Source organism: Falco rusticolus, chromosome 6 (assembly GCF_015220075.1).
Source record: "Falco rusticolus isolate bFalRus1 chromosome 6, bFalRus1.pri, whole genome shotgun sequence".
Lineage (NCBI taxonomy): Eukaryota > Metazoa > Chordata > Aves > Falconiformes > Falconidae > Falco > Falco rusticolus.
In genome coordinates, this window is record NC_051192.1 from 71,929,114 (window position 1) to 72,001,202 (window position 72,089).

At 44.0% G+C, this 72,089-nt stretch overlaps 1 protein-coding gene across 4 annotated transcripts; it reads right to left on the reverse strand.

Annotated features, from left to right (window-relative positions):
• Window positions 1–18,094: 18,094 nt before the first annotated feature.
• ELOVL5 (ELOVL fatty acid elongase 5) lies at window positions 18,095–56,738 on the reverse strand. 4 transcript variants are annotated; one of them, XM_037392330.1, is made up of 8 exons: window positions 56,678–56,738; window positions 35,026–35,091; window positions 32,996–33,183; window positions 25,966–26,043; window positions 25,157–25,328; window positions 23,515–23,639; window positions 21,496–21,630; window positions 18,095–20,030 (listed from the first exon to the last, which is right to left on the reverse strand). In XM_037392330.1, the coding sequence occupies exons 2-8, from the start codon at window positions 35,081–35,083 to the stop codon at window positions 19,899–19,901; spliced, it is 888 nt and encodes a 295-aa protein (XP_037248227.1). In that variant the 5' UTR covers window positions 35,084–35,091; window positions 56,678–56,738; the 3' UTR covers window positions 18,095–19,898. The 4 variants fall into 4 exon arrangements, with proteins under 4 accessions (XP_037248227.1, XP_037248228.1, XP_037248229.1 ...); XM_037392331.1 differs by lacking the exon at window positions 56,678–56,738 and adding an exon at window positions 37,149–37,187; XM_037392332.1 differs by lacking the exon at window positions 56,678–56,738 and adding an exon at window positions 36,771–36,793.
• Window positions 56,739–72,089: the final 15,351 nt, after the last annotated feature.

Consider the following 72,089-nt stretch of genomic DNA (forward strand, 5'->3'; position numbering starts at 1 on the left):
ATACGCACACCACGTTCCCCTTTCTGCAGACTACATAGTCTCCCAGAGTCAAATGTTCAGGTAGAATTATAAAGCTTTTTGGTCTGCTATACATTCAAAAATGAGAGGAACTTTTCTATAGCCTGGGCAGCTGAAAGGGGCTTCTTGTGGGAGAAACTGAGTTTCATTCTGCTTGCTTTGAAATAGTGCATGGTTTGCTTTACTCCTGAGAAAGCATAGCTGCTCTTCCAATTGGTCTGGGCTCAGTATCCAAGGGATCGGTGGAAATTATAGCAGTGACACAAGATCAGATCTTTTTCAGTTTTGGCAGTGCCAGATTACAGTTGATTATGCAGGTCCTATCTCTTTGCTCTTAGGAGAGAGGAATCTCAGCTATAAGCCTAGGCTTGGCAGTCTGGTGTTCAGCCTCCTGAATTGGTTTCTGTCACCCCTCAGCTCCCTTCATGCCATTGGCCTGATGTGATTTAACTCAAAAAAAACTGCTCCAGTATCCTCTATTCAAACATTTTCTCCTTAGCCTTCATAGCAGTCCCCAACATCTATTTCTGTAGATCCCCAGAAAAACTTGGTGAAGGCCAGCTGCACATCTTTCTTATGGGAACTGGAAACAAGCCAAACCTGGACAGATATGTCCACCCACATGGGCAGTCCCTGCCTGTACTGATGAGGTGATAACTACTGCCTCTTTGTTGAAATTATGACCAGCACACTCTTTTCTCATTCAGTGTCCATCTGTCATGTCGGTGCATTTCTAAGCTTATCTCTTTCTCAAGAGTAGCTTGAAAAAAATCTACCTTCTTAGTTTTGCCTGTCCTTGCTATCGTATCTCACACAGGAGCAGGGTGTACAACTGAGTTTCTCAGGCTTCTGAGCTGGTGTCTAATGCCCACAATATCCCCATGGGCAGGACACCCACAGGTTTGCTTTCCTCTACAAAAAGCCTGTGTACCCTCCCTGTGTTTTCTCCTGGCCCTTCCTGGTCCTAGATGTGGTAGACACTTTGCAGACCTTGTTTCACTGGCAATGTGGATTCATAACAACACAACCATAGTGCTGATAAAATAATCCAATGGCACAAGACAACACCTTGTTCTCTAAAACTCTGATGGATTCTACTGCAGCTAAAGTCCTCACTTAGTATCAGAACCCAAAAGTGACGGCAGCAGCATTGTTCCCCATGTCACATCCCTTGCCTCACTTTCTTTATCCACACACATCCACCTATGCCCTGGCTAACAAGAGAGTGCACGATACAGTTTCTACAAGACCTACAGCTTTTCACAATTGTTTTTCCTTATGGAATAATAGGCAGCAAACCTAGTAGCCCAGAATGCCTGGTTTGTTCTTTAGCTCCAAGGCTGACCTTCCCTATTTTGCCTTGACTGAGTCATATTTGCAGAACGTCTGACTCCCTTGCCAAGCGCTCATGCAACATGAACCCCAAGCTCTCTGAAAGCTGGGTATGTCCCTATAAAGCAGTGTAGTTGGTTAGGTATGGAAACTGTACAGCTGCATTACCAGGTTGCTTTGCCAAGGTAACTTAGCTGCTGTCTTGCACTACATCGTGATAGGGAGAATTTCTTTCTGCCTTTCCACTCAGTTTGACGGACGCCAGACCAGCTTGCTACAGAAAGTCTGTCCACACAAGCGGCATGGTATTGCAGGTTGTTATGAGTCTGCTCTGAACAAACTACTGCCCTCCTGGAAGATGGACCCTGTGTTTGAAACTATATACAGTACAGTTTTCAGCATATCCTATGACATGGTGCAGCAATTTTCTGGTAATCTGATGACCCACACCAGTGATTGCCTACATATCTGCTATCGTGCTGCAGCACAAACTGCAGTGGGAGTTTAGTAACTATCACTGGGTTTCCTTACACCTCATGCTCCTACCAGCACAGAAGGACAAGCCTGTCTTTTGTTTTCTCTGCATTTCACTCGTCCATTTGTCCTTCATGAAGATGAATCCCAACAGTTTTTTCTGCACAGGCTATTACTGAACTAAGCCTCTGGACTTGTAGCTGTGACAGCAGTGAGGGAGGGCACCATACAGTGCAGGCCTGGCCCCACAGATCGAGGGGTCTTGCTGTCAACACTGACACAGAAAAGCAGAGACCAAGGACAGAAGGTACAGAACGGCGTGCATTTGACAAACACGAGTTGTCATTGACATTGTCCTGAAATCCCAAAACTTGACACTGGTTCCCCTCTGTGGGGCCACCAGGAGGAGGAAGACAATGCATGAGGAGTGGCAGCAGACAGGGAAATTATGTGTTCGGGCAGAAGCCTGCGGGGATACCCACAGCCTCCGCTAGGCAGGAGCTACTACTGACTATGTGCTGTTATTTATACATCTTGACCCTTGCGGAAACAAGTACCTGTGGTGCTGTACAGCTCACTCCAAAGCACTGAAACCAAAATAATTTTACTGCTGCTTTCTGAACTACCTTTCTTCTAGCTGCATTTTAGCTAGTTGTTTCTTTCTTAGCTAGTTGTTTCTTTGGGGATAGTCTAATTTTGTGGCAAAAATACCTTTTTTATTGTTGTTGATACACAAGTGAAAATTCCTTTTAAGAAGCATGCCCCACCCCACCCCCCGCCAGTAACCTCAAGCCTGCTAAGCAAAAGTTTCTGCAAAATAAGAAAGACAAAGAAAATCACGATGTTCTTGTCTATTCTTCCACAGTATGTGCATGACTCCAGTTCACCTTGACAAAGGCAGCAGATTGATCTGGAAAGCTCCATATGAGGAATTGTATTTTCAGGAATGCTGCTAAAATAGTGGTGTCCTAGTGCCTCTAACTGGCAGCAGTTTTCATACCTTCTTTGAAAGCATGCTGCCTGCATCCTGGTCAGACACGCATTCCCACTCTCCTCACTGGGTGAGTCCTCTCTCCTTTCCACGTGGATTGGCTACGGTTTAATCCTCTGGCTTTGCAAGTGATGATTTCCATCCTTAGCTGCTGTTTCCTCACTTCATTTTGCTGATCATCCTCTTCATTTAAAATGTAAAATAATTTAAATATCTAGGTTTCAAGTAGATACAAGCAAGAGATGCTCTTATAAATTACCTTGCACACAAAGATGATGTCTCCTAATCCTGCTGCTACTATGCATATTTGGGAAACACAAGATTTCTGATATGTGCTGTCCCTTAAGGCAGTCCAGTCACTGAAATGAATGTCTAGAAGTTTTTATACAGAAAAAGAGAAAAGCAACATCAAGAAAAGGGTCAGTACTGTCCGCTGGCATAAAGACCTGGTCCCACAGCTTTCTGAGGGACATGTGGAAAGTGGGGATTGGGGTTGGGTATCAGGTCTTTACTGAGTAATTGTCCCAGGGCTGGAGACTGATGTTGTCAGGCAACAGGTGACCTCACGGAGACTTATTTTTAAAACCATGAAACTAACTTCCTTGTATATAAAGGACTTGCGCAAAAGGACTTTTCAGCCATGACTGTAACAACCACTACAACATCTGTTAGTCACATAGTGAAAAAAAAGAGCAGAAACATTAAAATACTTGGAATGCAAACTTTAAGTGTCTACTCATTCAGGGAAAGCTGCCTCTTTCACTCCCATTCAGCAAACTCTTCAAAAGGAAAAATGAATGTTGAATTAGTCATCTTGTGCAGAACAAACATCTTCTTAGGGAAAATAATCAAATAAATGGCTGGATTTGGAATAAACATCTACTGTTGAGATCATACCCACCATGTTATGCAACACGGAAGGAAAACAGAGGACAAGGTGGGAAAGGGCTTCGTGCAGGTGCAGGATGCAAAATATGTCCTTACATGTTGCCCTGGTCCATTTTCTGTCACAGCCTTTGACACAACCTTTGAAACAACAAGAGAAAGTTCACAAACTAAAATGACTTCCAACCACCTTCAAACCCATCCTTGGCTAAGCAGGCCTGGTAAGTACCTGCAGGTAAAATGTGTTTTGCTAGTTCCCTTTCTTCCCTGATTCTGGCTCTTCATTTGTATGCAAACCAGAGCTTTGCCGTAGTCTACAGACAGCAGAAGACTTGGCCTAACTTTTGGGATCTTGAGAAATGAGCAGTTTCCACAGAGATGGCGTGGAGGACCCCGCAGTGCTGCAGATGCTCCAGCATAACTTCAGGAATCACCATGTCACTTGAGCTGTGCAGAGGGCAAATTCCCAGTTGAATTGGGTGGGAACTGGAAGCAGCAATTCTTAAGCACAAGTTTGAAAGGATATTTATAAGGTGCTCAGGTTGCTGTGGAGGCAGACATTATCTGCTCGTTCTGGGTGTTACTAGCTTATGTTTCATGTGATGTGCCTTCATATTTAACACGGCTACATGAAATTTAAAAAATGTTCCAGAATTGTAAAAACTGGGAGTAACAAACTTTGAAAGTCATCTAAACCCACTGCTTGGCTTAATTGCTTCTTTCTGCCCCAAGCTGTATGCAGTTTGTGCCCAATGCCCAATATTTTTCCAGTTTTGCCTTAGGGCGGACTTTTTTTTTAGGGGGAGGTGCTCTGTAGTGACCTTAATAAATAAGAAATGGTCACCTATGTTCTGGAAGGTCTTTAAAATTACATTGGAAAGTAAACACTACACAGCTAAAATATGCTTCATACTTTCCAGTGGTGAGCACCAATCCTAGAATGATTTGAAAAATCTTAAGAACAACTTGCCAACTATTTTCAGAGCTGAAATGAGCTGTGTGTGCTGAGATCATTAACAAGACCAAGAAAAGATGTATTCAGTGCAGTTTCCCATCTATGAGATTACTCTGCCTCTGCAGCAGTCTCCAGAGAGAGCCTCTGGCTGCTTCTTAAGGTCACTGAATCATTTCACTACAATAAATGACCTCGCTAGCTGGAAATTGTTGGAGAGGCTCTCGACACCTCAGCATTGATGTATCAGTGAGTCACTTTAAGCCCTGCGCTCATGGGTGAGAATGCACCGCACCCAACCTGCCCCTTCTGTTTTCTTTGTCCTCCTTCATGTCCTTTTACTTTCCTAACAGCATTAAACTGACAGAGGTCTGTGTATTTTACAGTCTGCAGACAGAATGAGAACAGAGACCGAATCCCCTCTCAAACAAATGCAAAACCCCACCAAGCATGATTCAGCCTCCCTGCTCTTGGGACTCTGGCTTTACCACTTGTAGGCAATTACAGGAAAAAGTCAGCAATGTTCCCATGGGGCCCTGATGGAGCAGGAGGACTAAATGTTCTGGGGCAGGAGCAAAGCTGTCTTTCACACCGCTTAGAGCTTGGAGACAGCAAGTATGGACAGTCAGGACACTAAATAGGTGACATGCATGGTTTGGCACACCATGTAATCAGTAACAGAAGGAATAGTAAGTCCCATCAACCCTGACTACCAGGGAGGGCAGTGGCGTGTTCAAGCTGCAATCCAGCAGAGCATGGATGAAGATCAATGTATCTTTGATAAATGCCCTTATTTTCTTCTATGGGCGATAGCAGACTGTTCCTTTGGTGAAACAAATCCTAAAAACATCACCCACAAGTCCTTGGTGACATTTTCTCTCCTTACTCTCAGGCATGCAAGACATTCCTCTTCCAGCTTTACTTTCCATTTCGTCTTTATAACTTGCCATTCTTTAAAGCTCAATTCCCTGTTTGAATGAATCCTTGTAGAAGATGAGTACAGGTAAGCAGGGCTCCATCACTAATTGGGTAGTTCAGTAGCACTGACTACAAACCAGATTATTGTCACTTTTTTCTTCTATGTATTATAGCACAGGTGAGCTTTGATGTGGTCCTTGGGAGGCAAAGTGGCTGTGAACGGTGTGGTGGTTTGACCGTGGCTGGATGCCAGGTGCCCCCCAAAGCTGCCCTATCACTCCCCCTCCTCAGCTGGGCAGGGGAGAGAGAGCACAATGAACGGCTGGTGGGTGGAGGTAAGGGCAGGGAGATCACTCAGCAATCAACCGTCATGGGCAAAACAGACACAGCTTGGGGAAATAACCATTCAAATCAGAAAATAAATGCCTTCCCCTACCCCCCCCCCCCCTTCTTCCCAGACCTAACTTAATTCCTGATTTCTCTACATCCTCCCTGAGCAGCACAGGGGGCTGGGGAATGGGGGTTACAGTCAGTTCATCACACATTGTTTCTGCCATGCCTTCCTCCTCACACTCCTCCCCTGCTCCACTGTGGGGTCCCTCCCACAGGAGACAGTCCTCCGTGAACTTCTGCAGTGTGAGTCCTTCCCACAGGCTGTAATTCCTCACATGCTGCTCCAGAGTGGGTCCTTTCCATGGGGTGCAGTTGTTCAGGAACAGACTGCTCCAGCCTCGGTCCCTCACAGGGCCACAGGACCTGCCAGCAAACCTGCTCCAGCACGGGCTTCCCACGGGTTCACAGCCTCCTTCAAGCATCCACCAGCTCAGGCGTGGGGTCCTCCATGGGCTGCAGGTGGAGATCTGCTCCAGCGTTAACCTCCATGGCTGCAGGGCACCGCCTGCCTCACCGTGGTGTCCACCACGGGCTGCAGGGGAATCTCTGCTCCGGCACCTGGAGCCCCTCCTGCCCCTCCTTCTGCACCGACCTGGGGGGCTGCAGGGCTGTTGCTCTCACATAATCTCACTCCTCTCTTCTGCTGGCACAGAATTTTTTTTTTCCTTCTTAATTTACTATCACAGAGGCACTACCGCTGTCACCGATTAGCTCAGCCTTGGCCAGCAGTGGGTCTGTCTTGCAGCCGGCGGGTATTGGCTCCATAGGACGTGGGGGAAGCTTCTGGCTTCTTCTCACAGAAGCCACCCATATAACCCCCCCTCTTACCCCCTCCCAAAACATTGCCATGCAAACCCACTACAAATGGGGAAGTCTTTCCTTACTTGTAGGAAGCAGAGTGCAGAATAAAGAATCAAAGGGACTAAGTACAACTTGAGTCTTTGGTAAATTGTTCAGGCAGGTGAACAGAGACAGGGAAAAGAGTAAAGGACTTAGGAAGTGAGGGTGAATTTTTCTAGTGACAGGTATTAACAAATATGGTTCATTTAACATCTCAAAATTAATATGGGTCTGCTTGTACAATAAGTTTTTTTATTTATTTGTTTGCTTACCATTTAATAAGAAGAAAGCCAAGTTAATTTAGCAATGACTGTGGAAGAAATGTAGAAGTCTAGTGATGGAGCCTGACATAAACAAAAGACATAAACTAAACACTTGCACCAAATGGGCACGAAACATAAGCTATGACCATCACATTTTCTTGATAGCATCTTTCCTGAGCTCCAGAGAAAAGGTAAAAGCTATGCTGTGTCCAGTAGGTAAGATCCAGGGTAGAAACCCTGAAAACTATGGAACATGCACCTAGGCTAGTAAAAATCAGGCCAAGTTTCAGGTATTTTGAAAATTGTAATTCAGCCCTTCTGTACTGGACTCAGCTGAAACATTCAGGAAGAGAAGGCCTAGCTCCAGAGGAGAGTTGGTGGATCCTGAAGCAAGACAGCCCATGAAACTAACTCCAGAGGAAAGAGAAGCAGGAACGCTTTAGTGCCAGCCTTTGCGTTTCAGCCCTGCTCGTTTGGGGTGGTGGGGGGAGGACGAGGACAAGGTTGTGCTATTTGTCCTATTATTGCAAAGCTCTTTTTTAAAAGTTCAGCTATCAAACCATTTGCTTTAGGGTGACTTTTACTTCCTTCTCTTAGTTGCTTTTGGAGTTCATTGATGCAATGAAGTTCATATGCTACAAACTTGTCACTGGCTTTCCACTGCAGCAACTCCTGTGCAGGCATGTTTGGCAAGTCTCCTCTTGCTCTCTGCACTGCCACAATCACAGAAAAAATTGGGTTAGAGGGGCCCTCTGGAGATCACCCAGCTCAAAGCAAGGCTAACTTCAACGTTACAGCAGGCTGCTCAGGGCCTGACCAGTTAAAATTTGAACACCTCCAAGGATGGAGATGCCACAGACTCTCTGGGAACCTGTGCCAGTCTTTGAGCACTCTCACCGTGAAGGATTTTCCCCTTGTATTTAATCTGAATTTCCCTTGCTGCAACTGTTTTGTTTCATTGTACCTCTCTATCTTCCGCTACGCCCCTTCAAGAAGAGTGCACTCTTCCTCCTCTGTATCGCCCTCCAGGCAGCTGAGGACAGTGAGGAGGTGCATCCCCCCTTTACTCTTCAGCTCTCTGAATGTCAGTGCTCTTTAGTAGACAGAGGACCTGGAAAGACAGGTGTTTTGCCAATAGGCGTCCTCAAAAAGTGAGGACAATTGAAAGATTTCAGCTATCTTAAGTACAGACAAACCACTTTGAAGTATCTCAGGTTGCCTAAAAGTCCTGTGGAGTCAGGGGAAAAGGTCACCCTCCCCCTGAACATTAGTGGGCTGGGTATCCAGCCTCACTCAATTAGAAGTTAAACATGGGATGGTGCCTTTACTCATTCAGTTCTTTTGCTGCTAAAGGCACAGGTAGGATTTGATCTGGGATCTTTGGTTTCAGAGGACAAAAGAGTCAAGCCAGAGTGTCCTCTAAGTTAGCATCTTGCAGACCTCTTCATTTCCCCACCAGATTACATTATTTTTAGAATGTATTCAGTCTCCTTATGACCTGGTTTCTTCACATTCTACCATGAATGATTAACGTATAATCTTTCCCTCAGAAGGAACCTGCATTTCACCAGCCAGCAGTTACTACAGTTCTGCAACAAAAGTGCACTTCTGGTCCAATTATCAAATACATTTGTTTTCATTATTCTGAGAAAAAGTTGCTGCACTGAAGCAATTTGATTTTTCAGCAGCTGACAGGACAAGCAGCTTTATGGGTGGCTGCTTTAGTATGGCAAACATCAAGCAGGCTCCCAGACACCTCAGACTGCGTATTCTCTTTCAGTTTATGTTTTAATACTGCTTGTAGGACAGTATTTTTGTGTTGTGTTTTTCTATAGATCACTGACAGAAACGGCAACATGCATTTTTTCCATAGGGAGGAAACCCGTGATATTTTCTGAATTTAGCTGGAAAATATCAGCTAAAACAAATAGCAAGGAAATGTTGTCTTAGGACCTCAGTGGCACTTGGTGTTCAGGTAATGGACACAGCATTCCCAGGGGAGGGTTCCTGGACACTTGCCAGAGCACCGCAGTGAGTGCTTCCAAAGGGACGGTATTTTGATGCAGGAGCATCACAGAGAGGAGAGAGTGAAAACTCACTCCCAGCCACTGGCCATCCTCACTCCACTGGGGTGCTCTGGCAGAGCACAGAGCTGAAGATGGCCCCTGGGGATGGCAGTGGGACTGAGGAGAAGAGGAAGACCACCAACCATTTTCATTCCTCTCCCATTGCCCCCATACTCCACTGTATTTCAGTTTTCCCCTAGGATGGGTGTCAGTTCATGCTAAGCTTAAATTGCCTGGGACGGAGGCTGGGTGCCGGGAGAGAGGTGCTCCCCCACAACCCACAGCTAGTCAAACTGCTCTGTCTGGAAGATGTCAAGGGTTAACATGACCACCAAGAGTTGTGGCACTTGTTTCAGTGTCAGTATTGGGATGCTATTCATGCTATTCTGAATGTCAACCTATTTCTCCCTCTACAGATATTTTAAATGATCCTACTCAGCAAGAGCCATCAGGACTGGAGAAGAGACTTATAAGATGAAGAAGATCTTTCAATAAGCAAGGCACTACCAGGTGGCCTACTCAGAAGGCACTACCAGCAAACAGCAACATCAGTACATGCAGTTGAAGCCCACCACCAGGTTTCTGTACAGGTAAGAGGAAGAGAGGCAGCCTGACTGGCAGCTGACCAGGTCCTCATTTGACCCAGGCTAACACCCTGGGAAGCAAAACTGTGCCTTGACAGTGAACGTGGCTGTTTGACGTAAGGCCAAAGGAATAAAGCAGTAAAGACAGAGAACACCTGTCTTAGTGCTGCTTGAAGGAAATCTACCCTTGCAACAAGCCTGAGCTGCAGCTGCTCTGCAGAGAGCAGGGATCGTTCGGGGTGTTCATTAAGCACCTACTGCTGAGATAGACAGTAAATGCAGCTGATCAGAATACTGATCTGGTGTCATGTTCACATCTATGCAGAACCTCCTTCTCCTTGCTGAAAGTGAGAGCAATTCATATTCTCCAGTTTCTCTTCCCGTCCCCCTTCTCAAAACTGCCACCAGGGCATCCTTCTTTCTTGCCCTCTAGGGCCTCTCTCCTCATTAGCTTTTTCTTCTGCTAGTTTATGTGTGTTCTGCTTCCTCTGAATGTTTTCCACTGAACTGTGTTCCCTCATTTTTTCCTAAACAGCCTCCTGCTTTGATCAGCAAAAGGGGCCAAAAGTGGTCTTTCCCCAGTGCTCCATCTGTGACCTCTGGACAACTGTAGGACCTTGATTATCACTAATTCTAATTCTAATTCACATAGCCAAATCCCTCCATCCCTCACTCACCACGCTGTTTTAGAAGCTCATTCTTTCCATACTCCCATAATTCTGTACGTTTTCATGTTTACTCGCAGGTGAGTCAGTCTGATCTGCACAGCTCTGAGGTGTCAGAGCGAGGAGGATGCTTTGTTCTGTAATACAGAGGAGCTGCTGTCCTAGCACCGCCCTTCCTGCCCCTCTTCCAACGCCAGACATTTTTGGTTTTTCTCACCCAACTCTATCTAGTATAAAGCACGATAAATACTGAATGCTGTTAAATAATTACCAGCCATTTGTATGTGCTGGACAGTTGGTGATGTATGATGTTAATAACCATTATGGGTTAAGCTTTAAAGTAAAAATACATTTGATTTGTGCTTGGACTGAATTTTGTGATTTTGGTTTTTTTCCTTCCCTGCTTAAACACATTCACTCACCTCTACTTATCAAATGCTCTGAAATAGTCCTGGGTATCAGGATACACAGATCTGCATTCTGATCATTTTAATCAAAACAGCTCTTGTTTTTCCCTGGAAGCCGGCACTCCCAAGGTTATTTGTGTAATCACAGTCAGATGCATTGTAAAAGCTATTACGTAGGATATGCTTGCTTTTAATCTCCTCCTCCTTTACGATCCCTGTTTCCACACTAGGAAAAGCTCTTGATTACAAAGTCTTTGCAGCAGTGAAATCAAGGGCAGCATGCTATTTTATTCTTGTCTCCATTATGCAAAATTAATTATCGTCTGTTCATCCATACTGCTAGGAACTACTGTGCAGATGTTTCCAATACAGGACAGCAGCTGCTTACCTAATACTTACCTTTCTGTCCGGCCCTCCTCTTTTAAAAAGGGGCTAAACATGGTCGTTGAAGAACATACTACAGTGCAATTGCAAGGAAAAGTCTCTGGCTGTGAAATCTTTATCACAATGTAAATATTTACGTGCCACCCTCGCTTGTACTAAATGCTGGCATATTTGTCACTGGTGTCAGCGCCAGCTTTTTACGAAATCCTTCTGGTCCCACCGTGCGGGCAGGCACCAGCCCGTCCCCAGCTGTCACCGCACAGGTGCCGCCAGGAGAGGGCATCGGTTTGTAGCGCATCCCTCGGGTTCACAGCCCCGTTATCCCCCTCCCCGCTCCTGCTGCGTGATGCTCGCCCGATTTACCGGGTCTCACAGCCACCTCCTCTGCTTCTTCTCAGCCAGCAAGGCTGACATCAGTCCGGGGTTTAACCAGACCTGGCTTTTGGACGACTTGGTTTAAAATCCCAGTGCTTGCTTATGTCATTCTTAAACCTCCTTAAAATTGTCTGCATAAGAGATAAAACACTGTTACAGATGCTGCTTAGAGCTGCTCTCCCCACTTATGAAGCCAGAAGGCAAAATTTAACATAGTTGTGTTTTGGGGGTTTGACTGAGGGTTTTTTTTTTGTTTGTTTTGTCATTGTTTTGGCGGGGTGGGATGGATGTTTTTGGGTTGTGAGAGGTTTGGGGTCATATTTTGTTGGTTGGTTTTGGGGCTGTTTTTTAATGCTACTTCATAAAGTGAGATCTCACATTGCCTATCAATTTTGCTTAGTGCTCTGGCCAACTGGAGCCAGGCAGTTGGCCCCACACTCACAGAGATTTCTGAAAACCTCGCTTCTTTCTGACCAAACGAGAATTAGTTGTTAATTATTCTTATTTTCCTGTGTTGCAAAGGACGTTTAGCTAACTGTTGCATATTGAAAAGATGTTGACAAACCAGAGCATCCACCACCAAATCGCCTGATCTAGTTTCAGGAGTTCCCACTCATTTCAAAATCTGCTTGTACAGCTTTATAACAGCAGGAATGGGCAGCAATTCTTCCCGTTTACTTTGCATGGAAACCGGAGTCAGATGTAAAGATGACTTCTTAGCTCTTTATTTAAACTTCTGAGGACAGAAGGGTCTTTTTCATGATGATTTGCAAATATCTGTACAAACAATTTAAAAAGGAAACAAAGCTGATAATAGCCGATAATAGTTATGCCATCTGTATGCACGGGAGGTATTTCCTGGTCTTTTCGGCAAACTCATCATTATTCTGCTGAGCAAAAGTGCATTTGCATCAAAGATGTCTCAAGTCCCTAACAGCTCAGCACACCAAGAGCTGCTCTCACTCTCTCTCCCAACCCTGAGAGCTGTGGGAAGCAAAGCAAATTGTTACATTAACAGATGATCTTTCAGAGAGGCAATCCTTTCTAAAGATACAGAAATGTGTTAGGAACTTAGGCCCTGAGGCACCAAGATCCTGTTGATTTTAAAGGCAGCAAGGTACTTAGGTAACTGCATAGGCTAAAGATTATTATATTTTTTTCTTTTCAAAAAGTTCCTATTTCTGCTGTGTGAGCTGAGATTCTGATTTCCTACAACAGCTGATAAAATTGATTTAGTTGCATTTAGCAAACATTTGGCTTCTAGTGGCAGACAGAACAGTCTATGAAGACATGCTTCCTGCATTTTGCTAAGTGGGATGAGACAGTGTGTGTCTGATCAGCTACACAAACACCGTGATGCCTTGCTTCAGTACGCATGGAAGAAACGTTACTTGGTTTCACTTTAAATACTTTTACTTTGTAGTAAAAAAAATCACCACATAGCATTACCTCTGGTGCTGGTTAATCCTAGTGGGAATGCTGTGAATACCTGCTTAGGCAAGTCTAAGACTAATAGTACAATTGTGCCATAGGAGTTGTGCACGCCCCATTACAGCAGCTCAGGAGCAGCAAATGCCCATATAGGATTGCATCTTTGTGTCAACAGGTTCAGTTCCCTTGAAGTTTTATCTGTTCCTGAATGAAATGCAACCAGAACAATTTTGCATATCTCACTCTCACACAGCTGGACCATCCCTGTTTGAAAAGCCAGAGCTCCAGCTGCTCCTGAAGGTGTGAGGCAATTCCTCTCATGAGGAAATTCAGGACCTTTCTTCTGACCACAGGCTTGCTCCACACATAGTGCCACTGCTGTACCTTCCCTCAGCAAACACAAGGTTCCTCCACTGCCTTTAGGAACTTTCCCAGAATTATGGGCCAGATTCCTGGAAAAGGTGTTGCTTTAATATGTATTAGACTCAAAAGAAGCAAGATAAAAACAGGAAAACAATTGCTTCACTCCAGGGATGAAGTTTTCCCAGACTACAAGAGTTTCAGCTGAACCACGATGGCTAATTCCATTTAGGCTATGCTTTCTGGTGCCGTGGTACCTCATGGCATTTGATAGATCTTCCTTACAATTGAGGAAGCTGCCTCCTGCCCAAACTGCTGGATTTGTAAGAAGAAAAAGTACCCAGGTGGGGTGGAATGGCCTTGGCCAACTGCCAGACACCCACCCAGCCGCTCTCTCCCCCTTCTCAACAGGACTGGAGCAGGAAATATGATGACAAGCTTGTGAGTTAAGATGAAGACAGGGAGGTCACTCACCAATAACCATCACGGGCAAAACAGATATGGGGAAAAATAATTTATTACCAATTAAAATAGAGTTGAATGGTGAGAAACAAGGACAAAAAAACCCCACTTTCCCTCTGCCCTCCTCTTCCAAGGCTCAGCTTCACTCCATTCCTGACCCCCCGACCTCCTCCCTGCTCCAAGTGCTGTGGGAGGGTTGTGGTCAGTCCACAACAGCTCCTCTCTGCTGCTCCTTCCTCCTCATGTTCCAGCATGGGTCCCTCCTGTGGGCTGCAGTCCCTCAGGATAAACTTGCCCCATCGTGGGCCCTCCACCTTCAGGGCACGTTCACTTGCTCCACCATATGGTCCTCCAACAGCCTGCACTGTGGATGCCTGCTCTGGTGTGTTCCACTCCACAGGCTGCAGGGGAATCTCTGCTCTGGTGCCTGGAGCACCTCCTGCCTTTCTTCTCTGACCTTGGTATCTGCAGGGTTGTTGCTCACACTTTTGTCCTCACTCCTCTCTCTGCTGGGCAGTATTTTGCTCTTTATTAAATATACTTTCACAGAGGCACCAACAGCTGCTTTTTGCCTGAACAGAGGGCGGGACACCAGGAAGTCTCATCCCCTGGTCCTACAAACTTTAGAAGTGGCCAGTGCCTTGTTTTCAAGCAATCCCCCAGACCTCTATGCTACTCTTACCAGAAAACTGCTCCAGAGCCATATTCCAGCAACAAATGCCCTCTTCCAATTTCTAACACAAGTTTACTCTCGGTAACTTATACCCACTTGTTTTGTGTCAACACAAATAAAATAGCTCATTTTCCTTCATGCTGCCTACTGTCGTGATGTCTGTAGGCTGCCGTTACATTCCTTCTGAACCTTGCTCCTGCTACACTCCTATTTTGCAACATTTCTCCATTTCTCTGACCATCTCAGTACGGTTAATCTTTTAGAATCAGTTTTCATGAGAGCAGGTGACTGCAGTGGGGGAAAAATGTGTACTCGTGTGAAGGAAGTCCCATCAGAGCCTCAGCCTCGCCCTCCCGCTCTAGCACATTCCTCTTTCTACTGAAAACAGATGATTAGCAAATAAGGTCTTTTCCCTCTCTCTTTTCATAGTAGCAGCTCTAAGCTGTTCAACAGATGACTCTCAAATATCTTTCCTTCTTTCCTCTTCAAGTCGTTTCCAACTAAACTCCCATGGAAACAGCTGAAATTCTGTTACTGTCCCTAAGGAGGATTTGCACTAATCCCGCCTCTCTTACTCCAGCCATCAAGGTCATCTGGCTGTTGCTGTAGGATATGTAATCTTCCTTGGCAGTGACAGTGCTTCCTAATGTTGTCATCTGCAAACATCTCTGCAAATATTTCTACTTTCTATACCAAGGTCATTACAAAAAATGTTATTAATGGGCTTCATTCAAACTGAAAGCCTTGAGACAAATGATCTTCTCATCAATTTCACCCTTGCTTGTTCATAGATCCTGTTGCTGGTCACCACACCCTCTGGTTTAGATAATAATTTCCGAGACTAAAAATAGTACCTATTCCAGATGGATGTAAGATGTATTTCCTTTGTCTACACAGTATTTTTTATCAAACAACAATACAGGTAAGTCAGGTGTGATCACTTCCAGAAAAGCTGTGTTACATTTTCTCCCATTTTCTGTTTACTGCCTTGTACTCAACCATTCTTCCCGTTTATTCTGAAACTTCAATTGTACTGAAATCAGACTATCAAGGCTACCAGTTACTAGGTATCACTTTTTACATTCTTCCTATAGAAAAGATAGTATCTACATTATATATCCTTGAAACACAAGACATGCAATTCTTCTTCATCCTCCACAACTTTACTGGCTTAAACATTACACTTACTTTTTTTTTTTTTTTTAACTGGACCTTTGTTACTTATTCCCCTCTTTGTGTTTGAGATGATTTTAGCACCTTTGACAAAATATAAGGCCTCTGCTACTGTCACGTCATGGAAACACCTAGAGACTCTAGCTTCCCCTGCTTAACCAGATTTGCTCTACCAAAACTGAGAGATATTGTTTTGAATATCCATCTATTTAAATTAAATGGATTGAAAGTTGAAAATTTAACTCAGGTTTGCTTTTAAAACCAGTTTGTGCAACATCCTGATGATTACAACTAATCACCTTTGTTGGTTCAGTAATTCTTGGCAAGAGGGTGACAGTGACGATGTAAGTTAATCTTCAGTTACCAACGCAACTGTTGACAGCATTTCTCTAACACGAGATCTCTATCCATATTTTAATCACTCTCCCCAGTGCTTCAGGGGGATTCCCAGCAGAATCCACAGTCAAAGTAATTTGGCCCCTGATTTTATTTATCCTTTTCTCCAGCATCTAGGTTACTTTTACTTCTCTTTTTTTTAATAATGCATACTTTTTAACAACATATATTCCAGTATCATGCAACACATGGGCATTTCTATCAACTTACGCCTCAAGACAGTTACCAAATATCAAAGGTAGAGGCAACCCCCAGAAGCTCTCCATTAGGTTTGGGGCTTTTCTTTGCCCCAGTTTTGGTGGCAGAAGTCCTATCAGAAGCTCCAGCACTTCCTTAATATCTGCCTCGCAGTAAGTAAAATATACAATCAACCACAAAGATTTCCTGGATTTCCAGAATTGCTCTCTGCTTTTGCACTACCCTCTGCCAACTCCAGAATCCCAGTGCCTGAGCAACCCTGGCTGCCAGGGTGGCTTGCACGTCCGTGGCACAGCACTCAGGGTCTTCACACCAGCTCCGCTGTAAGGTAAGCTGTGTTCCGGGCACCTGAGCTTACTTATCCCATCCACAGCTCAACAAAAGTATTCACTTCCCTCTCCCTGACTCAGGCTGTAGGGCCCGAGTGCAGAAAGGGAGCTGGTCAGCTCATGAGCTGTGCAAGATCTTGACGTAACAGTTTGAAGCTTCATCATTCACTCTTTGCAAATAGGTACTGAAGTGTTTCATTCTCCTTGGCTAACTTTACATGAAACCTCTCCATCCCGTTGGCAGCAGCTTGTCTTTTTTCATCTCGCCAGACTTTACAACTCAAAAAGACCTTTTGGAGGACTCTTACAATCCCAAGCACCAATCACAATTCTATTAGAAAACCTGCAGGCGATCAGGGAATTGAGGCAATCCAAAGGCTGTTACTTGCCCCAGTTCAGGTACCACCCTGGAAGCCAAGTCAGGCAGGCAGAGCCAAGGATCCTGCCTCGGTCCATCAGTTATGCATAAGTGATGCCTGATCTAACCTCTACAGCTCCCAGACACTTTTCAGTTGCTGCTGAGATTGTAGAAGAGTACCCAGGAGCCACAATCTTCTACCTGCAGGTGTGAACACTACACTGATGTTGTATGTCTTCCCAAGACCGCAGCTCCTGCCAGTTTTGGACAAAGTCACTGGACCTACGTGGTGACAAACGATGATAAAGCCATCACACCTTGTCACTGTGTGCCACTGACCCTGAAGGCTAGATTTGGAGTGCAGCAATGCAATCTCTGCTGGCCCACTTGGGAAGGACACGTTGGTGCTGTGGCTTCTGCCTTCTAGGTATTCACCGTAGATGTAGCTTAAACTGCACCTTACTGAGCCCTGCTTAGAAAACCACTCAGTTTTGAAGGTGAACATGCATGTGCAGGAGAGCAAACTGCTGTAGCAACCAACTCGGGCATTTGGAGCCCCCTCCCAGAGACCAGCGTAGCATGAGACCTCTGAGCCTTTCACACAAAGTGCAAAACCCATTTCCCTGGTCTAGGTTTCTCGTTTTAAGAGCCTGCAAGTAAGACAGACAGCTACATAAGCAGTTCTGTTTTAACTAAGTCTATCACCAGGCTATCTGGGCTTGCTGCAACACGCTGATTAAACACTCGAATCAGAGAGAGCTCAGAAATCATCACTTAAGGGCAAGGAGAGCTGTAAGAAAATTGCAAAAATGTTCCCGTTCTCGAAAGAGGTATTATTCCCATTTTATAGACGGGATATCTGAGGCACTAAGTCCCCCTCAGCCACATTAAGCTTTGCTCCTGGCACTCATCATCTCAGAGCCATTGGGGCTGCTCTGCATTCGGTGAGTCAGTAATCCCAGTAGGTTTAATCCTTCACACTGACAAGTATTTCAACAACCAGGCAAGGGAAGAGCACTTAGTAACAGCCAAAGGTTTCTGTAAGGAATGTGTTACCAAATCTCTGGTACGCTACATTTCTCTGAGTACCCGCAGCTGTCCTTCTTCCATCACGACAGCTCCTCCTTGGTCTGACACAGGATGGGGAACTGTACAAACCCACCAGAATTCAGGCAGAGATCATCAAAAGTGTTTTAATGATTAAACCATGTCAAACATTAACAATGTAGGTATATTCAGATGAGCCAAGTGTTTAATTCTAGCACATTTAGACAGCCTATTTTGAACATTATAGCTGCTGTACTGAGCTATGTAAAGACTCTGCAAACCAGTACCTAGAAATGAAGACACACGCACAAGCTTTGATAATGTAAACATAACAGACACTGTCTCCTTCAGATCAAGGAATGAAAACCCACAAGGCTAGTAGAACTTACTAATTCTCTAAAAGATGTGCAAATTTTTTAAAAAAGATTTAATTAAAAAAAACCCAACCAAACCAAACATGTTAAAACTGGCATTTATATAAATATCAAAAAACAAATAGTTAAACTTGAGCAATGACCAGCAGAATGTCTTGCACAATTCAAATTTTTAGAGCTTAATGAATAAAATATTCATAAGCCATACCTCACCACGGCAGATACCAGAATACCAGCAATAGATACTGGCTTTGCAACTGACTCCTCATATGTGCAAGGCAAGATTTTACAACAAGGAGTAACTTTAACAAGGACTCAAACAAAATTGTCAGATAACAAGCCAAAACATTACTGGTGATATACACAACTCACATTACAGAAACAGACATTTCCAGCACATTTCAGTAACATTTAAAAAACATTAGGTATGATTTTGACTGTTCAGTTTTGCTTGTTTGGGAAAAAACCACATTTGTTAGGCACATTTTAAAAGTGAACATATGCTACATGAAGAACAGTTCAGATACCAACTTAAATACAGATAATTCCATCAGAAAAGCATCTTTCTGTCTTTGTTTTTAAATACACTTTTGGATATGTCACAGACTTAAACAGTAGCTCCTCAAATGTGGATATGGCTATGGTAATAACACTTGAAATTCTGCCAGTTTCCATATTAAAAATCACTCTCATCATTTAGCATTTACGAATTCTCAGAAACAAGAAAAAAAGAAAAAGAGAGAAAAAAGATGGGTCCACCCTGTATATACTCTAAACCTTAGAGACAATATTTAAATCTTAATGGACTGTGTAAGCGCCAATTAGTTTTACATTAGTGACATACTTCAAATAAAAAAATAAGATCTATTAAAAAGGTAAAATAAGTTTTCCATCTGGTTTGTGACTGTTTAGTCAGTTAAAGCCAAATATACAAAACTAAATGCGCCATTTCCAATTTCACTGTATCACGTAAGAGATACGTAACATTATGTATCACATACAGAACAGTAAAATGATCAATGGATTCTTCTAAATGACTTTTTAATAAAAAGTCAGTCAACTGAAAAGTTGAAACATACCCTAATTTTTAAACCAGTAATAAGCTTTGGGCCCTGCTTTTTAATTTAAGGCATGTGTGTTTATCTACTGAAACCAGCATTGTACAAATTACCTCTACAATCACATGCATGACCTACAGTAAAAAAAAATGGAGGTTTAGATTACAGTGTTTTCAAATTGTGAATCATAATTCAGCACCTATCATATTGACTAGTAAGGCAACAGCAGTGTCGGATACTATGATAATACTCCCTTCCACAGTCTATAGCGGGGTCAGTGACAGCCCAGAATTATTTTTAAACTTTAACCTACTTTTATGTTCTGTATACAGTTTCTAGGGTGTTTGCACTGGTTAAGTCCTACATAAATCACACTATTCTAGGCAGGAATAGTTACAGTAGCCGTTAGAGTATTAGTGCACAACTCTTATTGTGCTTACAATCAGATGATTTTGTTGTTGGGGTTATCAAAATGTTTTTTCAGTTTGGTCTTCAATCCTTCCTTTGTTTCCTTTGTTTCACATTGTTCTCAAGGGAAGAAGAGCTGTTTGTGTACCCGTTCACAGTGGCCGTAGAGCCGTTCTGATACTCTTTCCTCCTCGAGGATGCCTTCTTGTTGTAAGTCTAGAATATACGAAAAGACACATGGTTTTGCTTAAATAAATAACCGTTTCCTCACAGTAACTCTAGAAACACAAAAGCAAACTCTCATCCACCGTTTTTAAGGACCTTGTGCCGGTGGCAGAGTCTAACAAGCTCAACCGTTTTTTGTGTATGAGGCTATACTATGCCTGCCATTCATCACAGCAAGAGGGTTAGTTCACCGGAAAAGAAAAAGGCTTGGTAGTATGATGGTAGCATCAGTAGTGTTATGTTAATTAGAAACAAGGAAAGTGCTTCTATGAGCAGACTATGGCATAAGACTATATTCAAAATGACAAGGAAGGAGGTTTGATGCACTGCGGGTGACAGTACCTCAAACAAAGCCAGAACAAGAAGTGGGTAAACGGGAACACTGAGGGAAGTTCAGAGACAGAAATGTGAAAGGAACTTGCACTGGCCAACATGGTAAGCAAAACCTAACAGGAGCCGTGAGTCTCAATACACCAAAAAAAAATATTTACGGAAGTGAAAAAGTATACATGAATTAGTCTCTGACAAAGGGGCTCAGTAGCCTGACAAGAGCATGTTTCCCAAAATACTGTGTGAAAGGAAGCGAGATGGTTAAAATTTAAAATATGAGTAAAACTGATGAAGAAAGTCAAGTAATATTTGGAATATACTACCATATTTCATTAGCATGTTCCTATGCAGCAGGTGGTATGAACCACAGGACTGATTTTAAGTAGTACTGGCAGTTCAGATAGGGAAGCCTGTTTCCTCCCATGAATCGATCTTACCAGACCTGAAATCCTCAAATCTTTCACGAGACGTTTAAAATAGAACACAGTTTGCTTGTTTGGGGGCAGTAGGCTGTGTTGGTTTGGTTTTCTGAGGATGGGTACATCTTTGCACAGAGCCCAACTACGAACTACTCAGAACAACACACACCAAGTCTGGCTGCACTCAGATACAAAATGAATTTTGTAAAAACACAACTCAAAGTGCTAATTTTCCGTATGAAAATACAAACAAACGCCTGTGAAGATAAGTCAAACCCAGATTTCTGTATGTTGGGAGTTTGGGAAGTTTCCCTGGATATAAACCAAGCATTTCCCCTTGTGAGAGCACTAACGAAAAATTCCTTTGAGTGCTTCACAGGTTCACAGGCTGCCGTTTTATTTCAGACTGGAAAGCTGTTTCTTATTAAAAGCTCTTCCTCTCTCTCATCTGCTGTTAAAATTGCTTTAGTAAAATGCCTTTTTGTGCCGCTCTGCTCACTGAAACTACTAATCATTCTGAATTACAGATACAAAACATCAGAGGATAGGAAACCGGAGGGCAGGCCAACAAGTAAAGTACTTTAGGAACACATGCATGTTACTGGAAGACAGCAAAAGGATATTTCAAGTGTATCTTTCTGCAAACAGCTTTCCAATGAGATACAGCCAGCAGAATGCTACAAAGAGTCAACGAATATTATTTTTACCTGAATATAGAAATTTGTGAAGAGGATAATCAAAGAAATCATATAAGAAATCTGGAAATACAGCCAGCCCTGAGGAAATGCACATGGCCAAACAACACCACAGCTGGTCTGGAAGATTGTCAGGACAAACTGAATCTGGGGAGAGAAAAAAAACCCAAAACAGACAGAGAGAAGTAGCACATTAATACAGGCAGTAAAAACCCCATTATTGACCAAAGTGCCATTCATTATTTCCAAAACAAGTCAAAAACATGCCATACTGTGTCTTTTGACAAGTTTACCCTCTCTTCTAACAGTGTAAACCTGAGTTAGTAGACATTCAGGTTGTGGGAGTCTGTTGTTTAAATGGGTTTATTTGATTGATATTGTTCTATTTTAGAGCATTAGAATAACTTATGTAGAACTGATTTATAAATATAAAAGGAACAAAGACCACCATCTTCCTAGTGAGAGCTCACTGGGGTTTGACTCCACCATCCTAACAGAGTAGGTACGCATCTCACTGCTCCAGCTGCAAAAGGTCACTGGGTCTACACATAGATCCTGCAATCCTCTGCCTCTGACAGGGACTGCCTGACATATGGCTCCAGTGGAAGAACTTTAGGGGTAAAGGCTGTAGGGAAGCTGGGAAGGCAGGGAAGAGGACCAGGGTTTAATTACTTTCAATTACCTCTTTTGGAAAAACAGAGTTTGGGTTTAAGTGCTGCAGAGGGCCTTAGGCAAAATTCATCCTTACATGAAGGCTACCAGATTAGGGAATGTTTATTTAAAAAGGGAAAGACTGCTGTGTTCTGCTGTTATTTAGCTGCCCTTACAGCTATGCATGCAGAGCAGGCAGGGAAGTGAAAGCAGCTATTAGATAGCCAGGGGAGCAACCGAAGCACCGAGACACTTGCACTCTGCAGCACTCAAACAACCAGGATGAAGAATAGAATCTGGAAGTAGAAAACCCCCAAAAACACAAAACAAAACCCAACAAAAACCCCCACAACAAACCTCCCCCCAAAACAATGATCCCCACTGCTACAGTACTTAGACATTCCTCAGTAAGCAAGGGTGCTAAAACAAGAAGATTTTGAGAATCAACACTGAATTGCTGGCAGCCAATGTTCTTAGTGTGTTGTGAAACTATTCACAGTTCTGAGGGAGTACTGGAGGGGTAGGGGCGGGAAGATAACCAAAAAAAGTTCATCTCTAGGCTTCAGTTTCCCCACCTGCAAAATGGGGAAGACAGAACACCAGAACACCCATGCACATTTCCTTATGGTTTCTGACGTATTATACATATTGAAGCCTGGCTCTCATGCAGTATCACTACAGCATGTGCCATTTTGCTTAATTTTGTTGCCCCTTTCATCTCCAGTGTGTACTTTGGGCTTCATCACTGTACACACAGGAAACAATACAAATGGATACAAGGAGTCCAACACAGAATTACAAGAGAAAAAAATCTGCCCATTTAAAGTGCAGGAGGAGACTAGAAATATTGAACAGTTTTTAATAAGCCATTTACAACTGCATGCAAAAGTGAGACAGAAAAGCCATTGTCCCGCAGGACTAGAATGACGGGCCTTGTTAGCTGTGGACTGCATTGCACTCTGCTTCTGGTCCGTCATCTCAACATCAGGCTGAGCAACCAAGCAGAGAGAAGAGTGTCCTAGGTCAAGTGGGCTGGAAGAAAAGCTTCTTCCTTCTCCCTGGATAGCAAGTCCCAGAAAACCCAGTGCTGCAACTCCCAAATACATCTAGTCACCCAACACGGCAAAGCGGAGAAAGATCCCACTGATCTTGGCACCGATTCATGTACACCATCAGACCTCAGGTCCCCATTGTTCTGAAAACAGAGCAGAGGTGCAGAAGCTAGATTTCTAGGGTGATTTAGGCACTTAAAAATGTGAAGGCTAGTACCTTCTATTCTCCTTTCTTCTACACCCTGCCAAAATTTTCTAACTTGGTAAACAAGAGGACCTCATCACAAATACAAGAGCCTGCTGAAACAGTGGAGAGCTCATCACTCACCAGCTGCCCTTGCGTGATGTACTTCTTCCACCACAGATAAGGACGCATTGCTGGCACAGCAGACAACCCGTAGTAGGAGTACATGAGGACATGGATAAAGCTGTTCAGTGTGGCACCAAAGTAAGCTAAAAAAAGGGGCAAAGGAAAAAGCAAGTACACTGTATTACCAGGAACACGCTGTCTACAATTTACAAAAATAACAAGTTCAAAATGTTACTGTTTAAAATAAAATTTCTCTTAGAAGAAAGGCAAGAGATTTACTCCCTCCCCCAACTTTTCTCCTGCTCTTCTGTTCACCCAACGGAGTGGCTGAGCTGCTTTGCAGCTGCATGCTTTATTCCAGCCTTCTGGTTTTGATTCCTTGATTTATTCTTTTTTACATCTGCATTGCGGCTTCTCAAGGGAACTGAAGAAGCTGATAAAGAGAAGGCATGTAAACATGCCCAACGATCCATAGCTTCACCCATCTAATTTTAGGCTTATTGCACTTCCTTTCAGGCACAAGCCTATTTTCTCACTTATAACCAAAAGCAACAGGTATCTTCAGAAACTGCAAGTTAGCCATTTTATTTGTCCCTGTTTACAGCACCTTTAGTCACTAAAGAAACTTCTAGTTTAACAACAAACTGCACAGCACTGTGATGACCAAGCAGAACATAAAGCTTGGAAAGGAAGAAGAAAAACACATAACTAGAAATAGCACAAAAGTATTTTCAGGACCACACAAACACAAGACAGATCTTACATATCGGCACTTTTGACCATTGTATAAACAGGGACTGACTTCCCTGGAGAACATGGTTCCAGATGCACACTCTTTATAAGTTCAGCACTACTCACCGTTGTGCCGACAACAGAAAACAAATACGAGTTTCTATGTTATTTGGCTCAGAAAGCAGATGCTGAGCAACCCAGCCTCTTGGCCTGCACTGCCAGTAGTTCACATCCGCTGGATTTTGAAAGGTTTCTCTTGGATGCGCGTTCAACAAAGCCAGTATCTACAAGCTGCACATCTGAACCACAACTAAGCCACACCAATGCAGTTAGGAAACTAGATGTCAGCTAAAAGCAATGAAATTAAATATCAAAGCAAGATTAGCAGAGATTAGCAGGATTTAGACAGGAGGGGCATGGAAATCTTCCACTTCAGATGCATTCGGTCAAGTTCATTAGCGCTCAGGGACAAGATTTTAATTGAAATCATTTGTTATGGCTAGTGGTATAATGAGATTAAACTGAGAAAGTAACAGCTCAAGTGAACTTGACAGATACATGGACAAGAGTCACTATTAACCATCTTGCAGTTGAAAGAAGCTTCTGGTCCTGACTGAAAAGTTTATTGTTTCATTCGAGGGTCTGCAACCATTGCAAAAAAGAGAAAGCAAAGCTGACGGGTATCAGACCTGGACTACTACAGCTGGTAAACGTCAATTGCCACATGAATGAATTCTTCAAATTACATAGGCACATCTTTTCTAGAAGCTTTGTCAGCAGCTTAATTCCTGCAACTATCTACAACAGTTGCAATTCAGCAAAGCAGCTTAATATGGGACAGAACAAATCCTGAAGCTGAAGGTACCAGAGATGTCTGGTTTGACCAAAAGAAGATCAAACCAAGGCCCCACCATAACCCAGTACTTACAGTGACCACAAGGCACCCAGTTCATCACAAACCACCAAATGTTCAGCATTGTTGCATGGTGGTAGACATGCAGAACAGTGATCTGATGATTATTTTTCCGCAAAATGAAAAAGAAGGTATCCATGAACTCAATGAGTTTGGAGAAATAGTACCACCAGAGGACACGTATGATCTAGAAAGGAGGAAACAAGTTTTAGAAGCATTGGATGTTGTGGGGGCTTTCAACCCTTTTGCTGTCTAAATATTTAAAATCCAGATTCTGTCCTGCACTGCTTGAAGACCCTGCTGAAATCATCTGTAATGCTTCCACCTTAGGTTTTTCTATAGGAGATCTAGACACAAACCCATAGCTACAGCTGAAAACAGGATGACAAACACTTTTACAAGGCTACTGCTGTGCACTTGGTGCGTCCTGGGAGAAATAAAAAAAATATTTAACCAGAGTTGGTCTTGCAGTGCCCTCTGTAAAGGAGAGGTCTGAAGACTGACCAGAAGAAATCATCACCACATCTCAGGAAGATAAGGGGACTCATAGCACACCGTGGTTGGATATAGTCTGAAGACCAAGTCCTTGGTTTTTGACCTGAAAACACTTGAAAATTTACAGATAATTGCTCAATAAAATACCAACCATGAATACATTGTAGATTAACTACTATGTTTGACAATGTGTTGCCATTGTATTGTAAAAGGGGGGAAAAAAGCATATAGTTTGGACAAAATCTGCATAATCAATACTGTTCTGCTCTCCACTTACACACAAGTGGACAATTTGAAACGCTGTTAGCTAGAAGTCCTGATTACGTTACCTTCATATCAGCTTCTCCTCCACTGTGTGTATCCTGACAGAAGAAATTGTATCCTCCTTCCCATACTCCCGTCACCAGCTGAGAAGATCAAAAAAATAAAGTGTTATCTGGGCGGAAGGCTGCACCCCGCAGCGCACACAAACCTCCACAGCGGCTCTGCCGAGACATGTGGCATCGAGGGAACGAAGGATTCGTGGGCACTCGCGTGTGGCATCGGGTTGAATTCAAGCACAAAGCAGTAACAGAACCACAGTGGAGGGTGAATTAAATTCTTTCTGTTGGGGTACACCTGAATAAAAATTGGAGGTAGCATTATCCCCAATTTATCCCACGTAGCATATGTGGTTTGCAGCGTCCTACTGCATGCAGACTCTCAAGATCTTTCCTTCTTGGCTGATGGTCTTATTGCAGAAAGTGAATGACCAAAGTAAAGTGAAAATATTTTTCTTCTGATTATTTTTGGAAAGAAGAAGTTGTATTTTTAAAAAGTTTCATACACAGAGATCTGACTACAATTTTTTCAACCATGTAGCAGAACAAATCTTCAGCTTTGCTGTCCTTAACAGCTAACAACTGATGTTTTACCGTATTGCGATTCTTCAAGATCTTTTTAAATACCTCACTCCCCCCAAGAATACATCGCTCCCAGTACAAGTGACCCCACAGGATACACCCTTGCCGGCCTGACTTCCTGGTGTAACACGTAACACCTCAAACATGACAGAATTACTTTTAAGAGTAACAACCAGCTATTAGTCATGAAAGGATGACACAGAACCTGCTGCCAAGAGGCTGGCTGAAACCTCCAGAGAAGCAAGAGGCAAGGCTGGACATCCACATTCCACCCTTTCACAGGTGGGAGATGGAGGGGCAGGCTGAGGGTGGGATGGGAGGAGGGAGCGGGTGCAAGACCAGGAGCAAGCCCCCCTTTTAACATCACAGCAGAAGGGATCACTGGATGTTGTTTATAAAGTTTTTCCTCTTGGGAATAGCATGAGGAGAGAAGTAACAAATTTAGACAAATCCCAAGTGAGAAAAAGAATTGTTAGAGATCCCAAAAGCATTTTAAAGGCAGAGACAGATATGCTGTGCAAGCAAGTTGCCCATTTTTGGTCTTATCTATGCTTGTGCAGAATTTAAAAAAAAAAAAAAAAAAAAAAAAAAAAGCTTTGCAGAGCCACAGTGGAAAACTCTGTACCATAAGCCATTTAAAATAATCATTTGATTAAGGAACTACATAACTGGTACGATTCCATGCTGCTCAGACCTGTGAATGAGAAGCTAATTCTAAAAGGTACAATAAAGATTATCACTTAAATGATCTACCTTTTCCTAATGTTATTTCTTTCATGCCTCATTTCCCCCCTAAATTAGCTTTTAAAATACCCAGTAAGCCTAGGTGATTATTTTTGACCGTCTGAGATAGAATTATTCCCACTATTTAAGGGAGAGAAAAAAAAAAAAAAAAAAAAAAAAAGACATTCAGTTATACCATAACATATAGACCTGGAATTATCTCATGTATTAGATCTAAATCAATACCACACTGCCACAGTGAGAGCCAGGCAGCTGTGCACATCAGTGGCAGACTCAAGCACTTTCTCTATCCAAGCAGCAAAGGAAACACCGCTGGAGGAGCACCCTCCTGGCCATAAGGCAGGCATGGCTGTGCAAAGCACAGCAGTTTAAAGGTGGTGCCCTGCTAAAGGACCAGCTACATCCCAGAGCAAGCCTTGCACCAAACCGCTCTTAGGGCACTGAGGGAACGTCTGCATGGCTCTGCAAGTGCCCGCCAGTCCCTCAGACAGAAGACCACATTGTGCTGTGATCACGTTGTTAAGAGCTTACAGATGTTTTCATACAGTTCTCATAGTTCAAGGAATTGTTAGGAATAGAGAGAAAATCACAATGTTTATATTGTAATTAATCCAAATAGCATCCATCACTAATGCTGTGGTCCATAAACTTCTCCCAAGTAAAGGCTAGCATAGTGAAACCCCAAGAATTTTCCTTGCACTTGATACAGCTACCTAAAGCGTAATACAACCACAGGTGCCTGGATGGATCCCACCTCTCTGAAGGACAAAGGCATCAGTGTGGCCATTGGAGCTTCAGCTAAATCCCAGTATTCCCTTGTTTCCAGAAGAGCATATAATAATATGCTGGGAGCTGTAATACTCTCACAGCCACAGGTGTTTGTTTAAATGATAGAAGCAAAGCAACACTGGTAGGAAATGGTAACATCTTTTATCATATAAATAATTAGCAGAGTTACAAAAATAATTTAATCACTCCCTTTCCAGAAGGAATCAAATAGTGACAGGTGCTACTGCTGCCTACAAACCTTGCTGGGTGCAACATACAAGACAGATAATCCTCCTGAGTTAGCCAGCTGCTCCTTTGCCTGACACCACTATTTCTTGCACCCATGATACTTTCAGCACATGCTGGAAGGCTTCAGAACACAAAACCAATGGGCCACCCCGAGACCTGACCACGAATGGTTCCCAAATGGCTCTGTTATGCACAGGGCTGGGTGCACAGCACCTAGAAAGCAATAAACAGAGGCGTCTTAAATTGCCAGCTAGCGTGTTTAAGTCATGGCTCATGCTTGCTGTGGTCTGCTTCCAAGGTGGCCAGAGTTTCTAATCCCTCCTTAAAGCTACCGTACAGCAGGTCTCAACTTGCCCAGCAACAGGCTGGTGGCTCCTCAGCCACCCCAGGCTTGAGACAACTCTTCCCTGCTCGCTGTCCCTACGAAGTCCTTCATCTTCAGCTTGGCAGGAGCCCAGGCTTGCTAATGGCATTGCTGATGCACAACCACAGGCATATCTTCTCCCGAGAAATTAACTTGTCCAGAAAAGGCTGACTATAATTATTTTCACCAGAGTATGTGATTTTTAAGCGACCCAAAGAGAGACAGGTCTTTCACAAGCCAGTTAAAATAGCACTTAAAGTCAGTGTTAAGTCTCTCAGCTCTGGAGAAAACCCTGTAGCTTGTAGTTGCTCTTGTGCTCAAGCAACTCATACCTCCTTCCCCTGCACTGACATTTTTTTGGTATTGCTTTCATTTTGTAATGCTGTTGCTGAATTCTTTAAAATGCTGTGGCGTGTGGTTTTATCAGCTCTGCTACCAAAATAAACTGGCACACAAACACCAGTCTGACTGGGCTGTAGGAGAGGTGTTACAGGGGAGGATTTTGTAGGATATTTTTTTTATAGAACCGAAGTCTGAGACTGGCTGGGAAAGGGCAGATAAGGGTCCCAGCACTGCAGCACTCTGCCAAGGCACGATGGGTTTATGAGCTTCAGAACAGAGATAGATTAGGGTGAAAAGAAACAGACGTTCACACCTCTGATGAAAGAAAGCAAATGCCTGCAGAGATACAAAATTTTATCTTTACATGAACACCTCAGGACAGAGATAAGGCTTTGGGACCTGTAAAGAAAGAAAGGGGAGAGGAAAGAGCCACCTGGCAGCAAGTCACCATCCACAGCTCAGGTGCCACGGCACCTCTTCACCAGGTCCCCTCCTTCCTGAAACAAGGTGCAGCTCTTAGAATGCTTTTCCTACAGCACATACAACGCCTCCCTCATCAGGAAAATCTGAGACTTCTCTCAAGCAGATTCAGTAGGGAATTAGTTTTTCAGTGAAGAAAAAAAGACAGCGAAGAGATCAGTTGAAGTGAGCCTTCACCACTGACCAATTTTCGCAAATCTAAGTCCGGGTGGTCCAGACCACTTGGCTAGTTTTGCTAACAAACATCCCCAAAATACAACAGGTCTGCATGCCATGCAGCTGGGTGCCCTGCACTCTCCCTGCTTGTCCAAATTACCCAGCCGAGACCTGAGCAGAGAGGCACGGTCCCTACCCACAGCATCGCATGACTGCTGATCCCATGCAGAGCAGTGACAGGGGTGGAAGCAGTGCTGCCCCTGCCGCTCTAACTACCCTCACAGCTTTCAGATACAGCTGTGGCAGCCAGCAGGCAACTGACCCGCATCCCGTAACCCTTCTGCCAGCCACCCTGCTACACACCTTGTCCACCATGCAGGAGGCCACCCCTGGCTGCTCCTGCCTGAGACAGGAGTGCTATTTCCCCTCAAAGTCTAAGCACCGTAGCTTTATACAGAATAAAACTTCGCTGTTTGCCCCTAATGAGCGTCCCCTCTTCCTGAAGTATGGGAGTGACAGGTCAGCCTGGAGAAACCTCTCCCGCCCCCCGGGGTCTGCCTTGCCTTTTGTATTGTCTGGGACAAGCACAGGCCACTACTCTGTTCTGCTAACACCAGAACCCAGCCCGCTCATTATATGCCCAAATAAATAATTTATAGCAAGTACCCACAGAAACTACTATCTTTGGAATTCCAAATAAGAGGTGTAAGATTTCTAGTGATTTTAAAATGAGGTTATATTATATTACATCAGTAGACCAAGTGGTGCAAGTACACAATAGCTAGAATTATACAAATCCTACAGCGCAAAATTTTTCCCCCCACGTTACTGCATACAGACATTCAGATGTAAGGTCAGAAAACCAAGTAGGTCACCTTTTTCATCCTAACTGGGAGGATGCCTCACTTTAACATCTTGTTTTGGTCATATAAACTGAGCTGTGATGCTATGAATCACAACCTCAGCGACCACAGCTGTAACCTGGGAAGAACTCCAACACAGGGTTTCAGATGTGTTGTACACAAGCTATTAAAGCAGCTTATTTTCAGACAGGCTACTAAACAAGTTCATAAGTGGTGATGTTTTATGACTTCTCAAACTAGCACTGAAAAAAGTTTTATCCAGCTGAAATTCAAAGTGACAACAAGGAAGAGAACAGGGAGTTACTTCTCTTTTTTTTCGGTGCTGCTCTTCATCATCTAAAAAGTTGAGTACACGTATTATAAACCGCAACTGACGTGTGGCTAATCCTTCAAAGCCAAATTTCCATGACTGTTGCGATCCGAGCGAGGGTATCGCCTGCTTTGCACTGACACAGGTAATTGAGGAGGCACTACAGCCAGAGAACATACCTGGAGGTGCAGGAGGCTGATTTTTTTCCCTATCACCTAGCCCTTCGGCTCTCTCCCTGCAAACATCAAGCAGCACGGTGTTATGTCAGCACAGCTCTTTACTTGGCAGCATTTTTGTGGGATCAGTCACTCGTCACAGAACGTTGCCTGCCTTCACATCTAGCATGTAAGTGCTGTCAAACACATTTAGTTGCAATTATTATGAGTTTAACAGTCTTTATAAAACTGTGGCTTTCTATATTCCCATTTATAAAAAGAAGATATATTTACAACAGTACCAATGAACACTTCCACATAGATAACGTTAAATTAAGAGCAATATTCACTTTCCTGTAAAGCGTTTTGCTATATAGGAAGGAGAAGCCTTAATATTTGCTGTGTTTTAGCTGTCTCATTCCTTCACAATGTAACCAGGTGAACAGCTTTTGTAAGTACGAGGACTTTTTCAGCATACAATAAATAGTCCTTTCTGGGTAACCAGTTAATTGTTGACAAGAAAAAGACATTCATAAGATCAACAGTTCTGATATTTTCTATTTTTTAAATTTATCATCAGGTTTTGGAACATAGCAGAATGTTACAGTGATTTTCATTTGGAAACTATGAGTATTACTCCAAGTATTTAAGGGAAAAAGATTGGTTGTCCTGAGAGTTCTACCCACACTTAGTACAACTGAAGAAAAGTCTGAACTTGTAAATCCTCAATAACATAGCTGGAGGCTAAAATAATAGATTAGTATATAACTATAAATAGAATCTGTGTAAAATAATGCAACGATGCACATGAAGTCCACAGCAACACTACTTTCAGACAAATTAAACAGATGAAGACACTAATTTTTCTGGATTATAACAACCTGACAGGGAAGTTAGAAATGAAAACATATCAAGAATACAAGTTGTTCCAAGTACCTACTCAACCCAACCTCTTCCTGCCTCCCCCCAGGAATTAAGTATCAAAGTTCTTAATAACTCAGCTCAGTATTTTTTGACTAGACAATTCACTACACAACAGAAATTACTTTAAGTTTAAATAATTTCTTATCTAAAAACTCACCTTGTAAAATACTATAGAATTAACTACAAACTTAAAGAAGAATTACAGCGTGCATATGCTTCTAAGCAAACAACAACAACAAAATAATAATTGCCTGTTGAAAATGAAATCTCTCCTTACGGAAAGGAGAAACACTTTTGGTTGAAAGCAAGTCAGATTATTGTGTACATTAAAACCACACACTCAATTTTCTGACCACATTCTTATTTACACTGCCATACTTCTTCATTTTCACTTTACTAAAAAACATATAATCCTGAGTAGAAGCAGCTAAAAGTGCTCTCGGGGAAGCAGAAAACTTTATACTGCTTAAATCTTTGTTTTGTTAGGAAAGAATGTAACTCCACAGAAAGTCTCATTCAGTTTGAAATACATTTGTATGTTCAGATTTTAAGTTCCAAGAAACAGATGAATCACAATGACACTGATGCAATTGTTTCAGCAAAACTAAGAGGACACAAAAGAAGCTACTGCAAGCTTACAGAAACGGATGCAAAGAGTGTGTGCATGATTAATCACACTTAAATAAAACTTGTTTTGCACTCCAAATCAAGCTGTAGTTTTGCTACGAAGTACTTTGTACCATCCACCAGCACAATCACGTTGAGCACCTCTTCTAGGAAAGGAGGAGTTACTGAGGGAGTAGCCAGGTTCATGCTGAAAGGTCAGGCCTTCACTTGCCCTGGGCGAGAGAAGTGCATTTGAAACATTGCTAACCAAGTTCAGCAATGTTTCAGGCAAGGTTTGTTTCACACCATCCTTAGGGGTAACATTACAAGTATGGTTTTCTTCCCTGAGAAGCGACATTAAAGAACGGTTGCAACGTGTTCTGCAGATGTTTCCCCAGGTTTAGGAGAACTGCCCTCAGAGATCACTCTCAACACAAGCCAATATAATTAAAGCAGATACTGCAGAATAACCCCAACCCAACCCCTTTTCTCCTACCTCATAAAACATATACAGAGAAAGCAGTGTAAGTCCAAGGTTGTAGACCACTAGAATACCCCTGCATGAGAATGGCTGCTTATTCCGCATGTACTTTGGTCCTAGCCATACGATTAGCAAGTACAAGACTGAGAAGATAAAGGTAGGTGTATAGTTCTCCAGAAGAAGCCATCCTTTTACTCTGGGATCTGAAACAAACAAAAACATGCGAAGACTTAGATTTTGTAAGGGGAAGAATTCAATGCATCCAGAAAAAAAACTGTACCCAAAATGCTTCTATTGCCAGAACACTAGAGAAGGATGAAGGAATAGCAGCAAGCCCTTTTATTAAGGGCCATATTACTAATTCCAGCCAACCTTTGTGAGAAAGCAGAAATAATTCTCTTCCTAAGGCATAAATATTCTTAAATTATTACTGCTATTATTTTAAAATACTCATTACCATTCAGAATCGTTGTTCATCTTGAACACCACAGATAAGCTCAAATTATAAAGAAAAGCTTCAACGACCCTCTCCCCCTTATTCTCTCAAGCCATCCCTTCCCAATAGCACACACCTTATTTCCCCACAGTGCCAAAGCTAAGAGTGAAGCAGGTACCTCTGCGGTTATTGGTAGATGGTCCTGATAATTACTTTCTAATTAATACTAAGACAATTAGATTTACATATGTGCCACTCAAAAGGATTAAATTTTGGAGTTCTTGTATGAGCAATGGAACACAGAGCAGTCAGTCCAGTCTGATTAACCAGTCCAGTTGGCAACACTGTCAGGAAAAGCACGTAAGCCACTGAGAACCGGGCAGTTTCAGGGGAGCGCTTGGGACAAGTGCATGATCTTTCTGAACCTCAACTGTGTTGTCCATACTCAGCATCAGTATGGTATCTCACTCCTCTCACTGAAGGCAGCCCAAAGGATCGAAACCAAGTTTACCAAACCATAAAGGAACAATTCAAGTAATTGCTGGCATTCACAGCCCTGACAATTTTAAATGAGTCATATGAGGATCCTGCATGTAAGCAATGAGGTTGGGAAGTAGTTAAGAAAACCGAGGAATTTGCCACCTTTATGGTTCATTATTTTTAAGACAGACCATATGCCAGCACATGCAGTAAATTACATCAGGACATCCAGACTAATTTAAATGGGCTTAGTACAAAGAGGGGGACAGCAAGGGCACTGAGCTACTAAAACCAAACAGAAAACACACTCTGAAGGATCAGAGGCTTGTTCCAACTCCTGTGGACTTTGCCCTGTGAGGAAGCAGCACCACTACCAGAGTTTCACTGGGACAAAGTAGAAAAGACAATACTGAAGGGATCAGAGGAAGAAAGCACTCACCACTGTGCAGCACTGCTACGTACACTCGGTACGGGACGCATCTAATCCCCCCTGGCCAGGACCAGGTGGAACAGGGCCATCCCTACCCCAGCTGGAAACCCTCACCTGCCACTGCCTGCCCCAGTCCCACTGCCCTTCCCTTCCTCACACTGACCAGGATCGCTGTTCTCCACCTGTAGACTTTTTCCCAGTGAAAAAACTACCAAAACCATTGTTTCTTTAAAAAGAATGGTTTCAGAGAAGCAATGCTTTTAAAAAAAATACAGCCTTTTTTCAGTGAGAAATTCTTTAGCAGCTCTAGTTATGAGGGCAAGAGTATTTTTATTTTATCAAATGCAAATGTAAAAAATATCTTTTAAAAGTAAAAGTTCTTAGTAAATTTTTTAAAAAAAAAAAGGCAGCAAAGATCTGAGGTAAGTCATTCATTAAGGCTAACAACAGGAGCTTAACTGATAGTAAGAAGAATAGCACCTACGACTGTCATAGCTGAAAAATCAGCAGCTCTTCAAGTCAAAAGATAAGAAGCATTGAGCAGACTTATTTATTACAGAATCATACATTTTGATGCTTTGCAGATACTAAAGGAAGTAGTCACCTGTCAAAGTCAGGATGTTAGAAGGAAGCTGTTTCTCATGTAGCTGCAGTTTAGTATCAGTTTTATTTCTGTACTTAATCTTTGACAAATCTTACCTCTGGGTCCAAGCCAAACATCAAGGTAGCTATTGATTGTTTTATCCAGAAATTCCATTCTACAAGCTATTGAAATGGAAAGAAGAGGAGAAAGTTAGTTCTTCAGCTCACAAAACAAGTTTAATCATCTGAATACTGACTGTATGTGAGGGTTAACAAAGAAAATACTAATATGCAAAAACTAATATGCAGCAGACATAGTGGACATTCCTAGCGTGTATAAAGTGAACGAAGCTTATTCTAGTCTCAGAGACACACTGGTGTAAGCGTACTATTTACTACTGAAGTATTTAACACACAGAAGCTTAAAACAGCGAGTTCAGATTAACCTAAAATTCTTTTTAATTCTGTTTTGTAAGTGCAAACACAGGATGACAAGCAACGCCCCTCTGCAAGGAGGAAGAGGACTGCACCCTGAGAAAGTCAGCAACGTTGACGTTCTCAAATAAATACTGTGAAGCTCTTTTAACAAAGAGCCTCCAATAGCTGGCAATGATAGCTGGGGTGGAGGACGGAACTAAAAACATGAAAACTGGCTCTGCTATGGCCTTTGCGGATAGGTGACTGATTACAGCTCTGATTAACAGCCCATAAACCCAAGAGATCAACAGTTACTGAGGCAAGGGAGAAAACTGCAGTTCATGGTATGAGTACCTCCAGCTCCAGAATGCTTACTGGTAAGACATTACCAGATAAAATCCATCCAACATCAGAACAGCAGAGTGATTCAAATGTCATCTGCCAGCTCCTCACATGGCCAGTATTTATTGGTAGCACCTGGTATATATACTGCAGTATATAAGTTGCTGTACCTCCCTCAGGTTAAAGCAGGAAAGCAGCAGCAACACCTCCCCGAGCAGGGGCAATTATAGACAAAGCTGTTCTCAAGAGAAGAGGTAGTAATTTTCTTCTTGATTGGGAAAAACCAAAACAAAACATCTCCCCCCTAATTTCCTCTTTTCTACCCAGAACTGTACTTAAGTTTCACTAGAATAATTTTATCCATTTTTAACAGCACTGTTTTCACTTCTTGGTGTTTCTCCCACCCCCGAACTCATAATATTAACAGCAATTTTTAGTTATGGGGAAATAACATAAGCAACACAAGCTGTCAACATACCCGCAGCACAAACTGAAACAATTGCATGAGTTTATGCATAGCTGCTAACAAAGTTCATCTCTACTTTTTTCAGCTCTAGCTAAAGAAACACCTCTCTCCCACCTCTGAAAACCCTGCCTCTAGGGGATTTCTTATTGATGCAAGTAAAATGAAAAGTAGGTCCTCTGGTTTTAGTCAGCTGGAACTGGCATCTTCCTTTCTTTCGAGTCCTGCAAGAAAAGCCAAGCAGGATGCAAATGAAGTCTACTGCGGGTCCAAAGCAGGACTGGGAGCCACCCAGCCTCTGCAGGAGCTTCAACCTCCCTCTTGCTGGGACCAAGAAAATACAGCGGGCTTGGATACATGCATTTACATCGCATGGTCTTCCATCGCAGAGCTCTGGGCAGGAGGCTGACACACTCACCAAGGATTTCCAGCTGCATCCCCAGCCCATCGTTTCCCAGGGGGCTCTTGGGGAAATGGGCAGAAGAGGACTTTCCTCTCCATGTGCATCAAGTCTTTGTACAGCTTTGGACTACACAAAGGCACAGAAACCTCCCTGGAACCTGGTCACCAGGCACAAACGAAAAAGCTTGATTAAAATTATCGGGAGCGTTAAAAAGTCTTTTCCAGTCCTGATTCATACCAGTTTTATTTTCCAACTGAAGCTGCCCAGCCCAAATAAGCACAGTTTGCAACAAGGTGCACTTGTGGGATTAGGTCACCTCACCAGCCGTGACACACAAACCATGAGCGCTTGCGTGAATGGCCACAGCACCGGCACGCTGGTGTCCTAGGAATAAGGAAATGAAACTGAGAAGCTTATGCCGTCCTACCAGAAGCACGAACATCAGGAAGGCTGTGAGAAATGAGTACATGATTTCCAAGGACAAGCCAGATAGACATCCAGAGCAAGCTCTTCCCCCTCCTCCCCCCATTTTTTTTTTTACCTGTCAGCTATTAAATATCGCCAGGAAAATCATTCCCCAGTCAATTAATTTTGTTGCTTGAAATCCCCACTTACTCAATTTGTCTGTTGCTCCCTTGATCCAGTACCAGTTGATTTAGTTACGCAGCACTGCATCATCCAATAACCCAGCATCTGTGCCTAACTTCAATGACTTCCAACTCCCTTTTTGCAGAGGAAGACTTCAGATGCAAGAGTTTGTTTCAAAAACAAAGACAAAAAAGCCTAATTCAGAACTGACTTGCTATATACTGTTGGTTGCTGGTCATTAAAAATGCAGATATGTAAACAAAACAATTAAGAGAGCAGAAACAAACTCCAACTAGCTATAGCAAAGACAGCAAGAAATGAAACTCCATGTTCAACCTTCCATAAAACTGGAAGGAAAAACTGATTCCCCAAGAGGAGGAAGCTTCTGCAGAGGTCTCAGCTTTTTTGGGCGGCTACCCCAAAGCAGCTTTTTGCGCCAGCATTATCAGACAGCAGATTGTAAAAGGCACAGCAAAGGAAGAACTACTCCTGGTGTCGATTTCCAGAACTTGCAGAAAAAGAAATTGTTTCAAAAGGAACTCATTTGTGTAACAGAAAAACAGAGGGAAACAATCTGCTTTTGTTCCAAGGGGGGGGGGGGGGCATGTGAAAATGCATCAAGTCTCCTGCCAACAGCCACACAACATTAAACACTGCTTCAACGGCAGCAACTACAAGGGTTCTTTTTTAATTAGAATAGTTTCCCAATTCAGAGGAACATCGACTCGAGAAAAATTAAACCAGTGGCCATTTGAAATGCTGTAATGAGCATGTTTCCTAATACTGAAAGTAAGCAAATTCTGTGGCTCACCACATAGATGAGCGGATCTCTAGCAACGCTCCTTTACCTAGACCACACCACAGCAAGGCACGCTATTCACAGTATCATAGAACCATAGAACAGTTTGGGCTGGAAGGGACTTTTAAAAGTCATCTAGTCCAACCACCTGCAATGAGCAGGGACATCTTCAACTAGATGAGGTTGCTCAGAGCCCCGTCCAACCTGACCTGGAACGTTTCCAGGGATGGGGCATCTACCACCGCTCTGGGCAGCCTGTGCCAGTGTTTCACTACCCTCATTGTAAAACACTTCTTCCTTATATCTAGCCTAAATCCATCAACTTTTAGCTTAAAACCATTATGCCTTGTCCTATCACTTTGTGGCCTGCTAAAAAGCCTGCCTCCGTCTTTCTTACAGGTCCCCCTGTAAGTACTGGAAGGCTGCAGTAAGGTCTCCCTGGAGCCTTCTCTTCTCCAGGCTGAACAACCCCAGCTCTCTCAGCCTGTCCTCACAGGAGACGTGCTCCATCCCTCTGATCATTTTTGTTGCCCTCCTCTGGACCTGTTGAACAGGTCCATGTCTTCCCTGTGCTGGGGACCTCAGAGCTGGATACAGTACTCCAGGTGGGGTGTCACCAGAGCAGAGCAGAGGTACAGCATCACCTCCCTCAACTTGATGGCCGTGTTTCTCTTGATGTAGCCCAGGATATGGTCGGCTTTCTGGGCTGTGAGTCCACACTGCTGGCTCATGTCCCACTTTTCATCCACCAGTACCCCCAAGTCCTCCTCTGCCAGGCTGCTCTCAATCCCTTCATCCCCCAGCCTGTATTGATAATCCAAGTTGCCCCGATCCAGGTGCAGGACCTTGCACATGACCTTGTTGAACCTCATGAGGTTCACATGGACCCACTCCTCAAGCTTGTCCAGGTCCCTCTGGATGGCATCCTGTCCCTCAGCTATGTCAACCACACAAGTCAATCAGGTGCGCTCAATCCCACTATGTCATATATGAAGATATTAAATAGTACTAGTCCCAGCACAAACCCCTGTATTCCTCATCCATCAAACATTCCACCCATCAAATCTGTATCTCTGCAGTTTAGAGAGAAGGATGTTGTGGGGGACCATGTCAAAGGCCTTATAGAAGTCCAGAGAGATGACATCCATAGCCTTATTCAGTACCTATGGTCAGAAGAAAAAAAAAAAAAAAAAAAAAAAAAAAAAAGACAACACCCCTTCCATTATGCCACACATTGCTTTTTAAAACAGGTACCTCTATATAACCTAGCTCTTTTTCCCTAACCTGCCCTTCTACAATGGACAGGAAAGAAAACACCCCCTCTGATACCAAATTTTAGCAATGCAGTAAGGCCCCTGAATGCTAGGACAAGCTGGATCAGGGTCTGGAAGTACTCAGGCTTACAACCTGAAGGATGCTTTACTTCTTCAAGTCCAAATATTTAATCTAGAAAAATGCATATCTGACGTTTTAAACAAAACAAGATGACTGAACTTCCAATTCTGCAAAACAAGCATAATGAAAACCAAGCGTTGCACCTTGCCCCAACAACATCGAGCCCCATCGTTAAAATATTACTTTTTCAAAAGTCCTCTGGATTTAGATAAGACAGGATCGGGGGTTTTTTGGACATCCACAGAACATTTTGCAATCTCAGTCCACCTCTGGCACCATGAGCTGGGACATGCACTATGCTCCAGCAGCCACCCATGTGTTTGGTCAGAAGATGTGAGCTCTGCCCTGCTGCTCAGTCCAAGCATGGATGGCCCTGGTGCTCCTCGGTGTGACAACTGAAAATACAGACCAAAGGCTACACAGAAGCATGCTTTTCTTGCAGTATACATATATATATATATATTAAGGTTTATTTATGTAAGTTTTTCACATAGGCTACCAGCAGTGATAACCTGCTCTTCTAACGCACATCACTACTCTCTGAGGAAAGGGCTACTAAATACTGAAGTACTTTACCAGCTCCTGTCCTTCAAAGGAAGTTCTCTTGTATGCTTTCCACAGAAAACACATTCTGGGGAGTTTATGCCAAAAAGTGATTTAAGAATTCTTGGTTGCATTTTAATGTTGTTTCTTGAGTTTCTTCTTGGAGTAACTTCAGTTTCCAGGTGCAAAAATAAACCGTGAAAATACAAAGGTTTGCCCCCCGTCCCATGCCACCCTTTCCAAGCAAACCGAACAGCAGCAACAAAACATTTTGGGCTGAAAGCTCAAAGCTTTTCTAACCTGTTGCCTTTCAGCAGGATCTTCCAGCTCTCACTCTGCTGCTCAAGTACTCCATGAAACAACAGATCCCAGTTTTTACATTTAAGTACCTGCACTTAAGTTCCAAACAAATCCCCAAAATAGGCATCTAAATAATTGTGCTGGCTTCTGAGAGCAATGCACCATCAGGCCTGGGTGCTCAGCTTCCTTGGAAAACAGCCACTTTCTCCGTTCTTAAATTAGGACTTCGAAGCTTAATTTTAGGCACTTGATTTTGGAAATTTGATTTGTGTTTTCTTGTTAAAGTGATATTTGCCACTGCAGAGGTGACTCCTCTTTTCCCTCCTCCAAAAACACAACAATCACGCTGCTGTTTGCTTTTGTAAACGTACTGGAATTCAAAACGCTCAGTGGCTTGAGAACTGGAAGACGCACTGATAACCAAAGCTGCCAACAACAATTTTCTGTCCATTTTCCAAAGTTTCTCCTTTCTATTCCTAAAGCCTTAACTGTCCCTTGCATGTATTCCCTTTGCCTTTCAACTTGCTGCTAACCCCAGATTCCCCTTTTTTGTCCTTTCTGAATATCCTCCTAGACCCCAAGCACGCTTAATATTAGCAATAAGAAGGAGCTTAGAATAAATCACAGTCCATATTGATCTGAAAGTGCAAGTACATTTATTTCATAGGAAACCAGGTAAAGCACGAGTGCTGTGGATTTTGCACTTTAGTTTTGACAAAAATAAAAGAAACTATTTTTAAACTTTATTTTGCAACTGCATCTCTTGCAAAGCAGTGCAGATTTTTGCCCCCCCTTGCATCAGTGGCAAGTCCTCCAGCCTGCTGCTGACTCAGCAGGACCCACAATGCTGAGCTTTCACACTCACCGGCAGCATCAGCGTAAGGAAGTTTAGAAATAAATGATTTGTATAAAGCTCAAGGAAGTGTAAAAAATGCAGAACAAAGGAGAGAAGCTAGTCACCAACAGTTTAACCTTAATGGTATTTCAAAACGTTCAAAAATGCCGGGGGTAAAGGAAGACTTTAGCCAGTTAACTAGGGGGACCATTTCATGCTGTTACTTTTTCTGTCAGTCCACTCTCTCAAATCCTTCAGTAATGATTACTTTCATGCATAAACACAGCTGTAGTAATTAAAGTACTTTACAGATCAGAAACAAATACAAGAAAGAACACTGCAAAATGGAATAACTAATTGTGCTCAACAGCCACTACCTCATTAAACCAGAATCTAATGATCTTCAGATAGGTGAGTAAAGACAAACCATAGGCGTTGTGGTCTTTGCAGTTTTATTCATGTTTTCAGCAGATCTAAACGAGCTCAAATTAGGACCTGTACATCCAAGGACTAGGACACTGACATGCATTTCATCCCCTCAAAGTCAACAGCTCTTGCTGCACCACAGGGTAACTTCAGCCAGAGGGAAAACACCAGGTGTGATGGTCAAGCAGGAAGAGCAAGCTGGAAGCAAACACACAAATACACCCATGGAAGTACTAAGAATCTTAAAAAGATGCTACGCCACTTCCTCTCCACCCCAGAAGGATGCATCCCACTACAAGTAAGGATCTCTCATGCTGCAAAGCCCCCCTCAGCAGCAGCAGATCTAGCATCCCTCAGCACTATGGTAAAATGCTTTTTGCAACAGCATCCATTTTCCTGGAAGAAAACGTTTGAGGGGGTACCCTGTACCCAGCTGCTACACCCATACCCCAGCATCAAGATATTGGAAACTTCCTCACTGCTGCCAGCTTATTACATGGTGCTGTTAGAGTAATAAAGTGCAGATTGCTAAAGTATTTACAGAAATAAAACAGGGAGGAAGAAAAAGCAAAGCACGCAGGTTTATTCAACTGCTGTGTTTGTAATAGCATGCAACTATGCAATGTGCAAGGACACTGCACAGACAATTCCCAGCTGGAGGTTAAAGAACTGGGTTTTTTGGTTTGCTTCCCCCCCCCCCCCCCCTTCTTCTTTCTTTTCTTCTTTTTTATAGGAAAGAAACAGAAGAGAGGATCTGTAGCAAACCAGGTTAAGTGGAAACAGAGAGAATATGTATGTGGCACAAGAGCTACAGTTGACGTTTCTGGAAGGAAAGCCAAAGCACAGCATTTGCTTTGGTCCAAAGCCCTCCTCCCGAAACAGTATGTGAGTGTTTATTAACAGCTACTGTTTTAATCTGGAGCTCCCTCTCTTCTTTCAAAAGCTGTGCTGATATTGCAATTGGGAAAATGTGGCTAGCTGTAGCTTACAACGGCTAATTAGCCAGAGGAAGCCTAGGCAGCTAAAGAGAGCGCACTGGGAGGATGAAGGAGTCCAAACCTAAGTCCAGAGGGCTATAAGGACTTTAGCTTTCATTTCGAGTCTCCTTTCTCTTATTCAAGTGCCACCTGAAAGATGGTCTGAAAAAATCCTCTTCTCCCCTTTAGTAAAGGGGCTCCTCTAATCTCTGTGCACCTCAGTCAAACCAACTTTTTACTTCCACAAGAGAAAAAACAAAGGTACCGTCCCCAAAGCCTATTTTACTGAGCCTTCTTGATCAAAAGGCTGCATTTTCTAAGAGAGCTGATGAGACCAAGAGGTCCAAAGGATGCAGAAATCCAGTCTTGCATGACCACTACTAGCAGCAGAGTTCAAAGAGTACCATGTAGCCTCAAGACCGTAAGCTTCAATTTATTTATTTTTTTAAAATGCCCACATCTCAAAATTGCATATTAAACTTTAAAAAGCAACAAATAGGAAAAGAAGTTACAAGCGGGGCCGTCCTCCTGCGTGAACCCCCATTTCCTTCAACATCCTGCAGCAGCAGCACCAAGTCTGAGCATTGACAGGTCATCCGCCACCAGCCTGCCCCCTCCTCTCGTGTCAAGGCTGAACCCCGGGGACATCTCAAGAACAAAACCAAAAGCGTAGGGTAGATCTAGAATTCTTGGTTATCTTCTTTGCATTTATTAGCTTGACATATGAAAGCTTGCTATCAGACCCATAAAAGCACCTGCAATTCCCCTGCACATGTGAAACACCGTACAAAGCAAGAAATGGCTGTGTGCAGCTGTCCAGTGAACAGCAGTTAGCGATAAAAAGGCTATCTGCGGTTCACATGCTGACTAGATACAGCGATCCAACAAAAAGCTGCAAAATTAGAGGAAGATCATGAAACCTGAGGGTGATGGTCACAAAGGTAGTGCTACACCATGCAAATCTGACTAGTACAGGGATAATAGTGCACACAAAACTCAAATTAAGCTATCCTGCTAAGATGCGTAGCTACAACTCCTGTGTTCCAGTAGGTAAACGACACTTTTTGGAGGACCCTTTGTGTTTGGGAAACCAGATCACACTGAAAAGCACACAAATCACCCTTAGGCAAGTTACAGTATTTTAAGTATTCATCTGTGTGTATACTTTTATTTCCAATGAGCGTGGGGTAGTACCTGGAGTGCTATGGGAAAAGTGAAATTCCCTTGTGGGCCCTAATGCACAAAAAATACATGTGAGTCAGCTACATTCCTCAATAAAAGTGAATTTCTACACTTAAAGGAAGAAAGGACGCATACTGACACTAGATGCATACCACAGCTTGCCTTGCTGCTATTTCTTCATATGGCCAGCCATGCTACGAGAAGTCAGTCTTAAAACTTCTGTATGTTCCTGCTGCACCCCTGTGAGACATGAGTTAATCCTGTACGGCTGCAGCTGCACCAATACTTGGTGACTTCATTTTAAGATGCTAAACATCATGCCAGACAGTACCACCACACGTAGTGAACAGTACTAACAGAGAGTCAAGCAAGTACGAATAAACAGCTAGCATTAAGTAGAAGGTGCTAAAAATGTTCTTTTTCCCACCATTCTGGAAAAAAAAATTTACTCCAGGTACAACTGTTATGCCATGGATCCATGCTGCTCAGGACAAAACGCTGCCATTAGACACCCTGTTAAACCCCTGCCTTCAAAACAGTATGAAAATAATAGGCTCATCATTCAGAAAAGCAACCACCTTTGAAGATCTAATCTCCTTTCCAAAGGATAAAGAAGTTAACGCTATGCAAGGCAAGATTGTGACCTTGTTTTCTTCTTGCCCAGGTCTGACAAGGAATATTGAGAGTGCAGACTGTATTTTCTGGTATAGGAGCAGAAGATGCTGAGACAGGATCATCATTACAGGTGCATCACTCAGATCATTCCCCCTCCTTTCCTTTCCTGTACAACACTTAGCACATCTGTCAACGAAGTATTGCCAAAACATGCAGCTAGCTGATGGCATTTCTGCTACAGAAGCTCAGGGCTGAAAAGCCTGGTGTGTCCCGAGGAGTCTTCCCTGCAGCAGACTCATGCTAAACCAACCCTTCCCGCAAATCAGCAAGTATCAAGGTACCAAATAATCGCTGTAACAAGGGCCCCTGGAACAGGTGACTGACTCCTGGAGTAGTCAGAACAGAAAGCATTTCTACCTGTCCATTTCCTTGGTTTGATGCTGGCAGCATGTTCCTAAATGTTACTTCATCAGAAGACCCTGCTCCAGGAGGCAGGACTGCAGTTCCTTGTAGTTTATTCTTTGTTTTAAGGGGAGAAAGACCAACAAACCAACCAATTAAAATGCAATACTGTAACAGTAAAGCTTGGTGTGATCTTACCACTCACTCTTCCTATGAACTTTAAATAGACTATTGGAGGAAAGAAAAACCCTACACTGCCCACACATCTGGCAACTGCCAAGCTGTTTTATACAAGCTCATAATATAAACAATTTGGGTACCTGCAGAAGTCAGGAAGGGTATTCCAGCAAAATAAGTCAATTTCCTCTAAAACTTAGCCACTCTTTTCTTACAATAAGAGGCAACAAATTCCTGGTGCAGTGGAAACCCCACTGCCATTAAAATATGTTCCAATGAAAAACATGTCTAGGCTGAACCCCCAGCACCAGCACCAAGGTGCAGAAGGTTTTACCACATTCGCTTTGTATTTCCAAAAGCACCAGAGCAAAGACAGGGCCAATACTGTAATTTCCTATAATATCTCTGCTTTAAATACAGCGACAAACCAACACCCACACAAGCAGCAGGTGGCAGGTTTCCCCCCCAGCCCTGCAGCTATCCTGTCCTCTGCAGGGCAGCAGTCCCCTGGGACGGAGGGTACCAGATATGCCTCCTCTGCCTTGCCGCTTGCGTGGCGTCTCTCTCAAACAAAGTCTTCAGCAGTTTATAAAGATAAGAAGCTCCCTCCACCCAGGCATTTTCCCCACTCATGCCTGTTATGGTGCCAGCTCATGCCCACCTCAGGCTGACAGGCATCACATCACCTCACCCTTGTTCTAACTTCTCCATTCATCCACGTCCATAGCTGTAAAACCATGCCCAGAGTGTGTGGGGTGACCAAGAGCAACCAAGAACAGATCTGACACTGCTTTCATTCCTTCCCTACCCTCCATCACTGCCTGGGTGGAGGAAGCAAGGGAAAATTGAGGTAGCCCCAAGGAAACAACCAAGCAAGAAGATCAGCTTTCAGCCAGGTCCATCCTGACACCTGATTTACTGCAGAAGAAGCACCAGCACAAAGCAGGCACCTGGGTGACAAAGAGGTCTTACCTGCCTGAAGCTGAGCAAAGCCATTGCATTGCACTCGGCAAGAAACCAAGACCATAGCAAAAAGAAAGGCAAATAAAACAGATAGACAAAAAGATGTAGAATTTTTAAAGCAGAATTCTATAACGCTATTAAGAAAAGGCCAAATCAAAATGCATTGCACACACATCATTTTGCATGTGGGAATGGTTCTAGTGAAAAGTGCTAGAATTGCAGAAAAAAGAAAATGTGAAATAAAAAAAGGTCACACAGGATATGTTAATGTCATGCAGAGCTAACTTACAGAGATTTCTTAAATATAATCGTAACAGCATGGACTGACAGATCATTGCACTGTAAAAAGCAAACAACAACAACAACAACAAAAAATCCACCCTGAAATGTTCAAACTATGAAGGAGACAGATTTTTCAGATGCATTACTATGTTCCTGTCTTGAAAACTGCAGGACTACGGATAATCTCAGGGCAGGTCAGATGTGATAGGGCAGGACTCAAGGGGAAGGGGCAGAACGTTAACCACTGAGAAACCCAGCAGATGAAGACCAACATCACATTTCTTCCAAAAAAATGCAATTTTAATGTTTTATTCAATCTAAACACAGCAAAAGTTTTCCAACAGAAACAGAGCTAATGAAAAGAAATACACAGAAAAAGATAGAAATAAAAAGGTAAACAGGCAGTGCATATGACCAAAAATGCTTACTACACACTGATCAGCCTGTCGCTGAGGACCTTGAAGACAGAGGGGAAGTATCCCCTTTTATTTTTGCATCCTTAAAACATGTTATCCTGTATGAAACAATAATCAACAACCTTACTAGTGACCTGAGACACACCTGGAGTACAGTAGCCTAAGATTAAATTTCAATAGGAACTTTGATTTTCTGATGATACCAAACATTTTTTTTTTACTTGAAGTCAAAAATAATTAAAATTATTATTTTTATTATATTTACTATACTGTTTGCAGGAAAGTGAAAACTTAACTTGCAGTGCATTTTATAAGCACTCATTTTGTTAAGAGTGAAAGATAGGAAAGAATTAAGTTGCATTTCATCAGCCACACTAATAAAGCAACTTTAAACTCCGGGCAAAAGACAAGCTCTTTAGCTTCTATAGTAAAACAGTGCACATCTATTATATGGATGGCAACATATTAAAAAGTTGCTCAGCAGGTAACCCCAAACCTTTACATTCCAAGTGTACCTATTTCATATATGTTTTGTACCAACTGTGTAGGATACAGAACGATGCTTCAGGCAATGAAATTGCTCATTCATGTTGGCAGCTCTCTGAAAGTTTCCCCTTCCAGAATCTTACCACCACGGCAGCTCTGTTTTTACTGCATGCTAAAAGCAAAACATGCTTTTGTGCAAAGAGCTCTTTCATGATCCAATTTTTCAAATATCAAAAGACAATTCTGGTGGTTGGAAGTTTTTTTACAATGTTTTCATCTCCCTGGAACACAAGTCCTCCACACAGATGTGTCATCTCTAAAACAAACATCACCAAATGGACTCTTCATTTAAATAGACCTGATCCTCTGGACCAGGCTTCAGTTCCATAGCCTCATGCACGAACTGATACATGGTGGAAGAATAGAGGAAGAAAAAAAAACCCCACACCAACAAACACCCAAACCACAGGTTCAATTAACATTCTGCTCTCAGGTTAATAACAACCAACAGCTTAGGAGGGAATTTGGTAGAGGTCTCAGCAGAGTGATGCTGCTGTGAGGAGGGATGTGTCAGAACTGCCAGTGTCTGACTAGGGCTCCTTCACTGGTTCAGCCCAAACCCCAGTCCTGCTCCTCTGTTCTGAAAAAAAAACCCCACCTCCCAGGGCGTTGGGTGAATAAGCTTTTAAAAGGCAAAGCCTGAAAAATAGATAGAAATATGAAAGCGAGAAACGGAGCAGTAAGGAAAAACAAAGAGGGGGAGGTGTGGAAAACCCCTTAACTTCATTGCTAAGCTCCTTCATATGTGCTACCAGCAACTCACGTCCCTGTCACTGTAGGTTCAAAGACTGTCATCTTCTCCCAAGGGCATACATCTCTCCTTCGGAGGCAACACAGCACTAAAGGATGTAAAGCACTTACTCCAAGACAGTCACTTCTCATGCACTGTGAACGGTGGTTAAAAACCAGAAACGCCCCCGTGTTCTCGCCAAGTGCATCCTTCAGGACTCGCATCTGTGTTTTATCAGCTTCCTAAATGTATGTTTTAAGACTCAAAGTCAATCCCCACAAACACTTAGAAAACTGAACTGTGCTATATGCAACCAATACCCATGCTGCTGTATCATTTGAGCTTGACGTGTTTTGTGAAACCAAGAAGTATTCAGTCTGTAAAACTGGAAATTCATGATAGCTCTGCAATTGCTCAACTAGAGTTTAGATGTGACTATCTTATCTAAACAACTGCACTGAATTTAGAAGGAATGAGCTAACTACATGGACTTCAAAAAATGAGAGAAAAAACTTTGAAAACAACATTAGCGGTCCCTTCCTGTACCTTAATGCAACCACTTAGCAGTGGTGATAGAACAAGAAATCAATATAAAGTAGTACCAGAGGATGTTATTTTTGTTCTGCAAGACACGGCAAGGCGTACAGCCTGCTTTTGCGTGCTTCAGAGGGAGATGACAATGGCTTTGAAAGGGCAGAAGTAAGGGCAGGGAAGTTAGAGGTTCCGGGAACCTGTCAAGTAAAAGTGGAGGACCAAGTATGGCCTCTGGAGAATTACTCGGGAACCTGATGAAGGCTGCAAAACCAGAGGACAGAGCTACAATCATTAAACTCTCACAAGTGGTCTGGCACCATCATTGACTCTAAAAATGGCTTACACCCGTGCACAATTTTTACCTTAAGAAACTAGAGGCGGCAGCAGCAGCTCATGCATTAGCAGGGCAATGATCTACACTGAAACACAGTGGCCCTTCTGTGACTGCCTGTATCATTATTATTTTTCCTCCTCATCTTTAACTGAACAGACAAGGCCTGCTAAATGCAGCACCCCTTACTGACTTGCTTAGTGCCATCTCTCTACATCTATATGTAATGGGTCTTCTGCCACCCTATATATTGCTGGTGTTCTCTCACACTTGTGTTTTCCTCTAGCCCTTACACTGCATTTTAACCTCTTGCAGAAGGTGATGGGGACACCCACCCAAAATTTCCCAGCCCGTGGTTGACCCTGGTGGACAGGGGAGTCCAGCCACCTCTTCTGTAGCTGTAGCAAATGAGAGGCTGTGGAGGCAGCCGTGGTGTAAGCCGTGCCTTCTGAGTGGCATGCAAGACAGATTTCAATAAAATATGAAAAAGCCGACTCCAATCTTTTGCAAGAGGTTTTTCTGCTTAGGCTTGTTAAAGAGGCAGAGAAAAATCCATAAGTAACTAGGTCTGCTGGACTAGCAACTTATTTTCTGTCACTGTATCACATATGTTAATAAAAAAATTGTGAACGGTGTTATGAGTGCAGGTATCTTCCCCATTAATAAGGCTTCATGTCACGCAGTAAGTCAAGTTCACAAGACTAATGTAAAGCTTAACAACACACCAAAAGGCCACTGTACACGAGTGAACTGACAGACAAATACACGATGCAAGGGATAAACGCATAACCCTAACACAGAGCAAACAGCTACGAGCTTGCACCAGTTCATGAGGTCTGTGACCAGCTAAGAGCCACCGCTCCATGCCAGCATCACAGAAGAGAAATGAACCACCAAAGCAGACTCAGGTGTTCACCATAAGCATCTGCTGCCCTCCAATCCACATATGCACATACATAAAAGTGCAAGCACAACTAATATCATTGCGCCCTTCAAAGCCAAATCCAGATTCCTGTGCCTCTACCAACATTGTCCTGCAGCTGCCACATGAGGTCTGGCTCGAAAACATGTGAGCAGCTACATGAATGAACTGAACATGTTGATGCTTTCTGGTAAGCACACATGCTATGCACCCAAACTAGCACACCATTTGAACTTCAGCACACAAAAAGGTTTCTTGAGTTTCTTTTCCTAAAGGGCAGGGTGATGTTAAACATTGGAGAATGTCAGCCTCCTAACTGGCTAAAGGTTTAATTATTGTTAAGTCAAAGGTTTTCCTACTGCTTGGCTAGGAGATGATTCTCAAAATGATGATTCAAAACATCAGTATTTTATAAAATCCACCCAGGAGCAGGAAACAATCCTTCATGAAAAGGTTAACAGATGCTTTCTGATTAAATTATGTCATAGGAATAGCACATCTAAGGGGAAGTCTACAAAGATTAAAGTATAAAGGTCTTTAGTTTCCCAAGTCTTCATCATTTTGAGTAAAACCAAACTTGAGGACACAGGACCAGCTCAAGAACTAGACCCTTTTGTTTGGAACCCCTATGCTGACAATAAAGTAGTGTCAAATGTACAAGTAGTTTTCTTTTGCTCATTTCTTACTGCTTCAAGATCTGATTTGATCTTCAGAAGACCTCTATCTGAATAAGATGCCATGGTTTTAACCCAGCAGAGGGAGAGGAGCTCCTCCACCAAACTGCAGTCTGCTCCAAACCCACAAGCACATGTCACCTAAGGGAAGAAGACATTTTCCCATAACTAGCACTTGCTGGGTGTTCCTTAGCCAACAAGGGCACAGCAGAAACACTGCCTTAATCCAAAATGCTTCCCAGCAAGTTTGTAACAGCATAAAGTAAGGGGGAGGGGGGAAATTAAAAAAAAAAAAAAAAAAAAGCTAAACAGGCAAAAATGCAAACCTGCATGCTTAATGAATTAATTATCTAAACATATGGCCTAAAACTGTAAGATACTTCGAGGTGTATTTGGTCTAATAAGCTAAACCACATTATTCTGCATATTTAATACTTGTTAGGTAACATCTTTAAGGACCATGACACCAACAGAAATGTCCATCAGCACGCATATACCTCAAAAGCTGGAACGTTACTTGAAATTAAGACTACATCCTTTCTGAAATCAAGGCTACATTTCAGAGCAGAGAGCCTGAACTTGCACATAGGAAGAAAGCAATTACCCTCCAGTTACAGCAAAGCCAGCCGACAAGAAGAAACAGTTTTCTGAAGGTCACAGAGGGACAGGAGCGCTTCCAAGCGATAGAGAAGGAACAGTCACTTTGTTCAAAGTGCTGACCCAGTGTCTCAAAGGGTAGGGATCAAAGAGCAGGGCAGGATTTGAAAATGCAGGAAAACACATTTATTCCACGTTTGCCATAGCTCTGCAGAACCAAGTTTTGTCTCCTGTAAATGTTAGTGCAACTCAGCGTGTGTAGTCATCGCCCAAAGCATCTCACTTGGCAGGCGGATGTTTAGTACAAAGCTTTGACATGGAGGTCAGTTAAATCCAGACAACTTTAACATAAATACAAGTTCAGGGAAGCTTTTTATATTTCTACCTGCTCAGTATGCCCTTGGTCATCAATAAAGCATCATTAATGAAGCACAACCTCTACATCTAATATTGCTTTAATAAGGGCATGCAAAATACACAGATGCAATGGGAGGCTGAGACCAACTCTTAATTTGCAGCACTGAGTTCAGCATAAGTAGCATGATTCATTTGTTCTTGGAGAAGTGACAATTACACTTACCAGCCTGCATCTGTAAAATCTCTACACCTGGTAAGGGAATTTATTAGACTGCCATTGTGCTTTCTAAATGCCTGACACTTTGTGTTTCATATGAGTCAACCATTTCATCGAGGAAATAAAATAATTCTCCAACGCATCGAACACATCAGAAAATTATTTACCGACCACATACTTTGGACAAGTTTGCTCTCGTGCTTTTAGTTACCCTGTAAGATAATGCATCCTAAATGCCAAAACACAAATAGAGAAACCAAGGCAATACATTCTGGGAGATTAATTTCATTAAACAGATCTAGGGAGAGCCAGTGCATAGACAGTCCACAGCAACTATACAAGTTATCTCCATAGCAAGATTGGAGGCAGCATTTATTTGATTTGTCAAAGAATCAATTCAGGTCACTGTTTGCAATACCTTTATCAAACACAGATACAACTGCTGTTCTGTCAGACACAGGGTACAGACTTCAGCGGCCTCAGGACCCCAGATATAAATCAGCACTTTGGAACTCCAGGGATGTCAGCCTAAACAATGTCCTCTTAACCATACTGCAGCAATACCAAATTTAAACAGCCTTAGGAAAGGCCATAGGAAAGCAATTTGAACTGGACATAAGTTTTGAGACAGACTAACTTCTATGTAATTCACTGATTATCCTTTTCATTTGTCCTTGAGTGTCATCTTCCATCTAAGGGGAAAAACTGTTTCCAATGCTAGCATGCATAAACCAGTTGGACTGCAGAAATCTTCTGCCTTTTTAACACATTTAAGAATCACAGAACAAATTAGCAACTATATTGCATATGACAAAACAGCTACAGACTATAAGGATTATTGTCAGTTTTGTGAAGTGTTCGGATGCACACAGAGAAGTGTGCTCAGACTGGAATGCAGTAAGCATCCGTTTCTTAAGCCTATTATATAGTCAAATAGCTTTCAAAAGCATATGTTGCATCTTGAAAGAACATAATCTTGTGCATTGTAAAAACCAGGAAAACAAAAGCATTACTGCAAAGAGCTGAGGCCAACAGCCCCAAAAGTATTCCTACGTTTAAACAGTTTTATAGATCTTACCCCTATACAACTAATTTCAGACATGGCAATGAAAGAAGGTTAACAAAAGGACTGAGATTAAGAGGACAAAATGAGCAAGTTGTTCAGTTACGCAGGGGAGGTTATAGCAAACGGCACCATCACCCATACATGCCTTCATGACCTGCATGAAGAGCTACCAAGTCTAAGAGGAGCTTTAGCAGCTTTGAACAGGCAACAGAGTTGGCTTGTGACCCATCCTAAGACAGCATGACACTCACAGGAGTGAAAAAACCCACCAAGAAATAATAGGTAGAGGTGTTTGTGGCTCTGCTCCTCAGCAGTGAAAAAGCATCCCCACCTCTGTTTGTTCAGAGAACAGACCCTCAATGCCTGGAATAATAAAAAAAAAATATGTCACCAAGAGGCCATTTGCTCCAAAGGCTCTCCCAGTCCAAAGGAGACTCTACAGAACAACCCATCCCAGGAGATGGCTCTGTGCTGAGCCCACCCTCCCAGTAAATTGCTGCCCTGTCTACTGGGCAGCAAGCAGGCAGGAGCAAGGATGAATGCTCATTGTGACATCTTTTTAGTACTAGCTCCAAGAGGGACAGAGGGCAAAACAGGACACAGAGGCACAATGCTGTTTTAACATGGGACTGCACACATTTGCTGTTTCTCTCCCAGAGATCTGTCTCAGGTGGAACACAGACAGAGTTAACCAGGAGACTCACTTCATCCCAGGACTGCTGAGACCACTAGAAGACAGACAGTAGACAAGTATTTTAACCTTCTAAGCACCACCACCTTGCTCTGTACAGGTGGGGGTTTTTTTCTGAGCTCAGCAGAAACAGAAGCTTTTGATGTTGCAACGCTTGCTGCCCCAAAACTGAGGAAGGTAAAGGAATGAGGTCAGCTCAGTACTTGAGAGCATTTAACCAGATGAATGTCACTTACAAGGAATACGATTCCCAAGGGGCAGCTCTGGATTGCTCTCAGCGCCAGGCTTTCCACCTGCGGCTGCTGGACTTGAGCACTAAGTCAGCCTGAAATCCTAAAATATTGACAGTTCCAAAAATCGGAATCTTCAAACATATTGCCAAAAACCTGCTCCTAGCCAGCTGCAAAAGAGCCAGCAATTAAAGGTGCTGCCCCGAGGCCTGACAGATTTACAGTATTATTGCCAATTTACATTTTTTTTTGTTCTGTTAATCTTATCTTCTCTAAGTTAATTCCTCTTGTAAACAACTCAAAATGAAGGTCAGCAGGGAAAGAAGAGATTAGACCAGAGAATTCAAAATATTTTATTTCAACTCTGGCTGCACTAAAGGCAAGGAATGCAACAAGAGGAATTCTTGCTAAGAAATGTAAAGGCAACATCAGCTTACTAAAAATACTGCAGTAAGCGTACCCACAGACTGGTCAGACAGCACATAAACTAAGTATCCTTAATGATGCTATATTTATGTACCAAATATGCACCAGTTTTAGTCAAAGAGACTTCATTTGATCAGCTGCTGGTATGTAAAAGCTAGTAAATCACACAAAGTACAATTGCTTTTTAGAAAGCACAGTGAGGCAAATAGATCAACAACCAGACCCTTCCCCAGCCTGCAAGACAAAGCTACACTGCACATTAAATTCAGCAGTGCTCTCTCCGGTTGCATTTGAATGCTAAAATACAGGGGACTTAAGTCAGATCATTCACGATAAATTCACTTAGCAGCTTACGGATAAAAAAAACCAAAGTCCCTAAGGGCTTCCAGCACACATTCATATGTAATGTGTACATTGTAAGAAATTCAGGAAAATCCAGCAAAATTTTGGCATGTCCTTGACCCATGTCAGATGGCAACAGTGTCTCTGAGGGCAAACCCACTCTTTAAGTTCAGGAAATTCAGCACAGCGGTCTCTTTCATCTGCTCCTCAGTTCATGTAAAGCTAAAAGGAATCACTACCCAGCTGACCCCAGTCATCTCCAGGCTCCACAAGCTTTCAAGGGAAATCCTCACTGAGTGTGCAAGTACAGCTCCCCCCAGGCAGAGCACGTTGCCTTGGCTACTCTGCTGCTCTGAAAGCAGATGATGTCTAGTGCACCCCAAATAAATGAATACTTTTATAAGAAACTCCAGCTTTCATTGCCGAACAGCATCAGATGATCATGTGTGCCACAGGCTTACTCTCCCTGATGCAGCTTCAACTTCTGTTAGCAGTGTTAAGGACACACCAGTATTTCCCTCTAGCTACGGTGTTTTCCGACAGCAGAAAAAATCTCCGGCTGGGACTGCACAAGGGAACAAGGAGGGCTTAGAGTAAAATATCAGAGTTATATCACAAAACGCTCCAGTGTATTCACAAGTTCATACGAAAAGTAAATAAATCCCCTCCTGCTACGCTAGCAGCTTTATACTGATGCAGCAACACCATGAGCCTGCATCTACAAAAGCTTCACAGCTGCAAACCCCTGCACGCAGCCACAGCCACCGGCAATAATTTAAGCCGACCGTTTGCAGCAGGCCCACGGCTGCCAGGTCCTGGTGGAGGGCTGCGCTTCAGAGATAACCTCACCCTGGAAGCAACCTGGCCCAAAACTCCAGCGAAGGGCTGCACGGCCACCGGAGCCACGGAGATGCCTGCACGCTTGCCCTCCTCTGGTTTCAGCTGCAGGGCGTGTTTCCATTTACACAGAGCGGTTTCATAGACTTCCTGATCGGAAGCATCCAAACTGGGCAACCGCTGCCAGGCCCCTGCCTTGTTTTCACTCGCCCTCGCTAGCAGCCAGCTGAGCTCTTCGCTTGTGTTTTTCACTGCCACGGTACCAAATCCCACAGCACCAGAGATCACCCAAAGCACTGAGAATACAAATTAGCCGTACGGGCACTGCCGTTCAACCGTGGCTGGGATGCCGAGCAAGCAGTACACCCAGCTGCCAGAGGCACGAAACACCTCTTGTCATCTACCAGGAGCCCTCCTTGCTGAGCCAGCCAAGGTGTTACTATTCCTGCCCAGGTCCGCAGAACTGGCCTTTTGTCTCCAGATTCAGAGCACGGATCGGTGCCGGAAAGCTCTGCGGAGCTGGGTCCTCAGCTGCTGCATCCCTGGGAAACGGGGAGGGTGGGGTGGGGTGCTGAGGGCAGAAAAGCAGCCAGTGCAGGCAGGGAAGAAGGAAACACTTAAATTGCCCAAGATGATACTCGCATAACCCTGAGCGCTGCCAACTTCTAATGCTGCTGCTGCCGCCCGAGGGTTTCCAAAAGATGGAGGAGATAAAAGCAAAGTCATAAAGTTTTTAAGAAAGTCCCTGCATACGCATCTGACATACCGACACATTTCTGTCTCATGCTCTTCCTTCTCTACTTACTTCCGAAATGCTTGCACTCTTTAAACATTTAGATTCGAAAGCGGGCAGGCATCTTATAGAAGCACTGCCCATCTCCCCGGCGCTGCTCTCATGTGGCGCCTGCCCTGTCCCGCAGCCGAACCCGGGAACTCCTGTGCCAGCGGCTCCATTCCTGATCAGTAAAGCGGGGGGACCGGTGAGCGAGACGATGGGCTCGGGGAAGAAGCAGCAGCAGAAGCCCAAGTCTTCGCTTGCGAGCCCGACAAGACCTTCCGCTGCCCCGCTGCGGGGCTGCCCAGGCCCGGCCGCCCCCGCAGCCCCGCTCGCCCGGCCCGCCCCGAAGCAGGCGACCCCCGCGACGCGCGGGGCAAACGCGGGTCACGGCTTTTTGCTGGGAGCCGCGGCAGCGCTCAGCCCTTCCCCAGCTCCCCGCACGGCCCGGGGCCGCTTCCTCGCCGTCAAACGCAGGCGGGGCGGGGGTGACGGGGGGGTCCCCCCTTCCTGCCCATGTTATTTCTCTCGACTCCGTGCCCCGCCACGGCGGAAGGAGCCGCCGCCGCCCGGGGATGCAGTAGCCATGGCAATGCGAGATTGCATCATGCTCTTGACTAACTGCACCGGGGAAAAACGCTCCCGGCGAAAACCCCGGCCCTTCCGCCGCCCCGTCCCCTCCCTCCCCCGGCTCGCCCGCCCGCCTGCCGGCCCGCCGCTGCCGGCCCCGGCCGCGACTCCGCCGCTCGCTGCCGAGCCCGCCTGCCGCCCCCGTCGCCGCACTTGTTGCGCGCCCCGCAGGCTGGCGCCCCCCGCCCGCCGCGGCCCCACTCCGGTACCGGCGCCCCTCCGGTACCCTTCCCCCTCCCCTCGTCGTCCTCCTCCTCCGGGCCCGGGCGGGCGCGCCGCATCCCGCCGCCGGGCGCGGAGCCCCGGCGCTGCCCTCCCGCCCGGGGGACGCGGCCCTACCTGGCGGCGGCGGCGGCGCTGGGGGCGGCGGGTGGGCACCGGCCAGCTCTGTCACGCTGCGGCGGCGCGGGGGCGGGGCCGGGGGCGGGCTCTGGGCGGGAGGCCCCGCCCCCCGGCGAGCCGTGGGCTGACTGTGACGTAAGAGTGGTGCGGGGGGCTAACGGGCGGCGGCGGAGGGGGTGCTATGACGTCACGGCCGCCGAGGGCCAATCCGGCGGCCGCGGGAGGCTCGGGAGCGGGGTGGGCGAGCGGCGCTGTCGCCGCGGGGGTGGCGCTGGCCCGGGCGCCGCCGGCACACCGGGCCGCTGGGCGCGGGGGGCTCGGGGCCGCGTCAGCCCGTGAGCGTTACGCGAAACACCGGGCGGCCCGTCGGTATGGGGGGTTTCCAGCCCGGGCGATGGAAGCAGGAGGCCCCGGTGAAAAACAATATGGGACCATGTAATTAAAGACTGCCATAATTAGATAAGCCACAGGCCTAAATTAAAGGTCACCGGCAAGCACAGTTGATTTGTTTCCCGTGTTTTGAGTAACGGGCTTAGCGGTGCTACGGAGGCTTTGAATATAAGCTCTGGGTGCAATAGAAACGCAGGATTTTAACTTGGTCATGTAATAAACCCCCTGGTGGTGTTGGCTAATTCAGATGCATATACTGAGCCTGTCCCCACAGTGTCGGCTGTCCGAGAAAGGAATTTCAAAGCATCCTTTTTGGCTCCTCTCCAATAGCCGGCCGGGATGCTCAGCTCAATGGAGGAAGAAAGGTCCCCTCTACATGCTCCCCACGCTCCGCAAGGTCCTAACAGGACAATAGCAAGGGAGCCTTGGCGTCGGTATGGCCAGCGGGAAGAAAGCAGTTTGTTTCTTTCCCTCTCTCACATCCTCCGTCATGCTGGAATGACCTTTTAAAATTATTTTTTTTCCCCTAGGAGTGTGTTCCGTCTCTTTGCTAATTAGATTAACATGTTACATAAATAAAGAACAGCTTTGCTTTGCAAAGGAGAGGAGTTGAGCAGCAATTTGCATGGGTTTTATTCAAGATCAAGTATCTGCACTCCATGGGAAGCAGCAGTTTTAGAAAGCTGGAGGGAAAAGGGTTTCATGAAGCTTCTCTATGGTGGAAGGTGCAAGTACAGGTGAAGCCATCAAGGCTAACCCATACCAAGCCAAAGTCCAGTAGCTTCTCCCAGGTAGTCAGACACTGGTCCTATGCTCATGGTCATTCAGCTGAAGCTGTGTGTTGGAGCCTCATCTAACCTGGTTGGAGCTCAGTGTGCAAACTGTTCCCAGGTGTGATGCTGAGCTGTGAGCAGGCAACGCTGTAACGCAGCGTGTTTGCCCAGTGGGAGCAGAAGCAATCTGCCTTAAGCTCTCACTGCGACAAGAAAAAAATATCTCTCTCCAAAGCAGACATCGAGGCTATGCCGTAACTTTTTTGTTTAATCTTATTTCTTTATTAGAGTAAGTTGTTAATAGGAATGCTTTTTGGTTTGGATTTTTTTTTCTTTTTCCTTTTTGTTTTAAAGCCCCGTTATACATTTCCTTTCCTTTTGAAGGACCAAACCCCCGTATGATTTTTGTGTGTGTGATCTGAGGCTTTGTAGCAGTATTCAGTAAGGTACGAGCACTCACAACTGTCCTTGCCAATGTATTTTAACATTTGGAAAAAAACCAACAAAAGCCAGCATAACTCTCAAGCGAGTATGCCTTTCTGAATGCCCTTTGCCCAAGTTTGTGTTCTGGATGTTTCTGAGGCATTCCTGCTTGTTTGAGGGGAGTCAAGCGATCTTGCTTCTAGCAAAATTAATGGAATAAGGCACAAGTCCCTTTTTTTCTCACTTGAGCTAAAATGTCCTGAGATCATTGAAACGTGACCACTAGGTCTTTCCACATCTGTAAATCTGAACTTGACTTTTCGATGTGCTTTAAATAAAGTTGCTTCCCAACGAGTATACACACTTGTTTCCGTGGTTTATTGATGAGAGATGATTGCACCAAGTGTTACTTTCACAGCCAAAAGAGATTTCTAAATCTGGAAGATGTTTAAATAATTAAGACTCAATCTGGCGGTTTAAAAATAAAAACTTAGAACCATTTGCAACTCTAGATGTAAAAAGGGAGTGAGCGGGGCATAGGGAGTGTAGGCAGAGAGGCAGGTGGTAGCTGGGAAGTGAGTGGCACTCCTTGTGGGAGAGGGGTGTGCTGCTGCCTGGTACCCGTGCCGTGTCCTGCCCTGCCAGTGCGGTGCTAGCAGGCAGGGGAGCCTGCCCAGAGCCTGCTGGCGGCTGGCACGCACCCACTGCGGCTTCCTTCGCCACGGAGCTTGCTCTTCTCACTTAGCAGTGGGTTTTTTATGAGGCTTTGTACATGTGGGATGTTGAGTATCTGGCACTGGAGAGGGGGGACACAGCTGCTGATGGGGGGGGAAAGGATGAAGCTGGGGGAGGACTTTGGCTTTGCCAGCATGGCTCCAGCGTGAGGCTCCCTGCTTGCCTGCTGAGCTGCCGGTTCATCCCTCTCCTGGCCTCTCCAAAGTGCTCATGCTGTTGTTATCGGTCAGAGAAGAGCAAGGTCACGGCATGGGAAATGTCATTTCAGAATTGCCCATTCAGGAGAACTAAGCAAATAATGCCAAATATTTTGGCACTAAACATTAGGCAGTTGATAAGGGGTAAGGACTGGCCAATGTTGTTCTGGGCTGCAGATGTACTGAGTCCTAGTGTTCTTTCTACCTGTCCTCTCGGGGCATCTGCAAGTTTGCCAGGAGTGAAGACATTGTCATTGGCCTCTCCACCAAGCGCTGATGAAATTGGTGCTGCTATATTTGCTCAGGATGGGCTTCAGAGACCTTATTATCTGTGTGGGATCAATGAGGCTGGAGTTCAGAGAAAGGCCAATTAAACAGTATTAGGACCGTAGATAGAAAGATTGCTAGGGCAGATTTAAAATAAGTTATACCTTGCATTTAATTTATACCTGTGTCTCATGACCATTGTAATCTTGCTTTTCAAGAGAGAAGGGGCAGAATCTGAGCGCTGTGGAAAGCTGAGTCCTAAGTGACCCAGCCTAGGTAGCAGCAGCAGAGGTGACAAGAGGCCTCAGCAGATACAGTTATGCTCACTAAACTGATGGTAAACAAAGGGAAGAGGTTGAATATGGGTAGGAAGAGAGCAGCTGGAACAGCTGAAAGTAGAGTGAAGAGTCAGTGAGGGCTGCAGCACTGGGGAGAAGAAAGAGTTTGGAGTAGGTCCATCAGTGTGGTGGCTGAAATTAGCCTGGATAAAGCAGTAGGAGTGTGTGTTGCAGGGAAATGAGCCTGAATGTTGTTTGGTTTTGGGTTTTTTTTTGGGGGGAAAGACCAAATCCATCTTCTTTTTAAAAAATTGTATTAGAAATCCTAGCTATACCTATTTAGTAGCAGTCATCATGCACACTGTAATGAATAGCTCCTTGTTTTGATTATAAATAAATTAATCCAATTTTCCCAGAAATAAATTAACAAATTGATTAGAACAAATAACCATCATTTGCCACTCAGTCGTCTTAACGGGAATTTTCAGTTCTGCCTAGGTTTGCCTTGGCTTCCCTCCAGGCTGACTGCGGCAGCTCCATGTTCTTTATCAGTAAGATAAGTGGGATGCGATTACAGTTCACTTTAAATCAAACACTGGACTAAAGTACCAGGCTTGAAATTTCAGCATTTATCTCTTCTGAATGCAGTGTTTTCTTCTGTTGTGCAAACCACAAATGCTTCATACTGTTTGTACAACTGTGTCTAACTTTTAAGTATTGATCTTCATAGAAAAAGCTTCCAGCCAAGGTTTTCTTCACAATTTTTTATTTGGCGGGTCTTTGTAAGCAAGTGGCTGGATGAAGCTGCTATTTTGAGATTCCAGCACAAAACTGGTGTGAACACACTGACTCTGTGTTCTGAGGTATGATCATGTTACAAACTGGTGTGAACCTTTGAGGGTCATTCTTGCCCTCTGCCATCAAGGGCAAAATTCTCACAAGCCAGAGTGGAGGCAAGTTTTTGGCACTAACTATGTTTCTAATCCAATGTCATGCATTTCACCTTAACAGCAGTTACTTTTCTGCATTTCCTTTTCCTCTTACATCTCCCTGCAGTGTGCTGTGCTGTAGACAAATGATTAAATAGGACTGAAGACCTGCACCAACTCACCAAACTTGCAGTGTATTTTAGAGAGTCAGGTTTGCTCCAGTGTCCCATAAGAGCAAATTGTTTCTTGCCAAATAGGTCAAATAATTAGTAAGTTTACTCTGCCATTGGTGTTAGTATGTTTTTCTCTCTCACCATGCTGCTCATCATCTCAGAGAGAAAACTTGATTAAAGTCCACCCTTGTCAATGCTGCTTACCTTAGTTACTTGGGATATGTGCATTTTAATTTGATGTTGTCCATTGGCTGCTAAAGCATTAATTGCGCTGAACTAAGAAAATAACAAGCCCTGGGAATTTTGCCACTATCTGCTAGCTGGTTGGTCCCTATGGCACTGCTAGACAGCTGTCACTGGCAGCTGCTGGGGCTGCTAATAGGAGACACACAGAGAATTAAGAGGTGTTTCTGATAAGCAAGTAGTAAAGGAGCATGTAGTTTTGAAATGAGCATGAAGAAAGTGGTTACTTAACCCAGAGGCACAGATACTCAGCTAACCCACGCGGGTGGTGCCCATGTGTCCTTTCAGTCTGTCTCCTTTTTGTCAGTGTCTACGAGAAAAGTGGCCATCAGAAGCATCTCATTTACAGCCCTGTACTCAAACCATACCGCTCTCTCTGGGGCAAACCCGGTGTTTGTAAGGCACGACCCACCTTAGCCCGTATGGGGCTTTTGCTGATGGTCACAGCGTGCAAGGGAGGGAGCAGATGTAAGCATCACCCTGGTGCTCCTCTGTCCCGATGGCTCTGCTGTGACCCCAGTGAGCCCTGGGAACCCAGCCCTGCTCTCTCGTTCCCTGCCTGCTTTTGGGTATTCCCGTCATGATTTGGGCACATCTGCAGTTAAGAGTAGAAGCTCTTCAAGGGGGAAAGTGCGTTGTCACTTCACCTGGCAAGCAGTTTCTGCTGCTGTAGAGTGATTTTATAAGAGCTAATGGTAATCACAGTAGGGTGAATGAAGTATAAACTGCATTATTTTGCATTAGTAATTGGATGCCTGCTCCTTGCTTGTTCCTGTTATGGTGCCTTTTTGTTGACTTACTGTATGGATTACAGCATCTAATCCTTCAAAACAATGTTCAGTCCTCCTAAACAACATCATAAACCCATCACTGTCCACTGCAGCCTGTCACCCATTTTCTGCTTTATCTCAAAACTAGTGGGACCTATCACGTTGCTCAGTATAATGGGGCTGGTAGGAGTACAACACCGTACTTCCGAGTATTAGATGTTCTGGTTTGGAGGAGCAGTTAAGGGCAGCATTTGCTATCCCTCTTCATGTGCCATGCTCCCTATCGCTTTCTCTTAGTCACAGCCAGCATAAACTGTTTGAGATAATCCTGTTGAGAGAAAACATTGTCTCCCTGCTTACAGCAAACAGTAAATTGTGCTTAGTGCAAAAAAAAGGGATGAGGGAAAGTATTTTTTTAAATGCTCTGATTTATTTGAAAACATCTACATGAATCTGAATGGTTGTCATTATACATTGGAATTTTTCAAGTATTAAATACATTCATATTGCCTTGTAGCTGAACTTTGTGACACCAACTCTTACATGATGGTTAGATTAGTTATTAAGTCATTACTGCAGTCATATTTTTGAGGCAGCTGTTTCCCTACAAAGTCATCAGATCCTGCTACAGCTTCTTCCCTCTTGCAGACTTAAGTGTTCACAGAAGATCTTTCCCGCATTTTGAGAAAACCATTATACCTGGGCATTTGTCCTGAGTTAAAACTATTGCATATGATTGTAACAGTCTGTTTTACTGGGGGATCACCGTGCAGACCAGCCAAAAGTCTCCCTTCCTGGCTGCAGGATACTAAAGCCTCAGTACACAACACTGAGCTCTCCCCTGCCTGTCTTCTTCCCAGGAGATCAGTTCACTGCAGATCCAATGTGCTGTCTGCTCAGCCCACGTCCTAAGGCAAGAGTAACCTTTTTGCCTAATATAGAATGTTCAGGTAATCTTTCCCACTTCTAAGGATTGTTCCAGCTCTCACCTAGGAAAGCAGAATCTGCCTTTGCCCTGTGGTCTCTCCAGCCTTCTTGGGACCACAGCTTGCATGGCCTGGGAAGAAGAAGGCTGGGAATGTATTTTACAGGCAATTGGAAAAAAACGCCCAGTTAAATATTAAACATTCAAAATAACTGCTGTTTTAGGGGTTTTCACCTTCTCACTGACCATCTTCAGAGGCTTTCTGAAGTTGAGCAGCTGAAAAGTGAGCCACTGACACCAGTGACTGCTGTTGATGTTTCTAGCCCTGATGCTGGCCTCAGGAGGACTGTGAGAGGACCCTGGGTGGGTTCCCTGGCTGCAAACTACCACTAGCTATTGCGAATAATCTCTGGTGAGTGATACAGCCTCCAATCCAGGTCAGTTTTTATGTAGGGGATATCTTAGCATAGGCTTGCTTCTTGTTAGATGAAAATTAGTTTGGTTTTCCCTGGGAAGGAGGGGTGGTTTGGCTTTTGTTCTCCTAGGAAGTCTTTATTCCCGGCTGTGAACAATACTGGATATAGGTAGACACAGAGATAAATAACGGTGGATGTTAATCTTTTCCTCCCTCCCTCTTCGCTTGTTTTGATCACTTACTCTGTAAACTCGGGGCAGGGACTCTTCCCCACTATATGCATGCAGAGTGGACCTCCGAGATTTAGGAGATGGGAGGACAGTATAGAAGTGCTGCACCCCTGTGGAGTCATTTTGATAATGATCCAGGGAGATACAAGGTAAGACTGGGTGCAGTCCTGGTAGCTCTCCAGAGAGGCTCATCATGAGGTCGTAAGTAAGAAAAGGTCTTGAAGGTGATTAGGTCCATTCCCTAACCTTAGGCATGTTAGAAGAAGGGTTCGCCGGAATCAAGAAGATGCTCAATATGAGTTATGCATCTTGCTCACCTTTATTAGTTTCTAACACTACTTATATAGAACCGATACACACGCATATCCGTAAAGCAGAAATATAATTGGTTAGTAGTCTCTAAACGCGCGCAGTTCTCACACCCCTAATTATCATGACTAAAATAAGCATTCTATCCATGTAGCTAATTGCGTTGCTGTGCTTCAGCCTTGTAGTTTGTTACTCCCTATTTTCCCATACCGGTCCCTATCGGTCTTGGCCCTGCACCTGCTTTCCCAGCAGCTGTAGCTTGTTACAGCCACGGCCTGTTGGCACAACATAATTACTCAGTCTCAGGATTCAAGAATAGTTCAAGGCTACCTTTCTTGTTAACTTCAGCACAGCAACTTCAGTACAATTCTGATTACAGGCCTATTCTAATACCAGGCCTGGATTGTGCAGATCTTCAGAGATTCTAAGGCCATGCTTCTGCAGCCATTCTTCTACATAGGCACAGTGGGGTTTTCTTGAGCATTACCAAAGATCTGAAACTATTCCTGCTGTGCAAGGTTAGCAGCCAAAATGAACATCCCCTATCACCATGTGTATAGGCCGAGACTGTGACAGCCAGCCAAGGCCTCATGTTAATGTCCAAAGTAGGTCGTGGTGGCATCCTGGAAAAGAAGAATAGTTCTCACTTTGAGCAGAGGCTTCTGACTCTGAGGGCATGGCTGTTCATGGGGCTGCCATTGTTCAAAGAAAGAAGCCCGATGTAAACTTTTGAAAATAAATTGTGTTAAAAACAATGCCCTGGTTGGTCTCATTAATTTCTTGAACCCATTGCCTCCCTCAAAAGTATTTTAACCAAAGAAATACCAATAATTAGACACAATTAAATATACTAAGTGTCTACTTATGACTTCAGCATGAAAGCAATATTTTAATATATTTGGGGTTGCTTCCAAAAGTATTTTTTTCATGCTGCTGAGGTGACATTTCTCCAGACTCTTCTTTTATGAACAAATGCATTTGTGTTTACAGTCCTGTCTTTTGGTTTTATGGTTTTTCTTTAAGCCTTACACCTACTTCGATGACGCCTAACACTTCTCCTGTGCCTCTGGTACAGTATTCAGTCTGTAATCTTAGTTTCAACTTCCTGCTCATGTAATTCTTTTGTATTTATAACATTTTCAGGCTGTAGTCTGCTAAAACCTGTGCACTTGTCTGCTGTGATCTTTGTTTTCAATCCTGTGACATTTTTGCTTAGTACTTGAACAGTCTCACTAACAATTATTAGGGTTTATTGCATTTATTGGTTTATTTGAAAAGTTGTAGGTGGATACCATGATTATGCTGTTATCTGAAACTACGTACTAGCCTCTCACATCAATATCCATCCTACTCAGATGCAGTGTGCTGTGACGTGATGTGGATTGTGTTGACTGCTTCCCTGAGTAGAAGACTAGTACATCCATGACTGTGAGCAGCTACTTTTATGAAAATATTGGAATTATGAGGCTGAGTCCTTGGCTTTTTGTCTGTCAATATTTCTCTCATAGAACTCCATTTTAAATGAGGCGAGTTCCTCTTTTTTGAGTCCTATTACATTCCTTTTTCAGTGATTTCTGTGGTAAAAGATTCTGTTTCTGTACTTGATCTCATTTTGTGGTTTGGCTATATCAATGTCTAGTAGCTGTACTGTTATTATTTGATAACTTTAAATATCAAATTTTTATTGAATCAAATTCAGAGGAATTCTATATTCTTGTAATCTTCTTTTTCATATTTAAAAGAAAGAAATTTGTATCATTGGACTTGTAGCTGGTTTTATTTTATTGTTGGAGTAAGCTCATGCACTGAATTTTTCTAAAATTGAAAGCAGTAGCAACATATATCCAACCTCAGGTTTTTCTTGTGTTTTCAAACAGAAACCAGAAGTGGGATTTTTGAACTCTGAAAAACCGACTGAAGACCTCCAAATATACAAAAATTGGCAATTCATTTGAATTTTGTGGTAGTGCAAGGCAAATAGTTTGTGTTTAGTGTCATTATCTCCTACAATGTGATGAAGGTGAAGACTCAAAGGAGTTGCTTTCTCTCCTGTTTCAGGTTGTCTGTTAAAGTGAGTATCTTAAGGTCTACTTCATTTCAGCTGGATGATCCCAGATTTTCTGAACCTCCAGGTCATGTTAGCCTTGTAATGTTCCTTCCTTAAGGCCCCCTTGTTGCCACATATTTCATTAAAACACAGCAAGGACCAAAAACTTCTTAGCAGTTGCTGTGGCTCGTTCACTGCTGCCTCCAGCCTCCATGTGGGAACAGCTGCTGTGGGATGTCCCTGGACCCTTTCATCTCTGGGCTGGCTTCTCTGTGTCAGGATGAAACAGCTGGAACTCAGCAATGCCAAGTTACTGCTGTTTAATGAGTTACCACATCACTTCAACCACAGAATTAAGATGTTTGTGTTCTTACTTCCTGTTGGAAATGAGAAATTAAGTACATCAGCCTACATCTTTGCAGATCGAAGATAGCACGCTTTGCTTTTGCTGGGGATGGAGAGCTTTTAGCTACTGCTCCTGCATAAGGACTTGTCCAGCTGGAGGGACTGCTTCAGTGTCTGAGCCCTTAAATATATTTTAAAAAGAACTAAATTAGCTTGGTGTATACCAGGGACACTTATCCTTGCTAACAGCTCTCCTTGGCACCAGAAGCTCTTCTAGGCATATAGATGAGAGTGCCTCTGTTCTCATAATTATAGTATTGCTACCAACATGCTATAATTAGACAAGTTAAAAATTGTCTGAGCTTCCACTTATTGCTGAAACGCGCTAAATTCCGGATGCAGTTGTCGTTGAGAAAAACATTTTGAAGCTTTAGCTACAGCATAGGCAGTCTTTTCACCCCCCCCTCACCTTTCACTTGAAAGGAGCATTTTGTGTGGACTTAACATGCATGGATGGTCTTTGTAAACAGCTCTTCTTGTCTTTTTGTTACATACCAGGAGAAGCACTAGAGGCTCAATGGAGTGTATTTTTAAAAGTAATTCCTTTATGCCACCCACCATCCTTAGCTGTCACGGTTTTGTTATTTTGTCACAGAAGTTTCTCACTGAATATGTTTATTTTCTCTGTTGGGGGGCTGCGTAGAACATCCTCTGAAACTCGGGAAGAATAATCAGTTCACTCCTTTGTTCTGTGCAAGGTGTCCATGCTCCTCATCCTTTACCTTTTGCGCATAGTGGGCTGTGAGCTGTGCAGAGCGTGGACAAGAGGTTCTAGCTTTGAACTGCTGCCTAATTCAATAAACTGTCAGCTTCAATGTGTCTTGGTTTTTTCAACCTACTTTTATGAGGGGGGGGAAAAGGTATCACCAACGCCTATTTGCTTTTTGCTATAACCACTCCCCCTCATATCAATTTGACAACGTAGTTGCCTTGTTACATCCCTTGTACGGATCATTGATCGTGTCGCTTTTTATAGCCATTGCATTTTTGCTCAACCCTGCAGTGAGAGCGCTGATGGCAGAGGAAAGGCAGCTCAGAGCTGAGACTTCTGGTCCCGTTCTCACGAGCATAGTAGCAGGGGATTTATCATCAGAGGCTCTCATCAGAAATCCCCATTCTTCACATAGTTTCTTATTTGTCTCCTAGCTCTTGGCAGGCTTTCTGCTTCTACCCACATGGTCAAGGCTTGTCTAATAATGGCAACAGCGTGAAGCCCATTAAGATCAGAACTGCAGACTAACTGAGCCTAACTCCCCCTTTTGACAGCGGAGAGTTCTCTTCTTTAAAGGAAAATGGGAAAGTGGCTTTTAGTTAAGAATGGCTGGCTGGTTTCTGACACTGAAGCAGTAACGCATGTTGGCCCTGCGAATGTCTGGATGCTAGGGCAGGCTGCTGCGGCGTGTCTTGTCCTCCTCAGCTGTGTCTGCACCGTGCCGGCTGCCGGGAGGTCCTGCCCCACTGGTGAGGAGCTCCCGTGGGCCACAACCTGCAGGCAGGATTATTAACTGTCCCTCCTGCTTTCAACAGATCGCTTTTTACGGTTGGATCCTGTGTTTTATTTCAAGATATGGTGCTTGCCTTTCCTCTGCCCTTTCCTCAACCCTAGCCTCTGCCAGAATGACTTAAAAGCTGCAGTCATCTGATTTCATTCAGAGCATCCCCAGTGCCCAGGCTTTAAAGAATGATTGTCACCAGGGGTGGCAGGATGGGCCACACAGGCACTGAAAGGCTTTGAACTCTGCTCTGTGTATGTTACCACCACAGACTAGCTCCTGTGTTTAATATATACACTAATCAGTGCTTCTTACTGAACCATTACGCTCTACAATACATGGTGTGTATTTTGTCATGAATCAACTATGGAAGCTTACACTCCCCAAATGAATTATGTGCATAATATTAGCTTTATAAAATATGCATCCCTACTTCATGATCTCAGTACGGCATCCTGCACCTGATAGCACGCACACAGCAGTACTAACAGACTGACTCCTGTTCTTACCTCTGCCGTCAAGAGTGGTTCCAAAGAACGTTTATGAGTATGGTGATAGGTGTTTTATATATATAAATATATATATATATTAAAAAAATATATATGTATATAAAATATATATGTGCCAGCAACCTGTCTGGGTAGGGTGCAGTAAAATTTCCTTCTCTGGAGAATTTTAAAACCCACCTGGATGCGATCCTGTGCGACCTGCTCTGGGTGAACCTGCTTTAGCAGGGGGGTTGTACTAGATGATCTCCAGAGGTCCCTTCCAACCCTGACCGTTCTGTGATTCTGTGATCTGTTGTCCAGATCCTGTTTTAGCTTGAACAGGGGGCAAAGTCTTCTAGGAAAATGAAGCTTGGCTATTTAAATTCAGTTTTCTCCTGATGGACTGTATGCGTCCAATTTTCATTCCTGGTAAATCCCAGAATGCATCAAGCACATCAAAGGTCAGTAAGATGGGTCCCTTCCCTTAAAAACTAACAACTTACATGGACATCCTGGTAACTGAAAGACTGAGGAGCTGGAATAAGCGACTGTAGGCTTATAGCTGTGGAGTAGCTCCCTGCAATATCTTGGCCTGTCTGATCTCCCTGAGTTTCTCTTCTGCTTCCCACTGAGCCCTTTCTCCCCAAGAAGATGGGGTCTTCTTTGGAGAGCCTTACACTTATTCCCATCAACAGTGCCTGTGACATCTTTTTTCAGGTGCCACGGTCAGCTTAGCCTGACTGCTGCCAAAGGCCTGGTTCGCTACTTCACCCATCACTTGATGCAGCTGCTTGTTGCAGATGTCCCTTCATTGCTGCTCACCTGATCTCAGGGCTGAACCTTGGCTGGTATCTAACCCAGCACAAGCAAGGAAGATTTGCAGAAAGCTACACCAACATGAGGGAATCAGACTTGTCCCAGGCTGTTCTCTGGCACTGAGGATGCCTGTGCCCACACTCTCAGACTCATTGTAGAGTGACCACCTGAAGCAGGGTGTCCACATGCAGCCTCTCCGTTGAGCTTGTGCTAATCCCCGGATCACGCCCGGGAACTCCAGAACTTGGCTGGGAGATGGCCAGAAGGCATTGCTATTCTTATTTAAGCATGGATGCCTGAGCTCCAGTGCCTGGCTACATTTCTTGGCATGCTTAATTAAATGAATAGGTGTGGTCCATATGGCTGTGTGACCAATCAACAAGCCCCTGCTGTGAAAAAGGCTCAGAGGAGGTAGGCAAGGATGGTGCGTGGTCATGAAGCTCAGGAAAGAACATAGGAAGTGACCACAGCTGTTGTAAAGGAAGCTGAACTTAACACTACAGGGACCGGAGGGTGACTGCTGTGTGCAGGCTACGGTATCGGTTGAGTGGGTCATCTGGTTGTGTAATTGGCCTGCCCTAAAATAATCTGTAGAAATTATCTTCCTGAGTCAGGCAGACCGCAATGGGGGAAATGTATAAGCCCAACATGAAATATAAAAGTCAAAGAACCAGCAAAATTAACTGTGAAGACGGCAATGGCTTTGAGCTGGCTTCAACCTACTTATTTCTTCCTGGTGACTAGAGATGCTCAGCATCATGATGGTGAGCATGTAGAGAATGGTAATAGGATGTGTTTGAATTGTGATTCAGTCGTGTATTGAAATTGCTATATTGTGCTTGTATTGTGATTTCAGTGTATTGCTGTATCCATGTGTTAAACCATAGTCCTGTGTAATATTAAATACCTTTAAATAAGTAATTTAGTATTAAACATTAAACCCTGCTTATATGTGATATCAGAAAAAACCTGTTCAGAGACACTCTGGCAGATTGCATGAACATTGGTGTAGGTGTAAGGGAGACTGTGGGAATGAGAGCTGGGAGCGGGAGGAAGACAGAACCACCCCTTCCTGCTTGAGTGAGTGCTTGTGCTAGATTAAGGGGTCATGGAACTATGGTGTCAGTTGTTACTGCAGACACAGGTGTAGGTGCTGCATGCTTACTGCAATTTTTTCCTGCTGTTGGTCTCCTTCACTAGAAAGTACCTAGGATCAGACCTCTCATTTCCACCACTTGTTTCAAGCAGACTTGAAAATATTGACTTTATCCTGCTTTCATTGCTTGCAGTCTCTCAAAAACAGACACTTAACACATTTTCTGATTTTATTCTTTTCTATTCTTCTCTCCCCTTCTCTGGTTTATTTCCCTGCATTAGCTTCTCTTTCTTTGGCTGAGTTTGCAAGGAGGAAGAAAACCATGCTGTCAGATCTTGTACAACTAGAATGGAAAGAAAGCACCTCTACAATGGCATGTTTTTACTAGACCTCTCTCACTTCAATTGTGTTTTCTATTTGTCAGTGAAGCCCTAGAGCGAACTAATGCCATGACTGGCCCCTGCAAATTGCGGTATGTCCACAGGTGCTGGGAGTGATGGCTCCTCTTTCCAGGGTCTCAGGAATGTCCCTGAGGCTTGTTAGGATGCGCAGGGTAAGAGTCCCCAAAGTCACACAGCTACGAAAAACTGCCATCTATGTGAAAGCTGTTCAGTCCTATGTACTCTGGGAAATTCACATACAGTTGCTGAAATACCACAGAGCCAGCTCCGTTGGTAATATAATATAAAGGAAACATCTCAGTCAAAAGAGTGAAATATTTTTTGCAACTTCAAAGAAACATATATTCAGAAAGGAGGGAAACTTAACATGATGCAGGTTTGCTCTGTTTAAAAAAGAGCAGGGCCAAGAGGGAAAGACCTGGTTTACATTCACACAGAACCAGGGCCCAGCTTCTTGTTAAACTTACATTGCTATTGATTTCAACAGCAGCATGAATGAGCCTTGCATTGATTTAGATAACAACTAAAAATTGGATTTCATGTGGTAAACTGTTCTTGGATCACGACTAATTACATCACTTTGGGTAAAAGCTATTAAAACCCCTATATTTATCGTGTTACCCTTTTAAGTGCCGTTTTCATAGAGTCATAAAATGGTTTGGGTTGGAAGGGACCTTAAAAACCATCTAGTTCCAATCCCCCTGCCATGGGCAGGGACACCTTCCACTAGAGCAGGTTGCTCAAAGCCCCATCCAACCTGGCCTTGAGCACTTCCAGGAATGGGGCAGCCACAGCTTCTGTGGGCAACCTGCTCCAGTGTCTCACCACCCTCACAGTGAAGAATTTCTTCCTAATATTTAATCTAAACCTACTCGCTTTCTGTTTAAGGCCATTACCGTTTGTCCTGTCACTACACGCCCTTGTAGGCCTTCTCCAGCTCTTATCTGAAAAACAGCTCTTGTGAAGGGAAAATTCTGTATTCAGTTTGGTTTTATCTATTGGACAACACTTCTGCATTCTGTAAAAAATGTAAGTAGAGGGGTGCAATTACCGGCACGGGCAGTGATGGCTGGAGAGCAGGGCCACCCTGGCTCTGCAGGTCAGCGCTCACTAGCTGGATCGCGGCGCGGGCAGTGGCATTCCCGGTGTGGTGTCCGCTCGGAGGGTGGCCGCCGCGTCTCAGGTGCAGGAGTTTGGCCCAGCCCTTGCCGGGAAGCTTGTGTTTTGTTTTCCACGGCCTTAGTCAGCGCTGCCTCTTGGCTTCTTGCCTCAGGATGTGCTGTTGCGGGCCACTCCCTGAGGTACTTCAAGGCATGTTTTTTGCCAGCAAGGCCAGGAGATTTTGTTTAAATCCAACGGCAAGCTGGGCTTGGCTTGGTTCAAGCTCCCTCCTTTCCTGGCAGTGCCTGGGAGGGTGCCCAGGGGGGGTGCCCGAGGGGCAGCTTGAGCTGCTGAGAACAGCCCAGATGGATGTTACAGCAGATCTGTGGGGACTAATAATTTGTGTCATGCCCTCTTTACATTGCTTTAGCCTTAGCTGAGGTGCAAACGTGCCCTGCCCTGCAGCAAGCAGTACCAGCAAGTACAGCAAGCGTCGGTCTGGGGT

Bases quoted from the DNA above. Each gene is read 5' to 3' on its own strand.
- ELOVL5 (XM_037392330.1), bottom strand. From the start codon at position 35,083: ATGGAATTTCTGGATAAAACAATCAATAGCTACCTTGATGTTTGGCTT. The intron at 26,044-32,995 runs GTAGGAGAAAAG...TGATCTTCTCAG, and splicing joins CTCTGTATATGTTTTATGAG to CTGGTGACGGGAGTATGGGA. The intron at 25,329-25,965 runs GTAACGTAATCA...CCTCCTTTCTAG, and splicing joins GAGGAGAAGCTGATATGAAG to ATCATACGTGTCCTCTGGTG.